General features: G+C 26.5%; 4 protein-coding genes across 8 annotated transcripts; 1 reads left to right on the top strand and 3 right to left on the bottom strand.

Moving 5' to 3' along the window:
* Positions 1 to 668: 668 nt before the first annotated feature.
* LOC112601853 (sialin-like) lies at positions 669 to 22836 on the bottom strand. The gene is made up of 9 exons (XM_025349677.1): positions 22246 to 22836; positions 10815 to 10999; positions 10497 to 10727; positions 9247 to 9331; positions 8178 to 8398; positions 3947 to 4093; positions 1806 to 2094; positions 1539 to 1624; positions 669 to 1444 (listed from the first exon to the last, which is right to left on the bottom strand). Exons 1-9 carry the CDS (start codon positions 22250 to 22252, stop codon positions 1271 to 1273), a joined length of 1425 nt encoding a protein of 474 aa, XP_025205462.1. The 5' UTR covers positions 22253 to 22836; the 3' UTR covers positions 669 to 1270.
* Positions 22837 to 41887: 19051 nt separating this feature from the next.
* LOC112601643 (lysocardiolipin acyltransferase 1-like) lies at positions 41888 to 50814 on the bottom strand. 3 transcript variants are annotated; one of them, XM_025349356.1, is made up of 8 exons: positions 50494 to 50794; positions 46632 to 46836; positions 46409 to 46567; positions 46191 to 46347; positions 46002 to 46116; positions 45729 to 45943; positions 45432 to 45665; positions 45246 to 45355 (listed from the first exon to the last, which is right to left on the bottom strand). In XM_025349356.1, the coding sequence occupies exons 2-8, from the start codon at positions 46820 to 46822 to the stop codon at positions 45290 to 45292; spliced, it is 1137 nt and encodes a 378-aa protein (XP_025205141.1). In that variant the 5' UTR covers positions 46823 to 46836; positions 50494 to 50794; the 3' UTR covers positions 45246 to 45289. The 3 variants fall into 3 exon arrangements, with proteins under 3 accessions (XP_025205143.1, XP_025205141.1, XP_025205142.1); XM_025349357.1 differs by lacking the exon at positions 50494 to 50794 and adding an exon at positions 50159 to 50467; XM_025349358.1 differs by lacking the exons at positions 45246 to 45355; positions 45432 to 45665; positions 45729 to 45943; ... (2 more) ...; positions 46409 to 46567; positions 46632 to 46836 and adding exons at positions 41888 to 42226; positions 42310 to 42508; positions 43090 to 43207; ... (1 more) ...; positions 43715 to 44032; positions 44089 to 44266 and having other exon boundaries at positions 50494 to 50814.
* Positions 48078 to 53517, top strand: LOC112601644 (programmed cell death protein 2-like). Of its 3 annotated transcripts, none has more exons than XM_025349361.1 (6): positions 48078 to 48587; positions 51504 to 51656; positions 51725 to 51882; positions 51944 to 52229; positions 52879 to 53111; positions 53210 to 53517. In XM_025349361.1, exons 2-6 carry the CDS (start codon positions 51549 to 51551, stop codon positions 53478 to 53480), a joined length of 1056 nt encoding a protein of 351 aa, XP_025205146.1. In that variant the 5' UTR covers positions 48078 to 48587; positions 51504 to 51548; the 3' UTR covers positions 53481 to 53517. The 3 variants fall into 3 exon arrangements, with proteins under 3 accessions (XP_025205146.1, XP_025205144.1, XP_025205145.1); XM_025349359.1 differs by lacking the exon at positions 48078 to 48587 and adding an exon at positions 50851 to 51134; XM_025349360.1 differs by lacking the exon at positions 48078 to 48587 and having other exon boundaries at positions 51141 to 51656.
* Positions 53518 to 59006: 5489 nt separating this feature from the next.
* LOC112601837 lies at positions 59007 to 70398 on the bottom strand. The gene is made up of 3 exons (XM_025349652.1): positions 70126 to 70398; positions 69884 to 70033; positions 59007 to 59385 (listed from the first exon to the last, which is right to left on the bottom strand). Exons 1-3 carry the CDS (start codon positions 70193 to 70195, stop codon positions 59171 to 59173), a joined length of 435 nt encoding a protein of 144 aa, XP_025205437.1. The 5' UTR covers positions 70196 to 70398; the 3' UTR covers positions 59007 to 59170.
* Between the last annotated feature and the right edge of the window lie 1691 nt (positions 70399 to 72089).

The following is a 72089-nucleotide window of genomic DNA, read 5'->3' as shown; positions in this document are numbered from 1 at the left end:
TTTTGTACTTGCCATTCCTGACTCCTGAGACCAAAATATTAATATACAAATATATTTACTTAGTAGGTACTTTTTTGGTAGCTGGCCGATGTTTGGCCTATATTTATTTTATTTAAATTTAATTTCTAGTCATATGATTAATGCAGTGGTTGAATATTTACTAAAAATTGATATTTCTAAATATCGAGTAATGACCATATTGTTTGAATAGATATTGTATAGTATGTAATTAATACTATAATAAATAATTGAAAAACTAGGGTTAACTGTTGTAAATTTCTTTTATTAAAATAGAATCAGACAATACAATTTGGGCATTAATGATTGGTCATACAATAGACGTGCGCAGAGAAGGGTACCGGTTTTCAAAAACGGAAAGAAAAAATTAAAAACAACTTAGAATTAAAAAAAATAGTTTTGAGTATTTTTTAAAAATGTATTCTACCCAAAAAAAAAAATCGTACGTATATAATAGTAATGGTAATGTTTAAATAAATAGTTGTATTGATACAATCAAATACTAAATGTAAAAAAAAATTAAAATATGTTTATTGTTATTTTTTTCTACCATTATAATATAATCTATATTATAGATTACTTATTATTATTAAATTTAAAAATGAGTTACCTAATCAATAAAAGATAAATTGTAAGTAATATTTATTTGTACATTAATCACGTGTACATGTCTTGTTAAAAAAAAGGTCCAAATTAATAAAAAAAGTGCCCAAAAATATTGTAAGTACCCCCGCCCCCTTCCGAAATTCATGTCAGCGCATGTCAATGGTAATACTTACTATAATAAAATCATGTATTAGTACTGAAGGTTCTAAATAATGTTCTTTGACGGATTAGTGGAAATATTGTACTTGCCTATAAGTTATTTTCTTCGGTTTATAATAATAATCAATATAAATGCGGTTGTAGATAATCGCATCTAATGGATTAGGTCGCGATCTAATAATATGCATAGATAATTTATCAAAATGTAGATATTTTTTAATATCTACAATCGTATTAAATACATGCACAAAAACCTGCAATATTGTTTTTATATTATACATCTATATTTATTTTGTATAACTATGTATATTCACCCCCCCCGGATTTCAAATCCATATAATATTCAGTATTCTATACGAATGTTGATTAGTTAGGTATCAGGTAAATATAAATAATAATATTGTAAAAAAAATACGAAATTGCAGGTCATTCGGTTGATTCGGTTAATCACATAGGTATCTACTCTACCTACGCGCTGTTAAAATAATCATTTTTTGACAGTAGCGTTGCCGTTGGTGAACGGTGATTCTGGATCGACGGCCGGAATGGGACTATTCCACGGTTGAAGTTCGCTAGAGCCGATGAAAATGTACAGGAGTCCCGGGATAGCTATTAGCACGCCGCTCAGGGCGAAAAAGTGTTGCCACGCTTCGAGCGTATTCTGAAACGACGACGATCGATCAGTGTAAGTGTATAATCAATATTTTTTAGTAGTGCGATAAGATTAAAATATAAGTAAATAGGCAGTTACTCACGTTGTCGTTCGTAAAATAAGAGAGCACAAACGGCGATATCATTCCCGGGATGACTCCGGTAATACCGCTGAATCCTTGGAGCACGCCTAAAAACAGGATTAGATATTTTTTTAGACAATTTTTGATTTTTACGAAAAATTTAAAAGTCGTTACACGATTTAATTACTTAGGTGCTATACTATTGTCTATTACGAACTGTATACGACCGAATAATATTATAATATAGTGTGTTGATCGGACTATGAACTATGATTAGCGATTACTTACTGGCGAAATTCGGTGACAAGTCGACCATTATGGACAGTGGTCCGGACGTAGAAGCACCGCTGACTGTCATGGCCAGCAGCAGGAATCCGTTGACCAAAATCGTGTCGCAACCCGAATACACTATGGCCACGATGAGGAGGGCTTGCACCACGGTACAAATGGTGGTCGATATCTTACGCACGCAAGTTCGGCTGTACTGGCCGGTGGCCATGAGCGAGTCGATGGCGAACGACAGGCACAGCGAGAACGCGAAACGGGTGAGATGCGGTAAGCCGGACCAAAGGCCGATCTAGGGAGGAAAAAAAGGATCGAAAATGTATACATTTATGCGTGACTCGCCGTGACTACATATTATAGTGTTTGACCTTTAAGAAATAAAAACGGTTTATTGTCGAATCGACTACAGAGGCTCATTTTGGTTGCACGAATAGGTTTATATAAGTTATAACTATGTGTACATAATAAAGTTCAGCGCGGTTTTCAAACGTTGTACCTGCTCATAATAATATATCAAATACCTAAAAAGTACTACTATGTGCAAGTTAACTGATTGAAACATCATGATACAACTACCTAGTATTTTCATATACGTACATTAAGTTTTGAAAATAATTGAATTTTCCGATAATTGTAGAGGTGGTGATGAATTATGATTAAATGCTAAAAGTGAATATTCACTGGTATACGATAAATACGTTCAATTACACGATTCGCTAAATCTTTGTGAAACTAGATTTTTTGCTAAATACAATGAAACCTCGGTATCTTGAAGTCGCAAGGGACCAAGAAAAAAAAAAATTCGAAAAATCAAAACCTCGAGTTACCGAAGGAATTTAAAACATAAATAAAATTTGAAACAAAAATATTTAATAATTGAGAAAAATGTGTATTTATATATCGTATACATGTTATTAGTATTCGTCATTTGGGTAAGTTTTAAGTTCTAAGTATACATTATTTTCTATGAAAGTAGAATTCTGTCATTTATCGCTTATGTTTCATAGTCAGGGCATTTTATTCTTTATCTTATCTGTCATACCTATATTAGAGTCATTGAATCATAATAAGCGGTGGGTACTAGATAATGATTTCGATTTATAAAAAAATTCGACATATGAAAATTTGATATACCGAAATAACTTAACACGTAAATCCAATACTAAGTGATCGGGATTAAAGAAAAAATTCGACGTACAGAAACTTCGAGATACCGAAGTTCGAAATAGCGAGGTTCCACTGTATATGGTGGTAGTAAATAAAAGCAATATTGACCCAATTTTATCCTTTTAAAACTAAAGTGCTACAAACAGCATCTTTCTCGTAAATATGATCACTCATGAAGAGTAATTTAACTAAATATAGGAAGCTATAAAAATACTATAATAATTAATACGTTAGATATCATTTCATAAATAAACATAGAAGTTCTTTCAAAAACATTTGTTATTACTTAACTATTATAATGTGAGATGTACATTTTACAAGTAACTGTTGTATTTTGTGTCTATTCTCATGCCTAAGATTAGGATTTATATGCAAATGCATATTCTATGATTAAATCTTTTGCATATTTGAATGTAAATGCATACTAATTACATATTTCTGAATAGTTTCATAAATGTTAAATATTCTACAATTATAATAATAATAAAAATCATAGTTTTATTATTATTCATTAAAATAGTCATTTCTACACCTGTAAAAATATCTATTGTTAATCATAAATAAGTAAGATAAGTCATCGATGAAGCGAAAAATATTGGATTTTTAAGTGGTAAATTTATAAATATCTACCTACATGCATTTTCTTTAGATTGTATAATACTTTTGAACGCTATGTCATAAAAAAAAAAATGTTATTTTGCATTTTTTTTTTTAATAAACTTATCTATACAAATATTTAAATTATGTAATATTTTTACTTATAATTATATAGTTTATTAATTTAAAAAAAAATTTTTTTTCATATAAATCTGGGTCGTATAAATGAAATTATTGGCATTTTTAATAATCTCGCACAGTATCTAGGTACGTGACTAACTTGTAATTCTGATTCCAGAAGCGTTTTGTGTGAAAAAAAGCCGATAAAGATTTTATTATGTGAATAATAACGTTGACAAATTAACTCTAATAATATTTACCTTTTCCGGATTCCACCCGAACATTAGTACCAGATAGGTAGGAGTCTGCGTCATGAGTGTGTGCAGAGCCCACCCGGTACTCCATTGGATAGACAGTGCGATCCAGAACGGTACGCACGTCAGCACAGCTTTCCACGGTATTGGTAACTGTAAAACGAAAAACGGAATGAAAATGTCGGACTAACCATCAAATTGCAGTTTGGAACTCATTATTTGAATCGGTAATTTTTGCGCTCGGCTACAATTACGTTCCACGTTTATTATATTCATTTTTCTAGAGGAATTTCTGATTTTGAAAACTAAACAAAAATCTTTTTTCATGTGTAATTTGAAGTCTTATATAAAGTTATTATTAAGATGATAATGATAAAGTGGTAAAAACGAAAATAAGTTATGGTCGATTTATAGGTACAAATGTACAATATGTTATTAGGAAATCGCCAATTTTTTAGTACTTGGGTAATAAAAATTAAATAATTAATTATTCGATATTTACCTTCCCATATAAGTAGGTTAATTATTTTAGAAAAGTATTCCTTTTTATTTCTCTCATTACGAAATTTAAAAATATATTATATTTATTGTGTATATATTACAGTTATATCGGTCGTAAGAAATTAACGTGTTTTTGTGTCATTTTTCATAAAAACTTATATTTCTCTTGAGATAATGAATGGTTTTTTCTGATTCTCATAAGTCATAATCTTATACCAATACAATAAAGTAAAAATACGTAAATAAACTAATTGTCGATTTCGAGTGGACCGTCTAAAATATCTACTCGTATGTTACTCGTATATTAATAATTTAACTTTTGCCTATCTGTCTTAATAAGAAGAATCAGGTAACTTGTCTATACGAACGCCTATCAGGTACGTAATTTTTTAATCAATAGCGCTCTATATCGGTGCGTATTATCTGTTAATTGTATTGTATTAGCAAGTTATTGCTTTATCGCCCGTTTATAATTAAATAAGCTGTGCATAATTGCTTAAGACCATTCTACCTATTTAGTAATATTTAATACCCACTTTTAACATTTATTACCTGTCATTTCCATTACTATTACGCTTATCATGAAAAGAAAAAAAAATATAGCAATTAAGAAAATTAATAATTAATACATAATCAATTTTCAAAAAGGAATTTACTAATTTTAATATGGCTAAGTCATTGAATACCTTGCAAATTTCAATCGACTATTTCCTCACATAATACCTACTTCACTAAACTTGAATCACTCTAAATGAATTTCTCACTAATAAAGCACAATTAAGCTAGAAAATACCCCCACATTAGCCCCTCAAATTAACAATCTCGATGTTTATTTTGAATTCAGAGACAGAATGTCCAGAGAAAAAAATTTTATTTTGTTGAATGTACCAGACTATCAATTTCAATATCTATTTGCAAAGATTTATTAACCGAATTATCTTTGGAAAATATCTAAATCAATAATTGAGCTAAATGCTTAGGTAAATTTGGTTTATAAAATAGGATTCCAATTTCAATGTGTAATTCAAGTTTAAAATTAATTTACGGTCAATTGACTGCTGGTACTTAATTAGTATCGATTACAGGCATTATTAAAGCAGCTACAGTCAGAATTGTTTGTGAAAGAGAATCTGATCAAAACAACTGGTAATAAAAAACATCTGTGGAACTTCACAACTCATTCAAAACAACCAAGTCTTTGCTAGAGGGGTAAAAATGTAAATATTTTCATAATTGTTATAAGATAATTAATAATTTCAGTGTTATTTTTTATCAAAATATACATGGTCTCCGGACAAAATAAAATGAACTTAGATGCAACGTCTCACTTTTTAACTAAAATTTTTTCACGATTACTAAGATATGGTTAAATGAATAAATTTCTTGCAATAACCTAGGTTTCACTGGGTTTGATATTTTTAGGACTGAAAGAAACTTAAATGATATCTTGTATTTGAAGAGAGGCGTTGTTACAAATTTTTATTAAGAATACTTTTTTACTGTTTTTAGCATCCAAAATAGCTGTTCCCTATGTATAAATGTTGAGTAGATTTTTTTGAAATTAAATTGAATTTTTATGAAAAAGTAGTCTTAGAAGCTTGTGACATTCCTCCAAATAGTTCTAGTTTTATGATATACTCTAACCATGTTCAATCAATTGACCTTATTTTATCTAAGTATAATGACAGCTACTATGGGTGACTAAAATCTACTCGAATTTCATATTTTTTCAAATATTGATGGCCTACAATTTGTTGGTAGATACTCTGAAAATTCCGTTATACTTTTTGTCCACCTTACCTTAGATAAATTTGGTCATTTATTAATATATCAAAATTCTAATTAGACCTAGTGCTTTCCAACATGCCAAACATCGACATTTCTCAAAATCATTAATGATCTCTTAATCCTTGTAGACAATTTTCATATTTTCATAAACAATCAATTTCAAGTTGATCAAAAATAATTACATTCATAAAAACTTTCTTATTGATTCATATAACTTCAAGAAATCAAAACATTCAAAAATAATTTAAAAGCTAAACTCCGGTAGATTGGAAATCTTTTTACAATTGCGTTGATATATTGTTTCCGCTTACAATAAATTTTATGAAATTGTTTTTGTAATTATCAATGAATTCATACCAAAAAAATCAATTCTCCATTCTAAATTTCTTAATTGATTCAGTTATAAATTAAAACTATTATTACGGACCAATCGGCTTTACATAAAGCTTATAAACAATTGAAAATTGCAAGTTATTATGAAATATTTGTCGAAATCAGATTACAATATAAAAAACAAAGTAAACATTGTATTCTATTCATATTTAATTAACGTTATACAAACAAATAATAGAGTAGATGCAACCTATATCGATATTAAAAAAGCATTCGGTATAGTTAGCCGCTGGACTTTGGTATTAGAACTTCAAAAACTCGGCATACGTTATATATTATTATCGTGATTTTCGTTCTACCTGTCTAATATATCATTCTGTATTAAAGCAGATAACTATTTATCAAATAACGCTGCTGCTCCACCTGATGTACCTCTGAGAGACTATTTGTCTCCTCCATTTTTGTTAATTCTATTCATGGACGATATTGGATTCAAATTTTATAAATACTTATTATTCACTAATGACTTGAAGATCTTTCTACCTATAAACTTAATCGAGAATTAAACTCTTCTTCAATGTAACCTAGATGGGTTTATCAAATGACATGATTGAAATAGTCTTTCAGTCAACCATTCAAAATATAAAGTTGTTTTTATTCAATTGCCAAAGTAGGTAATAAACCTACAATTATATATAAAATAAATGGTCTAAAATTAAAAATTTCTACCATAAAGGATCTAGGCGTTCGGTTGTCATTATAATTGACATTTAATACTCAAACTATTTTCAGGAAAGCCTTACGTGCTATTGTTTTTTAAAACGAAACTGCTCTGATTTAAAGACACTAAGTGTCTTAAAGTGTTTTATTGCTTTCTTGTGAAGCTAATATTAGAATTTTTTCAGTGATAGGGTTCCCTAATAAAAATAACTTAATTGATAAATTGGATAAAATCCCATGACACTTTTTAAGAGTAATGAGTAATGACACATAAGCTTGGCCGCCATAATGATGTCTCTTTGGAGGCTATTTCCTAGGTCTTGAACCATTAGCTTCCAGACAGTTGTTCAATGAAGTGGCTTTTATGCGTAAAATAATCAATAAAAAAATATCGTGTCCCCATTTCTTAAAAAGAATAAACTCTAAAGTAACTGCTTTTAACTCAATAAATCATTGTTCTTTTTTTAGTTCCAAACTGCTTCACTAATAATGTCAAGTTCAGTCTCGAGTTTAGTTTTTTAGATGAATATAAGTCTGTACCAAATTTTGATTTTGTTTCTTTGATTCGTTAATCAAATTTAAAAAGTGATATTGCTTAACCGAACTTAAATGACCTATTTAGTATGTTTAACGAACAATTATTATGTAAATATGTTGTAGAATAGTTTTGAAATAATTTTATAATATAAAACATTTATTTTTATTTCTACTACTATACTATTTATTTCTTCTCTAGAGTGTTAAAATAAAATTAAATAAAATTAAAAATTAAAATTAAATATATATTTTTTCGTCGAAGTTGTTTTTTAAAAAATCTAAGTAATCACCCTGATAATATTATGGTAAAAATTCTGGTCTAAACGTTTCGTACTTTATATTGTTAAAATAATAATACCTTTGTAGTGGACACTACGTTTGTAAGGCTACTAGTAATTTGCACAAGTTCGACTTCGGATATGTAAGGATGTTGCGCGGGCGTATCGTACACGAACAACCACCATGCCAAAAACCACAATATTCCGATCACACCTGTGGTATAGAAAACGTACGACCAGCCCAATCTCTCCAGTATGAATCCGCAGAACGGAAACGTAATAGCCACGCCGATCGAACTGCCTTTGAAATTAAAAAAAAAAAAAAAAAAAATATTATAAATTATTGTAGGATACAATATTTTAGAAAGAGTGATAGCAACATCATATTATTATTAAATAGGTTTATTATTGTTGTGGCACTAAGATCACAGAGTTACGAGGGCGCCCGCAGAATTATAAGCCGAGAGGGGGGGGAATTCAAAAGTATAAGACTATATTATAATAATATTTAAGCCATGCAAGTAGGTAATAAAACATTTACTACTTAATATTAACTAAAATAGCGGGGGTTGGGGCATGGCCTTTAATACGCAGGCACCCTCGCACACTTATAATAATTTTTTATTAGTTTTTAGTAAGTACTTAGTACATATTATATGGTCATAGGATATATTTTGAACTAAAATATTATAATTCACGTTCTTATAATATATGTAATTTAAAGGCAAATCGTATATAATATTAAAACATAATGTATTTAAAAAAATTATTAGATAACAATGTTTAGATGATTTATTTAAAATAAACTGTAATGTTTGTTAAGAAATACGCATTAATCTTTATAAACACACAACGAATCAGAATATTTTATTTTTAATATTTTGATTTTGTTTTAGTTAACAAATTTTAATTTGATGACTATGCATTTATAGGTTGTTACTAATACTTTTGAAAGAGTATAAAATATAAAATGTAAATAACAGTAAGAACATTATTGTAATGCAACAACTTCCTTGCCACAAATCACAACCATATTATAATAATGATGTATTAATATTGCAGTCACTTTAAGTTAAAATTTAAAAAATGTGAATAACAGGTTTAAAATATTAAATAATGATAAAATTAAATATTAATTTAAATAATGACCAAAATAGGCAGTAATGAATTTGCTCCTCTTGTTCGGCGGTACCCAATGCGCGGTTAGATGATGTACCGACGGCCATGCCATACCCTATAATTAATTGACATACAACTATTATTATTATTATTAATTATCAATAAACTATAATATAATAATATAAATAATAATTATTATTAAATGTATTTATCATGAATCATGATTTATAGTATCATTACAGAATATAATATTACTAATAAAATATTATGTTTAAATTGGTATGAACTCTATACGAGTAGGTAGTAGGTACAGTCGCGATCGGAAAAAGCACAATAATAACATGTAAATATCAATATTACATAAAATAGTTTATAAATAAATAAAATTTACTGTAAAAAAAAATATTATATCGCCATTAACTAAATGCTTATAAAATTTAATTTATTCGTACAAATACTTAATAGTTTATGAATATTGTTTTGCCAGATAGTACATAAAATATATCGTCATATAATACCAATACGCAAACGCCCCCGGACTTAATTATTTTCGTAACAATCATAATATTATACTTTATAAATTATTTTTTTACTCTCATACTGTAATATTATCAAATGGGTATAATTTAATTTGATTTAAATTTTACAAGTAGACAACAAATCTAAGTAATTTAAATTTTAAAACGATCAACCAAATATCCAATGCACAGTGTAACGAGTTATATAGGTATAAATTATACCAGATTTCATTATTACTGTAGTCAGATAGTATAAAATCAGGATCGAATACAAAAAATATTGGTATACGTTTTTCCATTTTTATATTATTTTCTATCTATACTCGTATATCTCAATATTATCATTTTCATTAGCATTTACGTCAGTAGAAGGCACAAAACATAGGACCCTTCAGAAAAAATTCTCCCATATCTAATATCGCTACATGCTTCGGTTCTGTAGTCGGTTATGCTACTGTCTAAATCAGTGATTCTTAACCTTTTTATGGTCACGGCGTATTTTTTATAACTATATAGTTTGACGGAACACTGTAATAATAAAATAATAAGAAGCCAACAAAAAAATATATTTTTATTTTAATTATTATTTTTATTATTAATTTATTATATAATTAAAAACTAATACCTAATAACACTAAATCTAAATGCATGAACCACGGTCGCGGTACGTCTATAACCAGTTCGCGGCATACAAGTGTGTCGCGGAACACCGGTTGAGAAACACTGATCTAAATCATAAAATCAAAAAAGTGTAGCACTTACCCCGATGAACCCTTGTAACACTCGGGCTATGATAAGTCCTTTTATGTCCCACCGGGCGAGGACCGGCATTAATAGTGACATGACGAACATGAACAAATTACTCAGACCAAAAATGCGTTTAGCGCCAAATTGTCGCGCGAGCAGCCCGCCTGGTAATTGTAATGCCCAATGCAACCAATAAAATGATCCGAGTACGCTGGCCCGTTCACTGTCGTTCCACTCGAAATCTGTCTGAAATAATAAAGAAATCAATGATTGATTTTGCACGCTTACAACTCGCCGCGCGTTTGATAAACTACAACGGCGTGATTAAATTACTTTTTTGACGACGAAATCTTTTCTAGCGGTTAAATTTGAACTGACTGTTGAATTGCCACACATCAGTATACTCTGACCTCGGCTCTTCGCCGTGGTCATGTCCACTATGGCGATGTTTAGATTGATACGTATCATGTAGTTGCACGCGAATCCGGCGAAAACCAGGAACCATAGTGAAACGGTAGCTGCAACGATATAAATACGACGTGATAAATAATAATCATAGAATATTATTTATATTTCAATCATAACTATTATGAGTATGTTCTTTAACGTGACTTAAATTGTTTACTATCAAATAATATAATCATTTAATTTAGTTCATTTGATTGATTTGGTCATTTGTATGGTGGTACCATATTAATTATTATACTATGTAGTGTAACTTGTACATATATAACTATCAAACATCATCGCGATTATTCTGTAATTTTTGTAGACATTTTTAAAAACATTAGTCAATTTACGTATACGGTATACAAAACGATATTTATGTTGTGTACCCAATAAATTTATACAATAATATCAATATACCTATGTACGTTACACACAAGTGGGTCTGGCGATACAATTAATCAACCAATTACAAACACAAACATGCTAAGGCCAGCGTAAAGAGTGTAGTGCACATTATCGTACTATTTCAATAAAATAATTTAACATAAACTATACGTCTAAGACGTAACGTCTCAACGGAGAAAAAAAGTTAAGGTCGATAATCACCGCAAAAGGTAACAGGTCGCTAACGCTAAGCATACCAAATTATATTGTTAAGCCTAAATCGCCATAATCAACTTTTCTCGATAGTATCATATGTAAGGGGTCCGTCAAAAGAGCTCGTTTAAAGGTTTGCAGTATGATGGGTAAGCAACCGTATAGACGATTAAGGATATTTAAAAGCACCGTGAGGCAGGCCGTAACACCGCTAATAATCTTAAATATTATAATCTGAATTGGGTGATAAACCGCTATCACAATTGCTTAAAATGTTGACTTACAATTTGTAACATGTAATTTTATTCAAAGTTATTAAGTTGAATTAATATAGTTTATCATCTATTATAATATACCTATTTAGCTATATTAATGGACAAACAAAAATTGTTCATATTCGCGGAGATACAATATAGATCTTTCAAGTGTTGGATCATTACTACATTATGGTTATTTGTCGTTATTATTATTTTACATTAAGCTTATTATAAACACCAAGTTTTCAAAAAAAAAAAATATTTAATACTGCAACTTTGTAACAATTTCGATAATAGATGCATTTCATAATTAGGGGCTAGAACTAAGGTCAAAATATACAATTACAAGAACTAATAAAAATGACCTTTAAAATGCATATTGACCTATTAATTACAGTCAGAAAAAATACCAAACCGGAAATTTATTGTTACAATTAACACGTTTTTCCAGATCAATACATATAGATATAATATTTGGTATTTTTTAAGTTTGAGTGAGTTAATAATAATAGTGTAATACGCTACTTGATTGAAGTCATAAATATTCATATCGTAAAAACAGTAACAATATTTTTTACTAAATTATTATTGGGTACAGTGTACCTACTCGAATTCGAAACCGAAATGAGTATTTAAATAAAATTATGCAAGACAAAGAACATTACTTTTAAGCACATCATTGGTATTATTCGTAATGATGTATCTATAATTACAATAGATATATAACTTCTATTTTTTAAATATTATTTAAATTGTTAGATTTTTTCCGATGCATTTTTATATAATTAAATTATTAAATATATTTTAATAAGTATAATTTTCAACAACTCCGTAATTCCTATCGCATCCGTTACTCGGATATGTTTTTAAAGAAACTACTTGGAGGAGCCACAACATAAAAGTAAAGCAATTTATTACTCAAAGATACAGTAACCTATATTTTCTATGAAATAAAAAAAAATCAAATATCAACCTTAATAAATTAATTATTTGTAAACCATTTGCTGATCAGGTCTTACGTCATTAAATTGTAAAAAGCAGCCAACTCATCAAATTTACAAAAAAATCCAGCTATTTCAATTAACTCCACCGAAAAACAGTACCCCTTTTTACATCTCTTATCATACTCTGCACATTTACCTACACACAGACACAATATTTGAAATTGCATTCACTTTCTATGAAAAATTTCGATCTCGCTAAATCAACTATTCAAGCTCCCACATTAGAAATATCAACTCAAATATTATCCCAGGAAACCCAGTTAGATGTTTAATTCGTCAATGGTGCAATAAAATCTCATAAATAAAAACTAATACTTAATTAATATCAGGTAAATCTAATCAAACTATTGAGTAATTTTTTTTATCATTCAATTATATGTAATCCGCACCACACATACCATTCATAAGCTTATTGTAAAAAAATAAATAAAATAATGATTTATAGATTGGGAATTTTTTATTAAAAATTAAAATTGTAAAAAAATATATCATATATACTATATACACATCAATAAATTAACTATCAAAATTTTATTGAGCAATCAGTGTAAAAAATATTTACTAATGATAATTTAAATTATACGTTAAAAAAATATGCCTATGTCGTTAATATACCTACATTGATAATGTGTATAATCATTATCTAATCGGTGTTTTATTATATAATCTTAAATATGATACCCGTAAGCAATGAAGAATGATGTAGGTTTTATTATTGATTTATCAACCAAATTAATACACGTATTAATGACGTGTATTTTTATTTTTTTATACTCAAATGCGGCTTTTTAATATTTTAAATATTTTTGTATTACTGAGTACCTACCGATATTATTACAATATTAAAGCGGGCATTTAAACAAGTTTTGTGATGGGCACGCCCATCTTATTAAAACAATATTAAATCAAATTATCGATATAAATTTAGTATTTAAATAAAAGTGATTTAACTATGAATCGCTAGTTAAAATTGAAATTATAATAAAAATATTTTAATTCGTATATTTTTTATTATTATCATTAAAAATGTAACTAACAATTTTTACATCCGGGAAAAATAAATACTCAACAAAGTCCCTGTTAAAAGTCAATTTTTTGCAAATCCAAATTAATTCTCAGTATATTGACTGCAATTAATTTTCAAAATTAATAATTAGCCATTTCCAAAATCATCATGAGGACCACTGCTATAAACTAATGAGAATGGCTAAAATATACGGATATACGACAAAAACTACGGCGTGTACACCAATTATAATCCACACTTACAAAGAAATAGAGATTTAAAGTGAAAATAATGAAGAAATAAAATAATATAAATGCACGTATTTTACAAGTAAAGCGACACTCTCAAATAATATTTTTGTTGAAATTTAAACAAAACAATTTCATGCATTATTGTTTTACAAAACTATTAACATTTTAGTAACTCCTGAAAATGTTATTACTCATTTGTATGGGTTACATTACTTGGTCTTTTCACCGTCAAATTATTGTCTTATCAACAAAGAGAATGAGAATTAATACTTATTTGGTGTCTATTTCATTATAAGCATAATTTCATTGATAATTAAATTATTGGAATTCAATTTGGGATTTTATTTTAGCTAATTGGAAAAATTTGAGAATTTGCTGTAATGATATTCTGGGATCTGAATTTATTATTCAGTTAATCAAAGAAAAACTATAAATTATAAATAAATGCACAGACATGCATGGTGTTTAAATTGTATTACACTTATTGAGAATTTATAAAAAATAATCAAATCAATATAAAAAATAAACTATACATAATAATAATATATTTAATAATTTTATCAAATATGTTAATGATGTTAACGTAACAGTTTAATTAAAAATAATAAGTTGGTTATTTTGGATCTTGTATAATTATTCAGAAATATTCTTCTAATACTAAATTTAATCAAGAATATAACCATTTTTAATAATATAAATTAAATGATTTTGAATATTCATATTTTAAAAGTAATTTATTTCAATTACTAAATACATCTTAATAATAAGTGAAATATTTTAAACTGTGTATTTTTATAATAATAATAATAATAATAATAATAATATAATTATGTATTTGAATTAAAGATATAAAGTTTGTTGCAATTTTAGAAATATTTTAAACAGTTTGTAAATCGTTTCATGTACATATAATTTCATACCAAATGTTATTAAACTTCTAAAAATTGCAGTACTAAGTAGGTACTGTAGCAATTATAAAACAATACATGTATAATATACATTTATACATGTAATTTGAAATTATTAAATTGATATAATGTATTAAAAAAAAAAATTTATTTTATTTTTAAAATATTATTTATTTATGCAGTAACGACATAAAAATATGATTTATGTACCTAACGCTATTTTACTATATTTAACTTTTATTAAAACGTATTAAAATTGTTAATATATTAACTGTATTAACTATATTCACTTAATTTTTTTTTTTATTAAATCAAAAACATTTAATGAATATGTAATGTATTTTATTCCATAACTTTTATGCTAATTTGTATATAGAAAATATATTAAACACAAAGAATATTGTATTTTGAGGAAAATACTTAGTAAAATATCAACTATAAAAAATATGTAACTGCATAAAAATATGATTATTGTAATACTGGTTTATTATGTTTTACTAATATTAAAATATATCGAAATTGTTAATATATTTACTTTGTTGTTTTTTTTTTTTTTTATTAAATCAAAAACATTTAATGAACATGTAATATATTTTATTTCATAACTTTTATGCTAATTTTTATTGAAAAAATATAGTTAACACAATTAATATTGTGTTTTGAGGAAAATACTTAGTAAAATATCAACTATAAAAAACATGTTTACAATAATTAACCAGTATAATATCTAAACAAAAAATTTAAATCCAAAATAATTTTTTTTTATTATTTATTGACAATTGACGTTTTTGTGGATATAGTGAAAAACAATTTTATCCTCACACGCTCAGTTTATAAATTAAAAATGTTTTATAATAATTTAAAAAAATTAATTAATTAGTTATTAAAAATTACTAATCAGTAATTACTAAATTAATTTCATAAACATTGTATAAAATAGTTTCTTCAGTTTTTAATGAAATAAAAATATTAAATTACAATCTATTTTTCAAGGAATTAAGTGTTTAGTATACTCAAGTATTAATACTAATACATAAGCTAAGGCTCATAAATCGTATTTTATTTTTCTTGCACCATATGTAGAAATAAAATGATTTTATAACGGTATCTTAATCTTACTAAACGTTAACCCAATAAAAATATAGATAGGTACCGATTTAGTGATTTCTCATGTCTTTGAAATGATTACATATTTTTTTAAAGATCAATAGACTTAATTATTTTATTTATTATAGTCATATAGGAATTATTAAAATAAATAAGATTAAATGAGTTTAAAAAAATGCATTATACCTATTTGTTTGCTTTACTATTCATATTATTGTATGAAGTACACAGTCTATATAGATGCCTATAATACACGCAATGCTATATAGTATATTTATATTCATATTTGTTAGTTTGATACTATTTCATTCTAAAATAGTTCAATATAACCAAATCTACGATATGTACTTTTATAATGAATTCAAAATTATTCAAAATTATTTATAATTTTTATGTCTATTGTTCTATCTTTTTATAATTCGATAGATTACCATTAACTCAAGGTTTTACGTATAGAATGATATTTTTATGTCATCAAAATTCGTTTTTCTTTAATGTGTTCAATAACTTTGAATATAAAAGACTATTTATAATACCTATAATTCACGTGTTTTAATATAGGTGTAATAAAATTTCTAATGGTGTATGTTTTTTCTATCAATCATCACATTTTGAGGCAGTTAAAATGCTTCCATTTTCCACTTGGTGGTGATTTTTGCCTTTTGGTATAAAATTTAATCTAATTGAAAAAACTTTGATAAGGTCAAAAAATTACAATTACTTTAAAAAAAAAAAAAAAAACCTGGTAAAACAATACAGAACAAAAAATTAAGGAAAACTAGTATATCATTTTTACATAAAGCAAGTGTTCAATAAAATCGATTTTGTTTTTTTTTGGCGAACTTAAAGATAAATAACTTTTAATACTTGATTTTTCACCAAAAATTTTTATTAGCTCTTTATAGGTATATCTAGATGATAAAATTTTTTCAAAATTTTTTCAAAATTTTATCTCTTTATTGAAACATTAGTAATATTTGATATTTTAAATAATTTAAGCAATTATTATTGTAGATAAAAATTTTACTTTCAATCAAATAACTTGATTATTTAATATAAGATTTCTCATAAGTAGGTAAATTGTAAATACATAACATCAATTATAATTACTGCATGTAGTCGTGTAATTTAGTAACTATGGTAGGATATGGACAGTGTAGTTCTAGTCAAAAATATCACTTCTGACAATTACTGTTAGTCTACGTGATTAATTTATCAAATGCAGAATAATAGATAAAAATTCTATTTGAGCTGTTGTTATTATTAAAGACTAAAAACAATTATTTTGTGACCAAAAAATGCGATACATATAAAATGTACATCATATTCATAAAATATCTTTACATCCTGTCATAGATAAGTTTCAGTTTCATTACTTTTATTAAAAAAATAATTTTTTTAATATTAGATAAAATAAAAAAAAATTATTAAATTGTGGAAATTCTATCAAAATTTGGAATACATAGTAATAATCAATTTTAATTAAAATGTAATTCGTGTAAAAGTTATCTAAGTAAACAGTTAACACGATTCATACGCCGAATAATCAACTATACAATTATGTGAATAATGTAAAAGCAAAAGTATGATTAAAATATTGCATGTGCATTTTGAATACAATCTTATTCTTACAATTTGTATTTAAATCAAGACCTGGTTTATGAAGAACTAGTGAATAAATTTAAAAATGTAAAAGTTTTCAAATAGGCTGTAGCCGTACTATAAATCATTTTATGTATTAACAAATATAAATATATAAGTACACACATGTTCAAATATCATCCCTAAATCTAATAGTCTATAATAAGTCGATAGTTTGTAAATTAATTTATATGTATTTTTTTATAGACTATACACAGCTACAGTGGCATAGTTCATATATAAGTTTTGAGGATGCAATAGGTGGTGCCGTGTAGGACCGATGTAGGTATATAAATACAGGTTATAACTATTTGGATGTAAGTATATTGAATTTGTCCTGTATTATAGTGTAATAAATGTTTTGTTTACTGGTACTTTTTATCATAGAATTTCATTTGTATGTAAACTGTCAAACTGACAAGAGTAAATATAACTGAAGTGTATCTATTATGCAAGAATAATTTTTTCTTATACAAAGAATATTTTCAATAAAAACTAACATATTTTCAAACCAATAGTCTTATCTAAAGCTTGTATATAATAGATACATAGTTACCTATTAAATAATCATAAATTTAGTAATATTTACTAAAAATATGAATCATCTAATTTATAGCTAATGAATAACGTTTGTATAATATAAATATGTCACGTGCTTGAGCCATGTCTTAACAGTGCGAATCATAATTTATTGATCCATTTTGAATTACTCAAAAAACTGTTGCATTACAAAATTTATTAACATTATTTAATTTAGTGGAAATCTTTTTCCTACCATAAGAGTATAAAACTTGTGTAGAAAGTAAAAATGTAAAATGTAAAATAATTTTGCAAAATTTACGTACATTTAAAAGAAGATTAAGAATTCAAATATATTAAATTATACTCTAAAGTACCTTTACTCAAAATATTTTCACCGATACACTATAGTGATTAGTGACAGCCATTCACAATAATTTCTATTGTAACTGGCAAATTTTATTTTATTACAATAAATCTGTGTAACTATTGTTTTAGATCAAATAAAAATTAATTAATTGTCGAAATTGACTAATGATATGCATCCTATTTTTTATATATATTTTTTAAATTAAAATTAAAAATGTTTAATTGCTATATAATATGAACAAGTTATGAGAAACCTTGTTTACACTTTTCACACTAATTATTTACTTTGTCGGTACCCCTGAATATTATGGTGCCACAATTGATAGAAATTATGTGTATAATGATTAAATAAACTTTTATGTTTGGTATGATAATTTAATCTTTCATTAAAAGCATATTGGTAATTTCAAAAAATTAAAATGGATAAACAATAAACATCATTATTTTCAAACATTAAAAGCCAAGCTTTTTTCTTTATCTCTAACGATACCTTTACCTATAGGCTAAATAGATCTTAGCACATTTTTTTGCAATATTTTATACCATGTAGTATAACATTAGCACTATAGCAGTATTATATGTACATTTATTTATTTAGTATTTCTATCAGCCCCCTCTACCCCATCATCTACATAATAAAGCTCTGGATACGAATCTGATATAAACATAAACATGCTGTTAAACTGAAAAGATTAGCACTTTAATTTTGATTAGATTATTTTTAATTATTATGTAATTTTTGAATCTAGTAATACTTATACGTCTTAATGATTGGTAATATATAATAGGTATTTATTATACAATAGATTTTACTATTAATTATAGTGTATAAACATATTTAAATGGAATAATGTTGAAAGAATTTAATTAAGAATATGATATACGTTATTTGAAAAACTGCTTAATTAATAAACAAGTTATAAAGTAAATTTTTTACTTTTACTTTAATTTGGGACAAATAATATTTAATTTATAATAATAAAAAATATTAAATATTAATACAATTTTAAAAACGTATAGTATATAATGATATCTACCTAAAAATAAAAATACAATTATATATAAATATATAATAAAGCTGATAACGATGTTGTCACTTTTATTGTTTTGAACTATTATGGTTATTAATTTTGTTATGGTTATTCATATACATAATCGAAAATTATCATGTAGAATCAATACATGCAGTCAATATAGTTATAATTATATGAATATAAAATACAATTTAGTGATGTATAATTAATATAACAATCATTTTTGTACAAAATACTAAAAATTTGTTTTAAATATAAAGATTTTAAGTTTATTCAAAATGTATATTTTATTTAGATTTTAGGAAACTAAAGTAATTATCATAGGTATACTATATTTTTTTAATATTATCATAATTTTTATTCCTTTAAAAAAAAAAATATTAATTTTTAATAGGTTTAAAATATCTTACAATTATAAAATTCATTATTAAGAAGCTAAAGGTACTTAGTCACGTATGTATAACTAATCGGTTATATTTGTTCAAATATTATAATTCAAATTAAAAGATCTATTAAACTTAATTTAAAATATTTTTTTCTTCCTATTTAGAGTAGCATTATATTTTAAAGATTATTCATTATTAATCATTTAAATAAAAAAAAAAAAAACAATAATTTGAGTAATATTTATATTAGCGGTAGATCGTAGGTATATATACATATTTATGCTATGTCAGGCTTTATGAGTATTGGCAGTATAACATTAACAAAATGATAGTAAAATACATTAAGGAAAAAAAAATTTTTTTTTAATTTTATTATAATAACAAATAAAACAACGCTGCATGAGTAATACAACAAAATAAAGAAAAAAAAAATCTAAAAAAAAACAACGAATAAAAAAGTGGAGTATATAACGTGACAATATGTTTATTTATTGATTTATTATCATTGTAAATTTTCAGTTTAAGTACGTTTTCGAGGCACATGCTTTTGGAGCGACAGATGTAATTTTATGGCAACTGGCCAAGTTTTAGTATTATATCTATGTGTTGTAAGATACGTACACTTATAGTCGTGTTAAGCTCATTGTTGCAACTCGGACATTCTTTGATATTTATTTCTTTATAATAATGTATTAATATATATTATTTTTAAAATTTTAACTTTTATTAAATATAAAACTTGATTAAAAGTTACAAGTAATAAAGCAAATCGAGGGAGAGAGAGGGGGGGAACCATGAGAGTTTATATTAGAGAATATGAAAACAATACGATATAAATTATTGAGAAAGCTATTTGCTACTTTAATTTGGATTATTCATATCCCCTAAAAATCTACTATTTTTAATAACTTTGCAGAGCGCTTGTGTCCTATACTAATATTATTTAATTTATATACGAGAATACAAAAATAAGACTGTAGTACAAACTCTACTCTAGGACCAGTGGCGCCGAAATACAAAATGAAATGTATAGCAAGGATTTCCAACTACCACCCCCTCTACCAATCTACCACCATCATCCAACCCGTTAATCAAATTTGAAACCTGACACAAACAATTTCCCACCCACTTTTATTTTAATGTCTTATTTTTGATTATCTTTCTTTCCTTTTTTCAGCCAATACGTACGTGTTATTTGTATTACTATGAACTATTTTGTGTCTACTGCTCAACGAAAACATAGATCTTTAACACCAAATATGGGCAATATCACTTAATAGTTTGTGATATTTCTATTCATTTTTATAATTCTTCTATGGATCTTTTCCTACCGCCAAATTTTTATATGTATGGCAGCTGCCTTACATAAGTATAAACTTTGGCGCCATTGACTAGCACGGTTACTAATTTTATAATTTATGGAAAAATGAACATAAAATCGCTCCAGTGTCAAGCTCGTGAAGATGAGGTAGGAAAGTAGTGAAGTGGCGGCGTGGCGCCAAATTTTTATTTTTAAAATGGGCTTACAGATATTATATTAAATCAGAGACACGGTTACTCAAATATATACTATTTAATAATCATTTAATGTCTCTAAAAATGTACCTCCTACTCTCTTCATTATTAATATTTTAAACGTCAAATTATGTGGGCTATTGTGAATAATATATAACAAGTGATTATACCAATGGTTCCCAAAATGTGAGACGCGGTTCCCTTGGGAAGTACAAGCACTTAACAGGGGAGCCTCAATAAAAATACTGATATTTCACATATACACTATAAGACTACTATATAATATAGTACTATACACTAGTAAAATTTTTGTTTCATTTTCGAGGGAGGCACAATTGAATTTTTTATTTTTAAAGATGTATAAATCAAAAAAGTTTGGGAACCGCTGTACAGTATTAGGAATAAACACTATAAACCCCGTTTAGAAAATATTAAAAACTATTTGGACTGATTTTTATTTCTCAATTTTATGTTCATTACGTTCAACGCTTAACTAGATATTCTAACCACCGTAGGGGACATAAAAATAATAATAGATAATATCTTAGACTTGGAATCGAAGTCTCATTTAGCAATAGGTTCTCAGGTCGCGTGGCACGCTCGCAAAACACATCACCCGTAAAACCGTCAGTTTACGTCGGATCGTACGTCGTGATAATATACTGTACGCGTGCAACATATTAAACTGCAGTATATAACAATATTATACACCGTACGTACCTCTCATCGTGACGACGACGGTTGTCCGTTATAACGTGCGTATAATATTGTAAACTATTATTATTGCAATAATGCAATAATAATATTGTACGGAGACGACGGATGACAAGCGATGAACAGCAGCACTGTTCGGCGTTTCCGAGCTGGACCTGAACGAGACCTGCAGAAGATCACGTGCGCGCCACAGGTGGTCGACGGCGGTGGTGGCGGCGGCGTGGTTGTCGATCAGCGGATCGGCAGGTCGTCCATGCGGCACACTAGAATACTAACAACGTATAATATTATCAATAAGATGCGATGATGATATTGTTTTGAATGAATATTCGGTGGTCGAATTCGAAACGAATCGTCTTATAATAATTATAACGTTTGACGGGCACGGTGTGAACACTAATTGCAACGGTATACCAATAGTGTAAGACGTGTGATAATGTTTTTACGTCACGATCGAGCACAAACACCGATCGCGTTCAGTTCCGAGACCGAAGAGACCGGACGACAAGCATCGCATTTGGACGTGCTGGACGAGCGTACGACGAAGAGAAATAAAAAAACGCGCGCGCACACGCCACACGGCGGCGTACTGGCGGTTATGCACCACCACTGCAACGCGTACGAACGACGGCGGCGGCAGCGGCTGCAGCGGCGGCGATGGTGGTGGCAACAATATTAGTAATAATAATAAAATTATTTTTGTTTGAAATTTGCAGTGCTGTTGATCGTTACGCACGTCGACGACGATGAACGCGCGCGACTTGTAAAAAGTTATAAAACCATTACAGTTTAAAAAAAAAAATTTTAATTTCTACCGCGCGGCGAGTGTATTCGTATATACGTTTGCAGTAAAAATTAGTATAATATTTTGACATTATTAATGTGTTTGCATTAAACGTCATCGATTACAGTGCCCATAGTGACGACGAGCTGCTTTCAGCCGCGGTACGATGAACAAAGAGTGACCGTCGCATTGCGTATGTCCTCTTGACGTATATCATACACCGAAGTTTAAAATATGTATTTGTCAAGACCTAAATCAGGTCTGCTTACTATTAAAGTTGTCGAGAAACCCGAAAACAAACTTTTTAATTATTTTTTGTTTTAAGTAAGCGAATAAAAAAATTAAGAATCGTTAATAATCGCATATCTTATGAACAAGCATATTATATCTCTTCAGTAATAAGTCCTATTTTTTTTCCAAAATCATAAGTGAACAATCAATATTATTAACGTGTGCTCGGGGATGAACACGCTGTTAAACAAAATCATTCACGACTAGGTATTTAACCACGTATTTGTCTTCGTAAATATAAGCCCACTAGCTATAGTATTATACGAGTATATATATATATTATACACAGTCAACGGTATCTCTAGGCATAATTTGTCAAATCTTTAAAATTTAAATTAAATTGTTTGAATACATTCTTTAGATATACTGGTAATTAGTAAATCTACTCGTACTTTTGCAATAATTGCATAAATTAGACATATATCTAACGTTGCAGCAGGCTATAAAAATCCATACACTTAATTAATTTAAATAAAAAAATTATCGACTTAGTCAATTTATTGCGGTGCTATAAATATGACTATAAAAGGTCATAATAAAGTGTATTACACCAATACGACTAATATGAACTTTTATAATATATTTAAATTATATGATTTTTATTTTGTATACTGGGTACTCAGGTACTTAATATATATTATACTGTATAGTGTATATAATAATATAATATATAACTATTAGATATAATATATGCATATATAGTAGCTAGGTACATTAAACAAGCAGACGTGTGTGGTGTCAATAATTATTATGTATATCAGCAGATGGTGTGCAACTGGCGTTTTTCTGATTAAAAAAATAAATCAGATAACGTGCATAAAATATAAAATAATATGATAGAATGTGAACTACTCGAAGGAGAACGATTTACTAGCTAATGAACCATTATGTTTAATAATTTTAATAGCACTATATTGATATTATCATTATTATTATTAATAATGAAATCAACATCATAACATAATTCATTATTGTTATTGTTACTTTGTTTAAATAATATATAGTCTTCGGTTGCGGTGGAAACTGAAATTAAAAAAAATTATAGATTTTAATTAAAATAGTATGCCAAATGATATGTAATTCGGTTCATTGAGCTTTATTAACGATAGTTATAATATTTTAATAATTTATTTATAAACATACAAATGTGTGCGCGCGGCAACAGTCAAACGTCACAGCACGTGCGTTTTGTTATTATTATACTTATTATAGTAATACTAAATTATACATGTGACAAACTTTGATCTCTCTGATTATCTACGTAAGTCCCCCTCTCTATCTACCATACAACAAATTACACTCTTGAGCAACATATGAACCAATATATTCAATAGTTATTGAAGTATGCTATTAAGCTAGGGTGACTATACGTCACTAAATCCCGTCTAAACGGGATTGTCCCTTTTTTGATTATCATTTCCCGTTGTCCCGACAAACTCCGAACGGGACGTTTTTTATCCCGTTTTTAAAAGATAGTTCGTTTTAATCCCGTTATTTCCATAGTACTAAATAATGTCTGTAAAAAAAAATATCAATGTATTAAGAAAATATAAAACAATTTTAAAAAGAGCAATTTATTACAGTTATTATTTTGTTATTTTAATTAATTGTAACTTAAATGTAATTGGAAAAAATAAAAAATTACCATATTAATAAAAAATTGTTTGTCCCGTTTTTTATTTTTATAAAAATGGTCACCCAATATTAAACTATAGTTAAAGAAAGAACTGAACTAATACTTTGTATACATGTATGATTTATTTAAATTTAAATACAAAGAAGTTTCTCTTTAAATAATTTTTATTGGATTCATTTTGCAAATACCAGTCAAAAATGATAAACATGTGTACATTATACCTACTTATATATAAAAGTACTTGATAAGGATTAGAGAGGAGAGGAAAATTGTATGTCTTGGATTACGAGCGGATACATATTGACAAAATTATCTAAGAGGTTTACATAATATCAACAAAATATAAAATGAAAAAAAAATATTGAGTTAAATAGACACTTATTATAATATATTATATACCTAAAGATATTTGAAGGCATGATATTATTATGATAGCTCGTTATAAATTATATGTATTCAAGATGTATTCTCTTAACAGGTGAAACACTGTATGTATAGTAATAATAATATCGTGGTGCTCACTGCTCAGGACCCTGACACTATGATACATTGATATTTCATGTATTTCTGATCTTTAGAAATATAATTTTTAAATGAACAGTTTATCAAGCGCCCAAAATTTTAATGTGTATACAACTACTGTTGCAGCTCGCAATATACACATACTCGAGAATCATCTACAATAGTTCAAGGGACCAATCACCAATTGTCTAAATACCAAACCCATTATTACATTTCCTGTGAACAAATTGTACAGTATAATACGTCAATACTCCTCCAAATCACATGATTACTGTCTCTTTACAGTCGTGTAAGCACAAAGCAGAGCTGGGTTTATTATAATTTATAATACGTATAGCACAATTACTTATCAAAAACAATAAACTGCAGCAGTCTTGTGATGTACCATGATTATCATTGTAATGGACCATTCGATGATAATTAAACGGATTTCCGACGTAAATGATAACATTCTTGTGAACTGCGACGTTACAAGGAAAACACTTTCTGCGTGCCTGCTATTATAATATCATTGATATAAATGAAGTATCGGCAGTAGTGCGTGTTTGAATGTTTCGCAATGTTACACTTACACAATACAACCTGTCTAGGATTTTCGCCATGGACCATGGTGTACAAATTAATTATAGTGATGTACTCGTATTATAAACACTATAGGCTACTATAATAGTAGGTACTATGAAATTTGATACAATACTGAAATTAATTACGATTGTAGTTCTTAATTCTTTATGTACCTTTAAAATTAAAATATTGTTGTTTTTTTACTCGATTTTTTTACCGAAACTCAACTCATCCCCATCAAAAATTAAAAATTAAACAAGAAAATAAAAATATCTGTGGCATAATCTATCCGGGTGAATTTTTACGAAAAATTTTACAGAACCACTTGTTTGATTGTATTTTAAACAATATTATTTACATTTTTGTATACTTATACTGACTAAACCAATTTCCTCATAATGTATTAATGTTAACGTTTTATAGGTAAAGACGTTAAGTATACCTTTTATATTTCATATATTCTGTAGTCGAATGTTACTGCTGGGTAGCTACTCCCCCTGGCCTTCACGCATTCACAGCCAAATTTTTATAATTCTGCACATATGTTCATTGTAACTATCATTATAGATTGTATATATTCAAATAAATGTTGAAAAAAAAAAAATAACTATATTTAGTTAAAGAAAATTACCAATATCGCATAAAAAAACGGTATTACTTTTACACAATTATAATGCATTAACTTACAAAAGATAAACGAAATTTATGGGATCGTTCTTCATACGTAAACACCATGTTAAATTGTATTCGATAACTATAGCTGATTCGTGAAAAGTGAGTTCTATTCAATAACCGCTTTACGTGAAAATAACTTTACATCTTTAAACGTAAAATATTAAATATTATCCTGTATATATTATTTATTCTGTGTTAATTAGTGTATGAGTGATGAAGATTATAATAAAAATAACTATATAGATATAATAATAACCAACAACTATTGATTGTTGCAGTGTACCTATAAACTCAATAGAAGTTATTCAAGAATTAATTACTCCAGATTTTTTTTGAGTTAAAATGTTATAAGTGCTGAAAAATTATATTAAAATCATTAAGTATATATTATATCAAATAAAACTAACAAAAGTAATTTTAAAAATATTTCTTTACTTATAAGTTTATTGTAATGTATACATTGTCAGTCATGAGTCATGACTCATGAAGTCATGATTGATGGATTTTGATATTATTATATATTATCGTTTTTACAAAATGACAAAACTCAGTAAAAGACCTCATCAATTTCAAAGAATTATTTTTTAATAAATAGAATCGTATAATGTATATACATTAGAAACACAAAAACAAATAATTTATTTTTAACTATGACAACTGCGTTTGTTCGTCAATATTTAAATTTCTCGTACTCATGTAATATACATAAAACGATTATTTACATATTATATATACCTATAGAGTGAGTGTGTAACCGGAAACTGAAATTTCATTTACTATCATTAAATATATTTTTATAATAATTAATAAATTAATAACTATCGGAAAAAACCAGCGTTAAAATAAAATTGTTATTTAGGACCATTTGGCCAAAGTCCAAAAATGCGACTCCTTTAGCGTATATATTTATATATTTAAATCATATATACGATTTGTATAAAATATTATAACTTATACTGTACGACACTGAAAAATAAATATAATAGTTATCTGCTTCCGGTTTTTTATTCTAAATAATTATAACACATAATAAATACATAAAATACAAATAGATATAAACTTGCCTAAATATGTAATGTATACTAAAGAGTAACTCTTTTAACAAAACATGCATTTATTTACAAAATATATTTATTGTTTCACCATTTTTAATTTTTAATAATTTTAGGTATAGATACATTTAACATAAGACTTTTATACACTATAAATTAAGTTCTTATTTAAAAAATCGATTTTATATAATACATAATATAATATGTATGACGGATAAAAAAAATGTTTTGTTTTAAAATATAATAAGTCAGAAACATATATAACTTAATTATATTATAACTTAACATATTTAGCTTATTTTATTATTATTAATTTTTTTTTTTTTCATAAGAAAATTACATAATTAAGTAGGTGCCTTTTTTCATCTTACTATTTTTTGTTAAATCTTATATTTCCTATTTAGGCTATAGTAGCTAAATATACAACTATAAAAGTATTATATATTATACTATAATAGGTACTATTATTATTAGAATTCAGATATTAATGACTTTTGCATTTTTTTTCCTTTGATTCTAGATAAATAAATATACTAGTTTCTAGCTGAAGCTTGTGAGGAGAGGGATATTTTAGATTATTACAATTATCCTTGCATGGATTTATGCGCATAAAAGCAAATTTTGACAAAGTAGAAAATTTGTTTCAGATAATTTCATAAAATTTTAAAGTGATATTATTTGGGTATTTTAAACACTGGGTAATTTGAGAGTATAATTAAATTGAATAATTAGTTTTAATAATTTTAAATTTCAATATATAGTAAGTATCTACCAGTTTTTTTTTTATAAATTAATTAATTTAAATATTAATACTATAAACATTTAAAATCGTATTGTTTCTAAAAAATATACTCCTTAGTCTTTACAATACCCCAAAGTAACTTTTATGTTATTATTACGAATTTTACTTTCTTTAAATTCAATTTTAGACTACATTTGTAAAAGTTTTTTGAGAAGACATAAATTTAAATTTATTTTTATAGTATCTAGGTATCATATATCTTATTGATGTACCTATACTTACTTCCTTCTAGTCATAGTTTAGATATCGATTGCAAACCGTGGTATTCTGAAAAACTTTTATAATCACTTAAAATTATATTATAATATAATATTAATATCAAATTAATACAATTATGTAATGTCAATAAACAAAATTACAATAAGTATTGTTTAAAATTATACATGCATAGTTACTATATTTTTTTTTTACTTTTAGATTTTTAGAAGAACAATGAATGTATTTATTTTATAATATGTATGTTTTCTATTTCTATTTTTACTTTTTTTATGTCTGATCTTAGTATAGAAAAAAATGCTTTAGTTTTTTACTTAAATAAAACTTAAATAAAAGTGGTTTCTAGTAACGAATTGGTTAGTACTTTGATATTAGATTAGACTAATAATTCCCGGTAGGTATTTATTAAAATAACCGAGTGAAAAAATTGAATATATTGAGTTAAATTATTGATTAAATATTAAATATATAATATATATGTATTGTATATTTAACCAATTATTAAATTAATGACAAAATTTGAATAGTTTGCACAATAGTTAAGTGGCATGTTTTCTTGAACTTAATTTATTATACGAAATCTGATTTGAAAGCGTAAGATTAAATTGATTTCACTATTCACCCTTTGACAGTGTATTATCGTGGTTATTGGTTGAAATTAACTTTGTAGTCTAAAAACATTTTTTATTTTTTTACCATTAGAGGCAACTGCGACAAAATTAATGGTCATGCATACAATTTACAGTTTTTTTTTAAATACAGTAGTACCTCTCTAATCCGTCACCTTCGGGACTGGGGGTGTGGTCAGAACGCAAAAAAAGTCGGATTATCAGAATATACAGAACATTTTTTTATTTACATATTAAATACAAAATTATATCAGAAATTTATTATATTTTACATTACTTAGAAAAAAAGTCAGTTATAGATTTTTGTTTAGCAAATGATGTTCTAGACTTAACTGCAATATTCCAAAATACGCACACCAATAGAAACAATTCGAGAGAGGTTGGAGTAGGTACTAAAGCGGACAAGCGATAAGGGAAATATTAAACGAGCAATTAATTTTATATATCTTCTATAAAGTAGAAAATCCAAATTGTATTTTTAAATTACATAATATTCATATCGATTATACTATGGTCGGATCAACCGGAGCGGCGGATCAGCCGAGGGTGGATGAGAGGGGTTCTACATCAGAATCCATTAAATCATTAATTTACTTTAAACCGTCATATTTTTGTTCAAATCGCTTAAAATAAAATTGATTCAGATGTTTATACTTACCATTTTGCCATTTTAAAATTTCATTTACTAGGTAATATTACCATACTTTAAATACAAAATAACTAAACAATAATATAGGATACAAGTAATAATTATATTTTATGATTTATTTCCTTTTAAAGATTGAACATACATTTTAAATAAGTTTCGAGGTAAAAAAAAAAATATTTTGTTACACATATAGTCAAAGGGGTGGAGTAACTCAACACTTCTTACCGGGCCAAACAGGTATTTTCAGGTCATTTTTTTCAAATTTAATTTCTTACCTTTTCTTGTCTTGTTGATAGACATGTATAACCATTTTTTGATTGGGAGAAGTATAAAACAATTTATTTGGCCTATATATTAGAAAAAGCTTTTACCAATTTATTATCATACACATTTTACGTTTTTCCTGGCTTCTATTATAAAATATTATCAACCATAAAAATGTTTGACCATTAATATCAAATTAAAGTTGGTATATGCACCAAAAAACTCCTAAGTAATCTCATTAATTGTACACGGGTACTATTTTATATTTACATAAATATATTACTATAACCATTTATATATGTATATATGTTGTAAAACACTTAAGCTTTTTGTTGAAGAAAATTCAATAAATAATATTTTAGAATAACCTTTTTTTTTTTTTTTTGAATTTATTCCGTATTATCACAGACTATATAAACATAATCTATGGTATTTAGTAGGAATCATTAAATAAAAATTTAATGTATTCATAATTATAATCGTATATTTTGTTAATCACAATATAATATTATAACCTGTCTAAATAGCTAGGTATTTATAAATTGTGTGGTTTACTAGATTATCGTTATAATATTATAATAAGCTGACGTAATTAAGTAAAAATGTTGTTGTTCAGACCACGAACTAAAATATTTTAATTCGTGGTTCACACCAAAAATTTGTTTTCCTTATTACAATAGTCAACGAAAAAAAAACAAAATATTAATTATTTTCATCATACCAGGGCCAGGCCATTTCTTATATAAGCAAGCCCGCCAGGTCACGGGGCATTGTCCCAGTTGCCCGTTAAGCCACTCCATCCCTACAGTGATATAGATCAGACAAGCGTTAAAGTGACAAGAATAATTAAAGAATTTTGTGTAAATTAGTTGGTAAAAAAAATAATATGCTTAACAAAATAACAATATTATATTATTCTCTATTGAGTTTGATAATTGATTCATTCAAAACACGCAGTGTTGTAGACCGTAGTAGTTAACAAGACACGATATAATAATCAAGAGAACTTTAATAAGTTATTTTAATAATCAAAAAAACTTGAGAACCGAGAGGTAAGTACGATAATTATACATAGATACTCCGAATAAATTTTATCTACCAAAATCTTATTTACCTACATTTTATATTTATTAATTATTGTAATTATTTCCTTATTAGCTAATAATCAATGTTAATAATGCATTCATGTAATTTTGGATATTCTAGCATTAGGTAATAGATATTAATTCGTATTAATTAATAGATGCGTGTCGGTAACTACTACATTTTATATTTTTAAGGCATTTTATTCTATGTATAATATTATCAATAAATTTAAGTACCTATTTTATTTATTTTTATTATTAAAATTATTATTATCATTAATGTTTTATTACGTTATAATATGTATACTGTTTATCTAAGCACTTAAAATATCTTTATAAAATATAATATTATAACATAGGAGGTAGTATGACTGTGTATACCTATTTCTGGACTTTAGTTATTTACCATTTTTTTTATAAATTAATGGTTAAAAAAGTGTATACTACATGTTCAGTGTTCAATTTTTTTTTTTTTTTTTTGAATATGGTAACAAAGAAATTAAATCCAGCGTTGTTAATGAAACGTTCTATACTAAGTATACGCACTGATGTCAATATCATTCTTTAGATATTATATTTTTATAATTTATTTATTTTAGTATTCATCTTTTTCTAAAAGCTCAAGGTTTATACAATTAACTGGTGGATAATTCATTGTCACAATAGCTATACCTGTAAAAAAATAATTTAAATGATTTAAAACGTGCAGATATCCATAGGCGATGATTGGGGGTGCTTAACCCCCCAAAATGATTGAAAAATTTTCAAAGTATTAAATAGAGGTACCCTTTCTTTGCAACAATGCAAAGAAAAACTTAAGTCCCCCTCCCTAAAATTCAATCAAATATCCGCGTTTATAGATATTTGGTTTGACAAGCAATAATAAAACAAAATGTAAATAGATTGATGCGATATAACACAAGAATTTAATTAAAATGTATTGGTAAATACTTGTTTTTTCATCAATCGTTGATTGTAGCATTGATTGAAAAACATACCGAATTGAATTCACGAGTTTATTAATGCTGTACAAAATAATACACCTTTTCAACATGTTAAATTATCTGCAAAAAAAACTTTAAACTTAAATTGTATTATTAAATTTAGGTCAGTTAAAAGTAAAAATTAATGTAATGAATTTAAATATTGATCTAAGTCTTGTGATTCGCAACCCTAAATTGATTAGTAGTAGATAGTAGATAGCTCACTGCTCACTAAGTGAGACAAGAATACGAGATGCGTATTACGTATTAGTTTATTTTACTAATAAGTAAATCTACAATCTACAATTCTATAATCTACACTAGGAGTCTCCAAACTACGGCCCGCGGGCCGAATATGGCCCCCGAATAAGTTTTTACTGGCCTGCCAAATAACGCAAATATTCTAAAAATATGTATAGTTTCCATAGTCGTTATCGCGCGCACGAGTAATTATCAGATGTATTGGCTGTAATTTATAAATTATATATGAAAATTAAATGTGTTCATACATTTTAGCCCTCTAAGAGCTTTTTTTATTTTATGTAGCTCTCGGATAAAAAAATTTTGGAGATTCTTGATCTACACTGTAGTTAAAATGGATTTACAAAAGATTAATAATAAAAGGAAAAGTGGTACAGCTAGGATGAAAGATATAAATAAAAAAAATTATTTAAAATCTCAAGTTCCCGTAAAAAATTAACGATTTTTTCCAAAAACGAAATTAAAGTGAATGAATCTACTTATCTATGAATTATAATCTATAAACCTATTATTATATTTCAATATTTTTCAATTATTAGAACCAGTCAAACCGAATGCACGTGTCTTTACACTGTACCCTCTATGTTAAAATTTAAAATTAATCATGCAATTCTATCGGAATTTATTCACGTTGTTTTATATTCAACTCAGTTATTTTAACACTGTAATTGGTTCTTGAGCCGATCAGCGACCTTCTAAACCCTTTACGCGGTAAAAAGAAACAACTAATATTAATTAATTACGCGAAGCGTATGGTAAGCAATATTTTATCTCTTTTCCGAGGCATCGCCGTGCACGGTGACCTTTGGACTTGCAATAATCTAATAATCTTACTCCCGGGTAATTAAAAATATTTAACTATATAATTAAATTAATAGAATAAAAATGAAAAAACATACTATAATATCAATACAAGTTATAACAAAAACACGCTCAACAATCAAGGACACAAACAAAACTCGCCTCGTTCTGATTCTATTTCTAATAATAAACAAATAGTTAACTGCACGATAACCGTATGCAGAGCAAGTCAAGTGACGTCTTCAAATCTTCCGATATGGAATTAAAAGAAACCAAGAATGATAACTTCGAATTACCTAAGTCAAAAAATACGTTTAAACGTAATTGGTCGTCGATAGATACACACAAATCAAAAAAGCCTAAACCACTATTTATAACAATTAACAGATTTTCTCCATTCTCAAAGGACGACTCCGAAATAGAACATTCCCAAAATGCTCTATCCACCAAAGACAATTCGCCCTCAATCGATGCCCAAAAAAAAAAAAGAAACTTCCACCCCCAATCATCGTCCATGGTATACTGGATTTTGTTGGTAAACGAAACGAAATAAACTGATCGGTACAGATAAATTCATTTTTAAATTCATCTTCATAAACGATTTCAAAATCCAAACTTCGAACTCTAACTCTAATCGTAGGATAATCCATTTTCTAAGCGATAGAAATGCTCAATATCACACTTACCAATCACAGGAGGATAAAGTCTTTCGAATAGCAATCCGTAACTTTCGCCCCTCTACACGAACTGTCGAGGTTGAAGTAGCAATTATTTAAGAAATCGGCTTCACAGTCCGGCAAGTTTCCAACGTTCTTCATAAAACTACAAAACACAAACTACCATTATTCTTCGTCGACCTCGAGCCATCCGAAATCAATAAAGATATCTTTGGTTTAACATCACTTCTTCATACTAAAATCAAAAATCAAAGAGCCGCATAAACGTAAAGAAGTGATCGAGTGTCTTAATTGCCAGGACTACGGCCACTCCAGGAAATACTGTTCTTAGTGTTCTTACTCTCGAAGATGCGTCCGCTGTGGAAGTAACCATTTTTCCTCTGATAGCGGTAAATCGAGAGAGTTACCGGCCAAATGTGCCCTTTGCAAAGGAGACCATTCGGCTAACTACAAGGGATATCAAATATACAAGGATCTCAAGCGGTTCCGCAAATTAACAACCTCAAACAACCACGCCGCACAGAACACTAAAGGTCGTACTAATAATGTAAATACTAATAACTGTACAGTAAACTAGCAGCAACCTCTCGAATCACACTCACCCCCTCAAACCCGTACCCATGCAGCATCAAATCAAAATCAATTGTGCAAATTTTAATAATATTATAATAAATTAATATAATAAATAATAATATTCGCATTAGTTTTCCACTTGTATGTTAATTTTATACCAATGATATAAACTTCAATATATACACTCCTTTATTCGAAGGTGATTTACAGTTTATTTATTGATACAAAATATCAAAAGGTCTTAACGAGCTAACAATGTAGAGGTAAACACATATAGTTGTATGGAAATATAAAAATATTAAAATACATTTATGGTGCCTGGTTTTACATAAAATAATTATTACAATATACTGAAACGTGTATACGTAAATTATATATTGTATTTTTTTTCCGTTTTTGGAAGTTGAAAATAATAGTCAAAGTGATATATTTATAATATTATAATATTTTATTAAATATTTTTTAGCAACGTTAGTAATTATAGGCTATAATTTTCAATATTATGTTAAATCATATACGTTGATTATTAAAGTATTTAGAAAATTTCGTTAACTTATTGAGGGTATATAACTATATTAAAAAATCAAACTTAAATAATCGAATAACGTAATTCTCGTTCATTTGTTATTTTTGATTGTATAAACATTCAAAAATATGTTAACACTTATAAAACTTCAATAATTTAAAAATGTTAATGACATTTACTCATTTGTATGATAAGATAAAGTACAAAATAAATATGTTTTCGTTTTTTACACTTCAATAAATTTTTAATTTTTACTATATTTGTTAATATGAACGTTCAGCAAATTCCTTTAGTACCAACAACATGATATTGTATTGAGCTACGTTGGTTTTCCGTCTCAATGTCTACATAATTTTCGACGTCGTTCCTTGTTATTTCTAGAGGTGATGACCAACGACGACATTGAACCACGTTAAAAACGAACGTGTGCTAAATGACGAGCGTTTAAAATAAATACATAAGTACATATTGCATGTGGAAATCGAAATAATGGATAGATAACTACTGGAGACCCTTTAAAACATACAAATTCCACAAATTATATTCCAGTACCACTAGCAAGTGAGTATGGGGGTAATTATCTAATATACTACATGTTCCTATATTCTTTTAAATGTCACATAAAATGTGTTTTTTTTTTTTTTTAATGCAATTTTTCAGGGCCTTTTGTTGTAAATTATTCGAAAATCAAATTTATAGTAACATAAAAGGTAGAGTGACATTTCATTAAACATTCTGGCCTATTTATAGAGGCATTACAAACATCTTGCATCGAAAAAAGACGTAAAATTGGAATTTTTTACAAAACGATATCAACAGGTGACTGGGCCGTATAAAAAAATTGCCTTTTTAAACTTATTTTGAGCTTATAGTTTTCTGGTGCATCATATCTCATAATGAAAATTAAGTTTTGAAATTTAAAACTTATTCTTTTATCCAGATAATGCGTGAAATACAGTTTAAAAAAATGGTTTTTAGAGGTCTTTTGATGTAAAATTTTCGAAAATAAAATTTAAATTACATTAAAAGATAGAGTGACGTTCCGTTAAACATTCTAACTTATTTCTAGAAATCACAATACCTTCTTATATTCCAAAAAAAGACATAAACTTGGGTTTTTTTTATAAAACAATATATCAACAAGTGACTGTGGGTCGTGACGGGTGTGCCTAGCCATCTTCTGACATATATAATGAGACCTTAAACTTTAAGTTCTATTGATCATATATGGGCTCGTATTTTAACTCAAGTTACTAGTATAAAATTATAATTTTTTCTGTAATATGTGATAAAAAAAAACAAATTATGTTTCATAATAAAAAGATAAAATGTAAAATATTTTAAATTTACGTGGAAAAAACTTATTATGATTAAAACAGCTAGATGTTATTGATTACAAAAGTACAAACAATAAATAAAAATTGTAATTTTCTTGGAAATAGATATGCACTAAACTGGGGGCTAGTAATTACTAATTACATACCAATGATTAATATGTAATATATTTCCGTGATATGATTAAAGACCATCATTACACAGGCTATAGATTTATTTTTAAATTGTGTTAAATTGAAAATAAGTACAATTAACCGATATCTGTTATTTGTTTTAAATTATAGTTATAAAGAATAAAGATTGTACTATCTAAGTTGACTGTTTACTATTTTACTAAATATTAATCACGAGTAATTTTATAACGACTACTGTCCACTGAGACAACGTTGTTATTTTTTTTTTTTTTATTGACCAATAACTCAAGGTCTTTGTTTGTATGTTTTTCAACAGTAACTCGAGTACAGCTCATCTGCTCACGCGGCACTATATATAATAATCACTTAAGATGTATTAATATTTATTTTCACATCAATGCGACTCTATAATCTAGTACAATCGAACAATTTAGAAATTATTACATTTTTACTCGTATCACGATTCACGATAAGTCACCAGTGAGGAATTCAGCGAGGGTGGCGAAGAGCCCCTCCCCTGTAAGCTGTGTTTTATTTAGGAAAAAATAAAGATATTAGTTGATAACATTTTTTTTTTTTTTGCTATTTTGATTTTATAGTAAAACTTACACGTGCGTAGGGAGGTTAGGTTATCTGATGACTTTTTTTTTTCATTTTATAGTAAAAGTAAAATTTACACGTACCTATGTAAGTTAAGTTATTGTTTAATATTCACCCCCTCCTCTGTTATCACGGGCTGGATCCACTTAGGCCGGAAACCGAAGCCAGACGGCCTTTTTGTCCGCCGTCGGAGTTTCAGCCAACATGAGATAAATACTAATAAAAAAATATTCACAACAAATGTGAGTGATTGGTGAACAAATTTTATTGCCTTATTTAAACTATTTAAACCAAAGATATATTTAATGAAAAATGACTATAAAAATAACTGTATACAAAACATTTTTTTAATCATTTATAACATTATGGAGCGAAATCTTTTGGATAGGTGCATATCCCTCATAACTAATTTCCTCAAATTTTTAAAACTAAGGGCCTGTTGGATTATTTTGCCACAGGCATTTAAGTTCTAATATATCACTGTATATATTGATCATAATGTAGTCAGTACTCGAATCGGTAAATTAAAAGAATGGGAACTCAAACAGAAATTAAAAAATAGTGCTCTGATAGAACATTTATTTAACACTAATTCGTAGGAGGCTTTGTGCCCCACACCCCCTTAATTACTACCATCATATTTTAAATTAAATAAATCCCAATATATATTATTTTTAACTTAGTGTTAATATATTTACACTTTTAATCACTTCAAACTTTTAATTTTTTCCTTAATTGTATTAAATAGAAAGAACCTATTATAGGTAGAAAATTCAATTAAAAAACGTATAGGTATAATGAACAAAAAAAAATATTTCGTTGTAATTTATATTGCAGAGGTGGCCACTAACCTTAACTTTGGGAGCCGAAAATTTATAAAGCTAATTCGAGGCGAGCCGCATTGTAAAGCGATGTTTATGAAATGAAGACACATTTTTGGCTACACATACTAAAAGCACCGCCGCCGTGCCAATCTATACCTAATAACGACTGTAATGATAACGAAATCGATGGCAATAAAAATGCTATCTAACGTTTTAACAATTCCAACAAATTTTAAATTTATTAATTTTAGTCTAAATTTAGTTCAAGAGCCGCACGAAACTAATTTAAGAGCCGCATGCGGCTCGCGAGCCTCGTTGTGGCCACCCCTGTTATATTGCCTCATCGTGTACCCGTGCGTTCTTTTAGGAAATTGTAGTACGGGAACGCTAATTAATATCAAAAGTTAGTTTAGGAGCTGAATTCCCGTGCGTTTCCTCCCAATTCGAGCACTGAGTGTAGTATAATATAGCAAATTAGAAGGGCGCCATAATTATTTATTAGACCAATTGAGTAGGTACACGATTGTTAATAAATATTTTTCTCACTTGAATTTTGGTTGAAATTAATGTCAAAATAATTATTTTCATTTTCAATTCATTTGTTAACAACCATCAACTTTGGTTCCCAAAAATTGGTCGCAGCCAAAAAATTACACTGCCATAGTGCCGTGTCAATCGTAATAAAATGCTAACTATTTTTTTTTATATGTATATATATATAGCCAGGCTGACGCAATGTATGCATTTTTTTTAAATAAAAATTAATTGATTATTATATAATCAAGTTACACTTCATAGACCCCACCAATCGGTCACATCTAAATAAAACTCGAAGTTATTTGTACTTGAAACATAGTTTCAGTTTAGTAGTAAGTACCTTCATCATACAAGTACCACATTCTAAATCTTTCATCCTGTCAACATTAAATTTTTGTCACAATGACATATTTCCTATATTATTAAAAAAAATACATACCTTACTCCGTCGTCGTTGTGATGCTATTTTAACTCAGACCTGTTGCTTTGTAACTTAGATAGTTCAGACTACCTCCACAACCCGCGTGGTATTCAAATATCAAATTTCAAATGGCAGTAACGTTAGATTAGGATCATTAACGCTAATAATAGAAAAAAAATTAACAGTTTACAGCGTATACACATGCTCGCATAAGTTAAAAATTAATCACACTGGAATGGTATTACAATTTTAAAATAAAAACACTTTTTAATAAAAATAAAAAGAGTATTTTCGTTGTTCCACGATGTTTTTTTTCTTTGATCCAAGTACAAATTTTAATAATTATTGTATAGAAGTAACGTTTCTGTAGACATATTCAAATTATTATGTATAACTTTTCATATAAAATTAAAATTTTCTTGAAAAAAGGCTACGACGAGTTCTTAAGACATTGTGTTCTTTTTTTTATTTTTAGATGATAGAAGTTTTGTCCTAAAAGTCTTCAAAACCAACTGTTAGGAATTTACAGCATACGTCTGGTACTTCGTATATCTTATTATTAAACAATAAAAACGTTTTGAAATTACATTCGATATTTCGAGCGTGATTATTTTAACCGTGTTAAATTTATGTAATACCTATAGCATATTTTTCCCCACAGTGAATTATTTATGTTTGAAAACTAAATATGACCACTTATCGTCAATCTAGAAAAATTATAAATCATAAAAATCATATTATAGGTACCTTTAAGTACCTAACATATGAATTATTCTTTAACTTCTAAATGTTGGTAAAATGCTGAATGTAAATCAGGCATGTCATTACGTCAAACTCAAAGTATCAAGTGGGCCAAATATATTGAATAGTTTACTATGCGGGCCTCATATAAAAATTTAACAAAAATAAATAAATATTTTATACATATTTTTCCATTTTATTTTTTACGTTTACGAACACAGCAAATACAACTAAATAAAAAAAAATTAGTTTATCAGAAGATAAGATAGTTAAATAATGTACTTATACCAAATTAACAATTCTCTAAGAATCCAAGATAGTTATGACATATTGACATGGCATTAATATTTTATTATTTTTTTTATTTTTTGTGCGGTCCGCGTGTTTGACATGCCTAAATTGTAAATGATAAAAATTGTATGAAAAATACCGTTTAAGCTATAATCATTATGATATTAATTATTAAGCTAAAACATCATTATGCTGATGTATGTTATTTTACTATCACTAAGTTTTTATATTAAAACTATTATTGCGATGTTGATAAAAGATAAAAGCTATTTGTAGTCTAGCCGCAATCCGGTCACGAAATGGTGGGTATCCAGATATTTCACCGCAATTAATTCACCGCATTTATAACTCACCGCGTTCACAATTCAACGCGCATATAATTCATCGCAGTTGTTTCATACGAGTAGTGAACGTAAAATGTCTAAACACAGTATCTTTAAACCAATTTTTTCATTCAATATCTATATATTAAATTACGACATGGCATTTTTGATATGATGGGTCATTAATTTTATCTTACTGATACAAATTGGTTTCCTTATCCTACATTCTAAATTTAGAAATCAGCAGATTGGCATACATGATACATGTTATACGATTACTTACTGTTAGGTACTGATTGTTGAATTATTGTGTCGGTATTACCCAGTAAGTGTACCGACGTGAACAAGAGTGTTTTGGTTGGCATAATAGTTTTTCATTTACATTAAATGTAATTCATTCTAGTATTTGGAAGTGTATCTATTGAGGCGTTTAAAAAAGAAGAATCATTAAATAAAATCCATGTTGAACAGTTTATTTCAGGGCATTCTATGGGCTTTAAAAAAAAAATATAAAGACTTTGCTGAAAGGTTAAAAAATGCGTGTGATGACTATCATAATAGAATAACAGAAGATTACTTAAGAGGCATAGCCCATAATTTTCAGTTAAATGTTTGAATAGTTATGTAGGTATAGTAATTTATTGTAATATTATTTTTCTTGGACAGTATGTAAATGTATTTGCATAAACTAATTTATAGTTTTTAATTAAATGAAAAATTATACTATTATGTTATTTACTTATTAATACATTTTACTATGGCTACGATGAATTGTATATCGGTGAATTGTAAATACGGTGAAATGTTGGCGGTGAATAGTCGCGTGGTGAATTGTCCACGATCCGAAATGGTGGTAGGTAGGTATGTAGGTATAAGAATCAATATTTAATTATGTATGAAACACAAAAAAAAGAAAACTTATATAGTCTATTTCGGTGATAATACTCTAAAATAATTATCGGCGGTGTATCGTGGTTTTTGATTAAGCGTTAGGCCGCTAGACGAGATGGTGTCTGATCGACATGCTGTGGCGCAAAACCGAAAGAGTCAAACCTTTGCCGTCAATAACAGTATGCCACGTCGTACCCAACACGGCTCCCAGTCTCTTCTTGTTCCATAGTCGTACATGGTAGGAAATAGAAATTCAGCCGGTCGCGTCATTATGTCTTATAGTAGTATTTGAAATGTTGAAAAAGTGATTGACGAGTCGTTAATCGCTATAATACTCGTACATTTTACTTGCTAGTTGCTAGTTTACTATTAAGGACAGCGTCAATTATAAGCTACCTAGGTATCTAATCTTTTATTTTAAACACCTAGATAAATAGTTGAATAAAATAAATTTTTTACTTCAAACTACAACATTCAAAACTCAATTTAACATTATAAATATTATATATTACAATATATTTAAGATTTTCAAACTAAGTCATGTTTGTTGCACAACAAAATAAACCTTCAAATAATAAATTTACAAGTTTTATAATTATTGTATACAAAATGTAAATAGTAAAATAGACTTAACTATAACAGATGTCTAAATTATAGGTAACTATGAAATAATACGTAATTCATAATTAAAAGTAGGTATGCCTACAGTATATCTATGTAATAAAATAATGAACACATGTTATTTATGTTTTTTTCTCAACTTCTTATAAAATTAAATAATTTGACTTCAAACATTTGGAAACCATCTTCAGTGTATGAGAACCCTAAAAATACAATACAGCACAACAAACACCAATATTGGAAGAGTGATGATGTTATTATACCATAAATAACAATACTCTAAGTAAAACAAAAAAAAAAAAATTGCCATTATCAATTAACTAAATTGCAATCTTTAATAATGATTAATGATAACTATTTACCTGAACTAGTGTCCAAAATATTAGAGCTAAATAGAGAGCATTATCAATGGGTTGATTATTATTGAGTGTAGCTTGAGGATTAGATGAAAACGATGAAGTAGCAGTAAAATCAGCTAATCTTTTTTCTTTCAACCTCCAAATATCATTTAACCATGTTTTTAAGCCGTCTGAGGTGTATGGTAAATCTGCCTCATCATATCTATGTAAATTAAAAATAATAAAATACATTAAACTTGAGACATTAAAAATTGATAATAATCAGAGTAATGTCTCGTTACTCACGTGCAAATTTAATATTTTAATTCCCATTATATTATACTAGAATATAATACATTATAGTATTGTCATACATAAGTAATTCAAATATAGAAAGTTCAGGCTTTTAAAAAAAAAAAATTGAATTGAATTATAGGTTTATTACTGATTATTAGAACTTAGATCTTTATGCATTTATCCCAATATAGCTTATAAGTCATAATTAATTAGTTACTTAACCAAAATACAATTTTTATGGTACATATAATTGAAATACTCTGTATTGAGATTCTGAATAAGAAATTAAAAATAAACATTGATTCAAAGAAATAAAAATATGTTAATAGTTTTAGAAATGATAATCGTTTTGTGTTAAATCAATCACCTGATATTAAACAAATGAAAAATTATTTTTTATTAGTTAATAGCTATACCATTATACAATTTAGAGGTAAAAATTCAATAAATAAAAAAAAGCAATGCCTAATAATTATAGTAATATCATTACAATAAGTTATAACTTGCCGTTTTATATGAAAATGCACACTTTTTGGAAATACTCCTCGTAAAGCATCCATTTCACTTTGTGGTATTAAATCTGGATAACCAATTGTCAAATCATACACTGCTTTAATTTGATTATCTGCAAATAAAATTATCAATATCAATCTGTTTTAAAAATTATAGATGTAATGAATTTTACTTTTTCGCATTGTGTTAGCAAGGAAGACAAATCCTGTAGTTTTTGGATGAAGTACATATTTATAACTAGGAAGATTGTTTTTTGCAGCATATTTATTGCTACGTATAATATTGCTTGGTGATAGATCTGTTCCTTCGGGGAACAATAGAATCTATAATTAATGATTGATTAATTACTAAATTATTTCAAATTTCTTATCAAAAATAAATTTTTCTTTGTTTTGTAGTGTAACTTGTAGGCTATAATCAATAATTAAGTATTTTTTTTAATATTATAAATTTTAGGCAATTAATTAAGCTATAAGTTGACATGTCATAAAAGTGTATTACAATAAAATATTGAATAAGTAGACTTATACTTAAATTTAACAAAATAGTATTAACATTTTTGACTTTTTCTTACACATTAGTATACAAAATTTCAAATTATTATTTTAATACCATTTACCTGATGAATATCATTTACATCACTGAAGTATTTTAACTGTTTTTCCATTGAAGACTGGTCATGATCCCAACGACGCTGTATGTACAAAAATCCCGATAACTGCATCACCCAACCAGCAAAAGGTACATGTCGGATAGCCGACTTGAGTACCATTTTTAGCTTATGTGCGGGTGGCTTGGAACTGTAATACATACCACCCCACAAAAAATTCCAATCCAACCGATTACGGTGATTCATAATTAACAATGCACCATCAAATGGATTAATGTGATCTCCAGTTATTATAAAACGAGTGTTGAACAATAGACGCATCAATATCTAAAAATTAATTACTATAGTTCAATGAATAAAAATGTATATTGTAAATTACTAACGGTGGGATACATCTCCCACACAGAGAATATGATGCCTATAATATAACGGAAAGTATGTGGACAAACAAACATCAAGGGTACTAATGGACAACATAGAGCCAGAAATCCACTTGTAATGCTCAGGTACCACAATGTAATGTATGCAATTCCTCGCCATTCCATTTTAAATTGTTTTTAACTGTAACAAATTTTCAAATTAAGATAAAATCACAAAAGTTACTTAATTAAATACGTGTATAAAAGCATGCACTGAGAAATACCAAGCCAAGTACAACCAGCAGTTATAAATTAATAAAGGTTACGACGGACAAACTAAATTGAAACATAAATACTTAATACAGATATTTGGTTAAATTTAACTATATTTTTAGATATCATTAATTATGTGTCACATCTTCACATCTTTATCAAGTTACATTTTTTTCAACACAATTTAAATTGTATCATTTATTATCATTGAGTAATTATATTATTTAAGCTATAATTAATGGTTAAATAATAAAAGTACAACAAAAGTAATGCATTTGAACAAAAATCAATTTTTCACAACTTCTATGTTTAACTTATTACAATATTAATATATTATAATTACTATTTAATTTAATTATAATTATATTTTCTCGCTAATGAGTAATTAATTACACTATTTAATAATTAAACCAAAATAAATAGGCCAATTCATTTGTAAAAAAATTTTTACTCATAAAATTAAATTGTAAAAGTGGTGTATAAAAGGTTACAATAAAAAAAAAAAAATATATAATTAATAAATATTATGAGAGGTAACATGGCAGTTCCTTACAGTAAAATTCTTTAAAAAAAAAATAGACTTGTATGTATTAAATCAAAACAATTAATTTGATCAAACATTGTTTGATTCATGTTAACTATCTGTAAAATAAGAATTATGAACATAAAGATCTAAGTAAATACAATTTTAAGTCTCAAAAAATATAATAATACTTTGTAATAAACTGCGAACTAATATTTTTTAAATATGATTGGAATTTTATAATTTCAGAGAAATGCAACATTTTTTTGTTTATAACATAGTATAGAAATAAATTAAAATTAAATTAGAATATACCACTGTTACATTACACCAAAAAATAGATAAAATAAACATACATAGAGTTAAAAATTTAAAAATCACATAATTTGGCCATAAAATAAGAAAATTCTTATATAATAAAAATGGAACCTAAACTTTTTTATATTTTATATATTTCTTGAGAAGTTGATTAGTTTCAATATCCGTTTCTTTGTCCTAAAATAATTATAATTATTATTTTAAAACTATTGCAATTATAATAAGATTAATGTAAGACTATTATTTTATTGACCTCAGAATCCTTGACAGGAAGCTGCAATGCTTGTTCCAACCAATTAACTGCAGTTTCATAATCGTTTTTTGCTAGATAACACTTGGCAAGATGTAGGTGACAGTCTTTTAGCTGAATTGGAGATTCGCGTTGAAATTTTAAAAATAATTCAATAGCCTCTGATATTGTACCTTTAGGTACTTCTCCATATAACCAACTAGCTATACGTCGCTCAAAAGATGACAAAACAGCAACCTAAAGAAATATTATAATTTTTTGTTAAATTGTAAACTAATTAATTAATTCAATAAATTATACTTCATATTCAAGTTTTCCTTTTAAATAATATAAAGTTGGATCACGAGAATTAATTTTTATAGCTTCATTTATGTGATTTTGAAATATGTAACCTCCTTCAATTTTTTCTTTAGTTGTACCTAACTGACCACGAGCACCACTACATATAGCAAACCATTTATGTGCATTGCAATTCCCTGGATACATTTCCAAGGCATGCTTTGCCCATTTTACACCTGAAAAATATTAATTTTTTTTAGAATTTACATTTAAATTATTTTGGAAATATCTAACCTTCATCAATTACTGATTTACTCTTTTCTGGATTTTTTTTTGCTGCTGTATAATATTTTGATACAAATTGACACGATTTTGCTAACCTCCAAAGTACCTCAATATCGTCTGTTCGCTACATAAATAAATTAAAACATTAATGAGTATTTGTAAATGTATACTAAGTAGAATGAAAATAAATAAATTTACTTCTTCATTAAGTTTTACTAATATTTCATAAGCTTTAAGTTTATCTTCATCAGAACCTTCAAATAATTCATCTACTTGATCAAAAATATCATCACTAAGTAAAGAAGGTCCAGTATAATGGTCACTAAAATGTTCTGAAGACAAGCTACCATCTGGACTACAGAAACAAAGTATAATTATGATTTTTAACTAGTAACAAAATAGAAAAAATTGCTTACTTTTCATTCAGAATGTTTGAATTTTGGGATTCTTCATTTTCTGATGACATGTCGTGAAATTCGTCGTTACTTCCTAGTGCTGTATACAAACTAGCTTCACTTGTTACACTGGTGCTACTAGATAAAGTTAATCTTTTTCCAGGTTTTATAATTTTTTTCCTAAAATTAAAATAAACATGGAAAATTTATAAGCATTTAACATAAAATATTAAAAACATTTTACTTTAATGCTTTAAATTCTGCTTGAAGATCAAGTATTGCAATATTTAAATCATCAACTTCCTGTTTTAATAAATTTTTTTCTTTTTTTTCAAGTAGTCGAGTTATAAAAACCACCCCAACTGAACCAACCGTTATTCCAATGCCAACTGCAACAGCTATTACTCCCTTTAACCAATGCGGATCTGTTGACATTACATTTGGTGCTCCTACACAATACAACAATCAGACACAAGACACAAAAACACCAAATGTTTCTATCACCTTATTATACAATTGTTTAAGATTGAACTGCAAATTTACATAGATATATTTATCTTTTAATAAATACTATGAATTATTGATTTATGAATATATAAATAATTTAAGTTCAATTATTTTTTAGTAATTCTGTTTTATTTTTCAACTTCTAGGATTATCAATTTTGATTTGATTTCTGAATATAAAAGCAAAATCTTTTTTCTTTAAAAGATTTGTAAGGTAGATAGTTACAAATATTATTTAACAAATTGATAATTCTTTTTTATAATTTTTAAGGTAGGTAAAATAGAACAAATTTAAATGTTTGAATAGTTAATTTTAACAAAATCTATAGATACTTTGCAAACAGTAAAATTATGTAAATATCATAAGTAATAAATATTATAATTAGGGTTGTGAATTTAATGCACTAAAAAACTTTAAAAAATGCCAAAAAAATGCAATAAAATATGCACTTAAAACGCAAAAAAAGGAATATAAAATGCCAAAAATTATAGTATAAAATTCATTTAAAATGGTTTTTAATTTAATTTTTATATTTTTATTAATATTAAGTACAGGATACTAAACGTTAGTACAAAAAAGTGTTTATTTAATAAAAAAGTTGATTGAATCTGAATTAAATTAATGCTATTCACCAGAAATATTTAAAAAAAAATTTTTTTTGTATTTATTTTGTTAAAATAATAAAACAAATTTAAAGATATAAATACTAGAAAATTAACCAAAAAAAGCAAAATATGACCTAAAAATGCGAAAAAATGACCTAAAAAATTAAAAACGTCAAAAAATGCAAAAATATGCAAAATAAGTTTTATAGATGGATTCATAATTACATAATTCAAATTATGTACTTACAAAGCTATGTTTTACAATCACCAAAAAAAAAAAAATGCACTTTCCTATAAATTCACAGCCTTGGTTATAATTTAAAACAGTTATTAATATAATTTATTCTTGGTCTAAGCATAGGTAAAATAAAAATTAATAGAAAATTAGTTATGATTTCCCTACTTGATAATTATTTTATAGTTTTATTGATACAATATTTGTTTAAATATTTGAAGTACATACAAGTAAATGTTATTAACTTTAATTATCTTTATTTTAGTATATTCTTTTGTATCATATTACATTCATATATTACTATGTTTATGTATATAATTTTCAACTAACTTTAAGGCACAAAATATTTATTATATTGAATATTAGAAATATCTTACATATTTATGGATTTACAATATATGTAAGTACTCGTCTAATATACTACCTATCATAAAATGGTATCTACCAAAAACTGTATGCCTGTAATATGCTACATACCATAGTTATTTTTGTTTTATTTCATTTTATTGCAGAAAGTACATTTGAGTCATTACGATAAATAACATATAACAGTTGTACAAATTTATAGCTTAATAGTCATTATATCTAATCCACCAAGACCCATGATAACTTAATTTTAGATATATTATTTTAGTCTATGTTGTGTCTGTTGTGTTTGCGTATGTGTCCTAATCGTTGCAAGTTTTACTTTTTATTTCTTTATTTTAAAATAAATAAAAATGAATAAATCAATGCGCTATATTTATAAGGACATATAATATGTAATGAGAAAACATGTATTATCATCAAGAAAGAAACTTGTTTCCAGAACTTGGTAGTTGTTCCAAATTAAAAGATGGTGTTATTTGTGAAGGTACGTTGAAAGAATATCAAAAAAATAATCGTTGAAGGGACTCAAATGGTAATTTATTAAAAATTACTTACAAATTTACAATGTCAAAAAAAAAGTTGTCAAACTTATTACTCTTCAAAAAAAAAAAATATCCTTTTTTTACATATTGATAAATTATTAAGTAATAAATTGTTATTAATCAGTAAATGTTTTTTGGTAGGTATAATTTTACAACAGGTAACATACTACACCAATGAAGTGTAGGTAGCATATTAAACGAGTACCCAAATGTATTAAAATAAATTGTAACTACCTGTCGATGTAATTTATTTTAATGTCATTCTACTAATTATAAGTCTGTATTTGTTAAATAGTTATACTTATTAGTTATTATAATTTAAATAAAAGTATTGTTGTTATCATTAAGATATTAACCTATTACATTTAATATAACCAAATGTAGTTACATATTAGCTATTAATTAATTACACAATAAAATGTTTTAAGATAATGCATTAACAACGTATTATTTTATACAGTTGTAATTAATATATTATAATACATTTATCCATATAGATTATTAATGCAAACATAATATACTTTTGACTCAAATAAATAATATATTAAAAAAAAGTTTAAGATATATTTACAAATAATAAAATTATAATTATTATTACTACATCATAGAAAAGTATTTAGTATAATTTTTTAATGAACAGTAACACTCAGAATAATTGGTGGTACAATCACAATAAAAATGGTATACATTTTATAGTTTTTCTTATTATAATAATGTACTTGATAGACAGTACCAGTATTTAGCAATTAGATACCTACTAATTTACAACATAAGACATAACTAACATCAAACGTTAAAGATAAACATGTACTGTATAGACAAACTGTCATAGCGATAATAACACACATTTTGTATAACTAATTTATCACAAGCAATTTCAATTATTTCACTTTTATTTATCAAAATATCTAATCTATTAAAATTAAAATTAAACAAGCCAAATAATCATTTTTAAAGAATAAATGATTATATCAAAACCAATTTTAACTGAAATTATACATGTTATAATAACAATTAAAAATATTGTTATACTTATTTTATTTTATAAAAACTAGAAACAAAAAAAAAATATTTGATCTTAATTTATGAATACAGAATGTACTGAACACTTGAATATATCAATTTAAGCACAAAGATTTGATTAAATGTAATTTTTCCATACAACTCAAATAATTGACAATTTTCAAATGAAGTTATATATTTTACATTTATTAATTTAATATCATAAATTAACTAATGACTAATTCATAAACCATATTCACACGTAGTGATTTTTATAACAGAAAATATTCATTATTTCAAATAATATTAACTTTGATCATGTATAATGCATAATATGTTTATATAAACATGTGTTGAGCACAAGTTATACTATGATTTTTAGTTTAAATATATTTTAACAATTAGCTTTAATCTCAGCATTACATTAAAATTGTTAAAGTATAATATAGTTTGTTATAAATTAATAATTATAATATAAAGTCAAGTGCTAATTGTCAACAACTATAAGTACCTGTTTAAAACATGTCCGCCGTAACACTAACACAAAAAATCTGTTGATGTTATTCTACCAAAATGTCACAATATATAATAAGAAGCAAGGAGATACCTACAGGGTATGCAGTAGAATTAATGGTTAATAATAATCTCAATATTTTTGGAAATCAGACCAAAACCATTAAAAATTATCTAAACAATCTAGTATAGGATAAGTGGAATCGGGTTTGGAAAAATAAAAGAGTATCAAGAAGACAAGAAAACAAGAACGTTTTAACAGGTGTACTAATTCGTGCTGTTAATAAATTATAAAGATAGGTATATTGTTAATATTCAACTGAACTCACTTACCCTTACGTCCGTTTATTAATGTGTACAAAGGTCATATGTTGTGTCCTGAACTGTCGTACTGGGAAAATATTATCTAAGCTCTAGAGATATTTTAAAAGTTATTCAATAGGTGCAATTTATGAAAATAATTAGTCAGATATTGAGAGGAATACAAAAAAAAAACCTAAAGAAAAAAAAAAAATACAGAGCTGTGTATCCGAAGTTCGCGACGGTCAAATACGATAAGCTACAAACGAAGTTGGTAACTCAGGTTGATAAGAGGACCCTAATCTGGTTTAAATATTTTTACTTATTATGTAATATCTGTATAGTGTATTATAATATTATATTAATTATGACATGTATAATATTATTAATATTATATTTGTATTACAGACTATAGTATTAAAATATATACATTTTAAAAGATTTTATAGTGGTCACGATTTTATGTATGATTTAAACCATTATTAAAAAAAATAATAACTGCAGAGTGCAGACTGTGGCCGAATAATCGAAACACCAGACACAACACGCAACACGTTGTTGCTCGGTTCGATTAATGATAATTTGTACATAGTCATAGATAATATTATAATTTACAATTCATGTTATCAAACATCAGTAGTGTGATTTAAACGTGAATACTTTTTACCTTACCTGTAAGTTATTCTTATTTTTTATTAACTACGTGACTACGTGATGATTAATCTTAAAATTCAAGCGATTCTTATTTCTTAGATATTTATTGAGTAAATTATACTACTTAACGACGGTCTACGATTAAAGATGACCGTTTTGAGTTGACTGTTATCTGTATTTGTTTTACTACAAAAATCTTCATAAAAACAATCATATTTTACTTTTCAAGAAAAATTCTGTGTGTCAATATTTCCATTTTCCTAGGCATTTCGAATACGACACAGATTTGTTATTTAATACACCATCAATAACTGTTTTTTGTTTTATATGATATACATATTGATACACTTGTAGACTCACTAAATATTTTAAATATTTATACTACTTAGACTTTGGTGTAAACTTAAAATTGATAACTGACAAAAGGAAAGAAAATGTCCAAGGTATCACGAAAAGTTTTGCTAGGTTTTGTAGATGAACATATTGTAAATGAAAGCTGTTCTGATGATGCATATACAATAAATAAAATAGGAGGGTTATCAGTAAGTAGTTTGTTAAGCTAATTAATTAAGAGTCTTTTTTTTAAATTAACTTTTAATTATTTTACTAGGATACACAAAATCAAAATTTTTCTCCAAAGTGTCCACTATGTAATCACCAGTTACCATTACTTATTCAAATATATGCCCCTGTTACAAATTCTATTTATCATAGAACATTATATATACATGCATGTGTAAGTCCAGGATGTTGGAACAAATCTCAGAGGTAAAGTATTGAGTAGGTACCTGTTATTATATTATTGTTAAATAAAACAATTCTTATTCAGTTGGATATGTTTGAGACGGCAGTGGATCGCAGTAGATCATTATGAAGATAAGCAGCAGTCTACGACAGTTATAGAATGGTGTGATGATGCTGACGACTGGGGTGAAGAACCAATGACTGAAGAAAATGATAACAATACTGTTAAAAGCCAAGCAATTGAAATTTATGCTTCTGCGAGTGCTGAGTTAGAAAATTCTGATGTTGATAATAATGTAGTTGCTGAACCAATTGAAATCCCTAATATAAATTGTCTTCAATTGTTAGATAATAGAAAAGAAATACCTTTAGTAAGTTATTTAATCAATTCAGACATCATATCTATATGTATAAAAGTTTAAAAATTAAATTAAATTAAATAAAAATAATGTAAACCATTTAACATTTTCATATAACCAGGTATAAAAAGTGTTAAAAAAGTCTAGATTTTATTTTTAGAAGTATTAAAGTTTTAGTATAGAACAAATTTCTTACAGAAAAATAAATGAAACTAGACTGGTTCTTTCTTATTTTAACTATAGCCTATCAGTTACTTAAAAAAAAATAACTAGTCAAGTTAAGAATTTATTTTGATATTGATCTAAATTAACATTTTTATTAAAAAAACTAATTGATAAATAAGTTGCTTTAACTTAAGATAAACTATAAATTGAATGCTTTATATTTCTGGTATCATAACAATTTATGTTAAGAGTGTTAAAATTCAGTATAATAATTTAACTAAAGTACTTAGCAAATAACAACTAATAAATTATGTAAATGTTTTAATAAAATATTAAAATGTTATGCTTTACAAATCATGCTTTTACCTAATAATTTGTATAAGATTAAACTAAATAGTATGTACATTATAATTAAGATAATTATAATTTTTTGAAGAATGATAGTCAATATATAAAAATTTGTTAATTAATAACTTTATACTGATATTTAAAACAGGATCACTATGATATGAATATATATTTTGAGCCGTATTTTATATCAGTAGCTTATGAAGAATCATCAGATATAGTAAAAGAACATGCTAATAATTTATTACACAACTATCAAAGTAACCAAACAATTCTTGAAGAAAAGAATGAAGGCTATGAAAAAAGTTTACCAGCTCATGGCGATAAATATTTTGAAACATTTGCATCAACAATAAGAAAAAATCCTGGTCAAATCTTAAGGTTTGTACAATAATATCAATTTAATGTTTTATGCTTTCCTATCCACAGATATTTCTAAATTGTTTGAAATAAAAACTTGCTTAACATTTTTTTTTTAGGTATTGTCGTAATGAAGGCAAACCATTATTTTTATATGAAGTTAGTGAACCAAATGAATGTACTAACTGCAAAGGCAAATTACTATTTGAGTTACAAATTCTTCCATCATTAATTTCATATTTGAAACTAATATGTGGAGAGGAACATCTTGGTACCGGACACTTAGAATTTGGAACAGCTCTAATATACACCTGTGAAAATAATTGCTGGAATGAAGGAGATACTTTTAAGTATGAATGTGTTATAGTGCAAGAAGAAAAACTATTTTAAATTTTTATATTTATCTATTAAAAGACTTAAACAACAAATAAAATATAGTTGTTTTATTTAAATATAATATCAAAAATAGTAAAATATAATGATTGTATAATTTTCTCATTTACAAATGATTGAAACAACAATTAAAAAAAAAAAAAAAAATTAAAGATTAAAGATAACCAATCAAATTATTATTTGCAATATTTTTTATGATGAAATCTAAAATTGATCATAAATTAATGTTTCACTTATAAAACAGGGTCTGGGTCAAAATTCTGATCATTTATAATTCTGATATTAGTAGTCCCAACAAATATTATTGTTATCAAACACTAAAATATGTAATATACAAATTAAAATAAATTCATTACATCATTGATAATGATTGCATATTTTTAAAACTCAAAAAAGAAGGATAAACTATACTTCTAATGTAGTTGTGTAGACTGTAAAATACTTCTATAGGGTTTATACGAAAATAAATATAAACTAATTGGTTAATCATTATTTTAGCTTTATATACCTACCTCCTCATTGGATTCTAATAAATAAGAAAAGTGTAACTTAAAACTTTTAGTTGAATTGATATATATATAATATTATACTTATGCTTGATGAAAAAAATATTTATTGTTGGACTTGAATAATTTTGCCATTATGTATATTTTTATTTAGAAAACGTTTAAGACTAACTTTAAACTATTATTTTTTTCAATACAATAAATTTCATGTTTTTATTAAAAAATTAGTTCAACCTAGTGCATTACCAAGTTTTATTTTATATTTTAATTTTGATTTTAATAGATTTTTATCATATTCAATTGATACCATAAAATAATCAAAATTAAGTTAAATTTGTTTTTAACTTTTTTTAAAATATAAATTTTACTGAAAAATCTACGTAGTACTAAATAATGTTCCTTAATTTCCTGTACAATTCAGCATATTAATTAATAAAATTTGAATTTTAAGTATATATAAACGAAGTAATTCTCAATTGATTATGAATTGGTGACACTAAACTCACATACAGACACCTTATGACAGACAGATTCACCTCTATGCCAAACATGCAATATAAACTACTCTATCAAACATTATTATCATCCACTGCCCAAACTTTAAAGAAGTAAGGAAAGCCTTTAACATTCCTAACAACCTGTATAAAGCAATTGATCTATTTTCTAATTATCAGAATATAATTTTATATCTAAAAAAAATTGAATTGTAAAAACCTTTGTAGTTGGTGCTTAATCAATAAAAATAAAAATGGCAACTAACTATAAAGATTGTATATTAGATTTATTAAAAGATTTTTAGCCTTGTTGCTATTGAATTGTTTGTGTTTAAATAAAAAAATTATTATGATCAAAAGTACATTTACGTATAATTAGTGTACAATACTTAATATTATACACAAACCTTCATTTTTTTTTTTTTATTACTTTTAACAAATTGTGGTCTGATATAAAAACTATGTCACGGTGTACAATTATCTAAGTCAAGTGTACTTAATTCAAAAAAAAAAAAATCATCAGCATAACAGTGACCACACATTATCCTTGGAAAATGCATATTACATTTTTAAATGATAAGTTTTCACTTCAAATTATGGAGACTGTAATTGAAAAAAAAATTGTAGTTATACTGAAAAGCCAAAATATATAACTGTAGGCTGTAGCCTATAGGGCAATAGCCAATTTGATAGATTTTGATTGATTAACAATTATATCAAGTTTACTAGGTTTAAGCTGAAAACATTTTTAATATTCCAAAAATTATTAGTGGCATGTATATCAATAAAAATATTTTATTAATAAAATAAACTATATTTATGTTTATTGATATCAAAGCTGTAAATAGATGTACCTACCTTATAATATGTGTGTTTGTTTAATAAGTAATAAGATTCAATATTGTATAATATTTTATCTAACATAAATGCTACGAGTACCTAATTGATTAATTTATACTTCGTAGTTGCCGGGTTATGGTGGTTGATGCGCAAACATTAGTTAGGTATCTACTATTCACCTACATACACTTACATTTGAATACAATTGTTAGTTTTGAAGTCTTATCCCTTACATATATTTATATACATGTTTTCGCTTATTATTACTCATTAGTTAAACGACCTAACAAAAAAAATAATAAATATACTAGTATATTTCATAAGAATTAACAACACGTGCATTATTCATTAATGAATGAAACAAGTAATGAACTTTACAGTTTATTGATGCTGCGCTGTCCGTCTTTAATTATAAATTATGGATTCGAAACAAATATAACTGTTAAGACGTAATAATGTAATATAATAGGTATAAATTATAGTAATATAGGTATGCCACCACGTCATAAAACAAAATTATAAAATTTAAAATGGTAAGACTACATTATTACATGAGTACATATAATTGATATGACCTACCCTCATAATTTGTATTTTATTGTTTACGGTGTTTGATGTCGACGACACGAACGGTTTTTACTGACTACTTGTATTGTGAATACTGAGCAATAATTACATTAACAGATTAGGTCCAGCCGGTCCAGGGGTATATTGAAGTGTCTACGGCATGACCACAGAGGCAGCATGAACTTTTTTTTTCAGTGAAATTACTTTTTTAAAGCAAATTTGATGAAGGTACACATCCACAAATTATTTCCACGTTAAGAGGGCTAAATCTATAATTAGTATAATCTCGATTAAAAAAAAAAAAAATAGTAAAAATTATTGGAAAAACATAAATATGTCTTGAATCATTATAAGATACCTATTCCCGTTTTCACGTGAAATGGTTGCTTCATAAAAATGACGTAAGTATATCTTACTCTAATAACAAAATGTATTAAGAAATGCGTATATTATGTAAAAATAGTTTTAATTTTATAAGGTGGTATACGGTGAATAGTGAAAAATTATTTGATATTATTTGTTTTTATCCTGTTTTAAATTGTATTTTTTCTTTTTAAATTCTACGGTGACGTAGATAATAATATAATAGCTGATGTACAAATGGATTGTTCGCTGAAAATAATAAAATTACGGTGGTTAAAAGTTTATATTATCCAAAAATTTAATTTTTTTTTTTATTTATTTATTGGTTGCGAACTAAGGAAAAATCAACAAAAATGTGATTGTTGACTAGGTAATTTTCTAACACAGCGAGAAAAACGGTTTTGAGGTACATTAAAAGTTATGGCATGTACCTACTTGATAGGTACTTTTATAAGTTATAACTTATAATAATACATGTACAATATCGTACATCACTGTTGAGATACATACTGACAAGTCAACATGTCATGTTAAATTTTATAACTATACTACATACAAATATACATCATAGTTCCAGAGATATTAGGTTGACCATTAAAATCGACTATAACAATTTTATTAACATACAAGGTTTGTGTTAAACTGTGTAGGTATGCATTGTATGGCATTTTTGAAGACCAAAAAACCGTTATAACAACAATATAGGTAATTATCAGGCCTGTCGTTTGGGTGGGGGGAGGAAAGATAGGATTCCTCCCGGGCCCGAAAAAAGATAACTAATAATATGTAATGTATAAATACATATAAAAGATGTAAAATTATTTAAAAAGCAATTTAATTAAAAAACTAATATTGTTTACAAATTTGTGCTTTTACTTTGCTACTTGAAATAGAAAAAGTATAAATATTTGAAATTTATTTGGTCTTGTGAGAAGTTACGGGAAAGAGGGTGATCGTGGCTCCTGAAACCACCACTAATAGGGGCCCTTAAGCATTTTCCTCCCGGACCTGAACTTTTCTCTCTACGGCCCTAGTAATTATTATACGCATGAAATGTATAATAAACTACACGGTAAACTTGAGTATTTTAATTAGAAAGTTGTTTTGAGAACAGTAGAAATTTATCACTACCAATAACATTTTTATATTGGATTTATAAAATCAAAACTATTTATTTTTGGTGAACTGGTGAAGACGTGAAGTGCTGCTAATAATAAATTAAATCACGTTTTAAAATTGTGAACAATGCTATATTATACATACACTATCTTGTTGGCTGCTGCAAAAGTCTATATATACATACCTAAATATAGTACATAAATATTAATAATTGTATTATAGCAGCCTGCAAGTACCTATTATAGTATGGTATAGTTTTATATATATATAATATATATATATATATAATATATATATATATATAATATATATATATATATATAAAATATCAAACATATCAACACCAATTTATGAAATATGTAGGTTATTTTATTTATAAATCAATATTATAAATCAAGTAAAAAATATGAATAAATAAAAAATATCAATACATATATAGATATACCTACGTTAAATTGATGTCACTAATTTTAATATAATAATGGTTATAGGTAACGATTACTCGCCGATAAAATATAAATCTCATGCAACATTTATTTAATCTCAAATAATGATAAATGATAATATGTTAAAAATATAAAATTTCTATTTTGTACACTATATTTTATACACAATTTAATGACGTCGATCTAATGCTTTGAAATAGCAATAAAAGATCCACGCATTTATTTTTTGGACGGATAACTGATAAAAATTTGTGCTACGAATTGACCCGAACTGGGAAGACGTGAACAAAATAATATAAATAATACCAGTATATTATATACTTATATTTATATAATATATAAAAAAGAAACCAAAAGCAAGTTTAAATAGCAATAATTTTAGCGTAGCCAAAATATGATGGTCTCTTATTATTACAAAACGTTTAAAGTCGGTTACACTTTCCCACTCATACGTAACAAAATAAAAAAAAAAACAAGCAGTTTAACCTATAATGATACAAATTAAAAATAATAACCAATACCTATTTGGAAGAAAATGGTCCATTCGTACAAAATATTAAATCAAATTAAAAAAATAAAAGGTAAGTAAAACCTGCATATTATTTTATTATTTATCACTATACTATAAGTACCTATAAATATTAAAGTACTTTATACTTAATCTATGTTTTTAAATAAAGTATAACATTGTATAGATAGTTTAATTTTTTTTAAAAATGCAATACACCTACTTTAAAGTACTTTTTTAAAGTATGAAAATAGCACAGTTATCCTATAACTACTAAATAATCATATAAAATATTTAAGAAATCTTATAACGCGTCAAAAAAATAGGCGGTACTTAGATTATTAATTAATATTAACAAATCACATTAAATAACAAAACAAACATTTAAACAATAGGTAGTTATAAATGTATAACAGAGGGAGAGAAAGTATCCTATATAAAAGGTAATGAAAGGTGAAAGAAAAGAAAATAGGTGTATAATAATAAATTATAAAAATGTAATTCTTAATAACCATTTAAAATTTTTTGTCGAAAGAACTGTAGTTAAGATAAATATAAATCATAATATTACTTATAATTAAAATTATGTTACCTAATATTTAAATTAAATATAGTCATACTTTTCTTAAAATTTATGTCTAGTTATAAAAATTATAAAAAAAAAAAAAAAAAAATAGATGTTAAATATCGAAAAAATCATAATAATATAATTTACATAAACATACAGTATATATATTATATAGGTATCTAAAAAATGTGTGCCATATACCTACGTGAGTATCGTATGACTGTTCTGTTGAGGCGGAAAGAGCGCGTTTTGGAGTAATAATGAAAAAAGCTGGTGTTAATAGGTAACGAGATGGGTCGCGATCGCCAAAATAATGGTCAGGAACACGGTGTAGCTTCCGATGACCATCGCGCCGTTGCAAAGGTCTTGATCACACGTGCTGCAGTGTTCGATGCGTATGTTCGCGGGCGTGTTTATGGCGCATGGGCCATCATCGCTCCGGCTGTCCGATGCCCAAGCACACGACCGGATTATTAGCAGCTCGCCGTTCACTGTAATTTACATTACATTACAATAAGTAATATTATTACATAAAATTAATAATTAATTATATTATTGTAATAGAGCATTGTATATTACGCGATGGCCAAATTTATGGAAATGGTAGTTATATCGTATAATATTGAATAATGAGCGATTTTTAAAAATAAATAATTTTCCGTTTAAATTATAATTTTATGTTTATTGATAACAAGTGGAATTAAAGGTATTTGTAAATCCGGATAATAATTTATTTTATGTAGCTATTTGCACCCGAGCAAAAATGTGTTTATGACTAAATTCTATTTTTAAGTATTAAGATTGTATCGTACATTTACACTGTATAAATTAATATTTTTGTACTTATATGATTATAACTTATATTATTTGTACTGTTGCAGGGTCAATACGCAAAATAATCAGAAAAGACACTGTATGAATGAGAATTGAGATAACAAAACTCGAAAAAATTTGTTGAATTTTCCGGCTAATCGTCGTGTTTAAAAGTTTATTGAAGTGTTAATCTGTATTTTTGGCGGTTAACAGCAATAATTACTGCGTTCTATCGTCCTGATACAAAAATACAATTTTCATTCTATTGTGTTCATTAAAAATATAATATTTCATTAAATCACGAAACCACGATACATATTATATATAGGTACTTATAAAATATATAGGTCGTAAAAACAATAGTATAACCTATGTATACTAATGTTATTGATTTATACAAAATTAAATAGTAAAGTAATAAAAAAAATAACAATAAAAGTTTTTGCATTCGAAGAGTATCCCTACCTACATAGTTTTGTAATAATCACGATGTAGTATCAATGATAGTGAGTGATTTTTATTATTATTATTGTTTTTGTATAACTAGCTTTTTTTTTTAGTGAAAATGTATATGTAATATAAAACATGTATAGGTTAGGTATACGCTGTGAATAATAGCAGCCATTAAAAAATATATTATTGTCACATTGTCTACAATTTAAGATTAAATATTTTCACAAACGTAAAAATTGGTGACAATTCTGAAAACCAAAGCATCCAAAGCGATTGTTTATTTTAATGTAAGTGTGTAGTTAAATCAAAAAAGAATAATGAAGAAGTAATTATATAAAAAATTCAATAGAAACTTTTAAAATGTATAATATATATTATGTACTAGGTAGGTATATCATGAACTCGTAAATGTATACATAATACAATACGCCATTACTAATAGTAATGGCTCATTTTTTTAGAATAGTAGAGTTTACCTTAAAAAAACGTACGTTTATCTATTGAAGTAATAATGATTAGTACCTAATTTATAACAGTACTCTTATTATTATTCCCATTTAACATGATATATAATATATAAGTAACTAGTAACTAGGTATTTACAACTAACATGATTCATGAGCCATCAACTAAGCTCTGTTCGCAACTATATTTAAAATGTGTAATAATACGTATTTTACAATACTAGTTTAGAGGTTGATGCTGAAATGAGCCATGCGAGACAAATACTCAAATTGAGCTGTGTATACTATTTATTTTCATAATTCTTGGTTTTATTTTTAATTGCGAAATAAGTACCTAAATATTAATATAATATATGATATAAAAGAAACCGTATAGACATAAGTATCTATCCATTCAACAATATTACTAGTATTCGTGTCACTTTAACGCTAGGTATCGAGTTTCTCATAAAACATTTAATATTAAATATTACAAGCATATTAGTATATCAAAATATTTTACGAAAAAAATATTATTATTGTTTTAAAGCAAAACGTGTAGGTATCTAATCATAACAAGTTCATATAATGACTAAACTAAATAATAATGCAAATTTATTATATTTTCAAGTTGCCTTGTTATATAAATCAAAGTATGTACCTGTCTATATTATATAAATAGTGGCGCAATAGGAATATTAGGTTTACCATGTAAATTTTAATTTTAGCTTTGCGAGACCTCAAAATCTTATAATCTATAGCCGAGATTCCTACAGGCTGTAACAAAAGTGCCGTGAAACTATTTTAAACATAAAATAATTAATAATAATTTATAATACATATTTTTATAATTAAAAAAAATTATTTTATGAAAGATATAACAAGATTCTTTAATTAGCGTGTTTTTTAAATATAATAATATGTGTATATAATATATTTGGTTATACTAAGTTAAAGAAAACCGAAGTTATAAAATAAATATATATAAATACATGCGATATACTATTATAGGGTGCCTGCCCTCCGGATATTTAGGAAATATCTGAGGGTGTCGTTAGTTAAAAAAGGTTAGGAACTCCGGTCAATAGCATACACTGCAGTCACACAGATATACATACAATATTTTAACTTAAATAAAAACTAAACTAAAGGCACTAAAAAAAATTTGTTCTACCTGTTTTGAATCACGGAATGAGTATATGTATGATATACTTTGAAAAGATAATTTCATAATATTTTAAAATTATTAATAAACGTGTCAAAAATGAAAGCAACAGCTGACAAGATGTCTTTGAAAAATAATAAGATGTAGTCAATAAAGTAACAAAATAGCAAACCCATTATTTAACTTTAACAGAATAAATAAGATTTTCCATAAAACATTGATGAAAATTACTTAGTTACTGATTAGGTTATAACTTATTTATATATATATATATTTGTATATATAAAATACTTTTACAAAATGTTGTCTAATTTATAAAGGAAGACATTTTAAACAAAATTTGTAAATATTTCATACAGATTTTATAATACAATTAGATAAATTATGATTTCACTAAAATAATTTAATACTTACACAAAAAAATCTATTTTTTTAATAATTATATCGTACGAAGTTATAAAAAACAAAACAATTGTCTTACTTAACGAAGCCTTTACGTTTTTTTTGTTATTCATTGTATTTTTTTTAAATCCCCCGTATAGTTAATGAAAAAATATATTCGTGATATTATAATATATACCTAATTGATAATGGGTCTAAATATATTCGGTAATTTTATAAATTTGTAACAGATATCAATCTGCATTTTAAACTATCAAACTAATATTACGGAGAAAGCCGAGTAACATAATAATTTACCATGAAGAAAATAGAAAACCTTCTTTTTATATATAAACTTCTTAAAAACCCCGTTTTACAATTATTTATAATAATAGCCAGACGAATCAGAATTTCAATGATATTATGATCAACAATATTACAATATTAATAAAGAAAAAATATAAGATTGGATAATTTTGTAAATTCTTTTATTTCAGATATCGTTTAATTTGTTTAATAAAAATCATATAAATGATTTGTTTACTTATAAATCATAACTCATAAGTTATGAATCATAGCATTCATAACATTGTGGTAAATTTAGGTGATAAATATATCAACTTTAATAGATTCTTATTAGCTGTTTACTATCTTGGACTTCATTGTATGTATATTTTATAGATAATTAAATTAAAAACATTAGTGTTGTTAGGTACTTGTTTCATATTTTGTTATTATTAAATATAATTAGATCTAATATCTATCATATTTTTAAATGATGTGTACTCGAAACATTTAAACGTATAGTAATGTATTAATATCTGTATATGTTTATCATCTATGCTTCCATATCTTTGAATGTTAGAATGTAAAAAATGTTATATTTAATATAAGTACAACGAGGTTGATAACTTAATAAAATATTGCGATCATAATGATGATATACATAGACGGATATCTTATTTCTCAGTGATAGGTTGCGTATATTTTATAGTTCAAGGACGAACACAAGATACTCGTGTGTCCGTAGTCCGTTAAAGTCTTCTTCGACGATCTAGAAATGTATAATATACGTATTGAGATTTATCGAATGAGCAATAATTTCAATACTGTTTATTGGTTTTTTTTTATTTATATCCCATCGCAGACTCACAGTGTACTTAAAACTTAGAAGTGCGCGTGTTACCAATACATGTCTAATAATAGTACTGACCGAGATCTTAAGTGTTTTATACATGATTTATTGTTGTGATTTCGACTTAATGTACATTATAAATTATGACAATTAGATACCAACCATTAACCAGTTATAGATAAATAAATAAATTGAACATCGCTATAATATTTCATATTTATATGAGTAGGTCCACCGTACCAGTCCCTATAGGACATAGGTATTTATATTATATTATTGTTTAACAATTCGTGTCGTTTACCAATTAATATCGGTATGAACACGATTTCGACGATAATTTCGTTTAGTTGTGGAAAAAAAATCGACCGTCACATAAATTATACTTTATGTCAAACCCTTTACCCTCAAATTATATCACGTCGCGTTTTCGGAATCCATTTATAATAGAATAAACAATTTTAATATACAATACATTAATACAGTAATATCGATAAAAATATAAAATATTAATTACGTATGTGCGATAATGTAATATACTGTTGTGACACGATTTAACACACGTCCGATGCGAACTGTTTCATGGTGTCAATTATGTAATGTATATATGTTACAGTATTGGCAGGTATGCCCAACCTGCAGCCCGCGAAGGTGTCCAACCGGCCCGTGTAAAAAAAAAATTATTATTTACAAAAAATGTATTTTATTAAGTTTTTAAGAATATACAATATTTTACAATTTCGAATTTTTATATAAAAAAAATGCATTGGATTTTAGAATATTAATAAAAAAAAATTAGTGAGAAATTTGGGCTTGTTTTTCTTTAACCAATCTTTCCATGTTCGGAGTGAAATGTGTAACGCCAATTCTTAATAAGAAGTGTAAGTACAATAGATATACCTATGATTAGTCTATATTTTATCGAAATGAACAAAAAAAAAAAACCCATGAAGCATATATGGCCCGCAGTACAAATATACATTTTGAATGTGGCCCGTCAGTTGAAAAAGGTATGCAGTATGATCTTGATGATATCCTATTCGGTGTTCAGGAATCATGTGAATCGAAACCTCGTGTACTCACACATATATACACTATAGACGTAAATAGATACGGTTAAGTTCACGTTGATGGTAACTGGTAAGGTAGACGTAAGTCGTGGTGGTAAGGTATAATGTATATAGACGTGCAGATGGTTAGGTAAACCAGAGGTAGGTGTATACGGTCGTAAGCGCGAAATCGCTTCGGTTTGAAGTAGCGGCGGCGGGAGCAACTCATCACCGTGAAATCGTGACGACTCGATGCCCCCGTAAATCCCGAGACGAATCGATTTGCGCCCGTCGATGAAAACGCCGCGTTCGCAATAACGAATAATAATAATAACAAATAGTAATAATAATATTACACGGATGGAATAACGATACAAATCGAAAATAATGGAGAAAAAAACGACCGGTGAATTGCGAAATGGAGTAAAAAAAAAAAAACAAATACATTTGAATATAATATATGCCTATACATTATGTACATTATATACACGGCGTAAATACCCTCTTGGGAAAAATCGTACGGATAACGGTGATGCAGTTTGAACGTTGACAGCCGAAAAAATAATCGGTCGCGGCGAAAGCATCAAGTATATGGTATATACAACAATTATATATATATACGCCTATTACCTGTAATAACAATAGTGTGCCTAGTCCCGAAAACGGATACTGTTGCGGACGCCGCGCCAGGAAATGGCGAAATGGACCGAAATAATAACCGCCAACTGCAGTTACACGGTATGTGCCTAATATTACCAATGTTTTGGACGACGCACTTTTACAATGTATAGGTATACGCGTATAATTCATGTTATTACATTATGCACAATAATGCAGCTAGATGTCATACTTGTATAATACTGCTATAAATATATACAATTTTATTTACCTACGCGTTAATAGGCATCGGCTTTAATTATTTCACTCGTCCGAATATTATCTAAGCCATAAAATCATGACCTAATTATACGACTACCAATACAATATTGAACCCCAAAAAACTGTTTATAAATTAACAAATATAGATAAAGGTTTATCAGTGTAAATATTTTTTAAAAAGAACTATTTTAAATTTGAAATGTAATATTATAAAAACAATTTATATTACACAACTCAAGTCTCGTAGAGTTACGCATAAGACATTTAATTACTTTATTATAATGTAATGAATAATAACAATAATAATTACAATACTTTTAAAAATAATTAATCTAACATCGTCATATAATTAAAGAACATTTCTTATCTGCATAGTGCTTTTTTTCTGTAAAATAGTATTATTAACGACTTCTGTTACTTTAAATGGATTGAAGAAGTTATGATAAAAAAAAAATTAAAGGGATTTGGCGTCCAAAACAATTAAAGAACATAAAACTAAATTTCGTTTTTCTTCTCACAGGTAAAATTCAAAAAAATTACCATATTGAACTTATCACAAGACCCATAAATAGAAAACCGTGCGCGATGTATACAATTTGTAATCATATATTGTACATTGCCATATATAAAATTTATGTAGACAGAATACATCGTCGACCATCCGTTTTAATGTCTAGTGGACGGGAACGACGGATTTCACGCACCGAGAACCAACTAAGGTTGGTGTGCTAAATCGAAATAAATTTTATCGAGATCAAACGGATGCCCAGATATAGTACCTATACCTATATATAGAGTAAAGACACATGTTGCTTAAAATCGGACGCAGATGACGAAAAACCGTCACAATACGAATATATATATATATATATTGTTTTTTATGTAGATATTAATGTAGCTGTCCCCTGTTATGATAATAATAATATAGTCGTTCCATATTATTATTATCCATTATTCTATAAAATAGGAAAATTCAAAATAGGTTTTTATTATTATTTGTTAAATAATTATCAACACTTATTTTTTTGTCATTACATGGTATAAACAATAATACTATGTAATTATTATAATATTTTCATTATATATAAATATATTTTTTTAATATTGAAAAACTACTTGTATAACTATTGTCAAATTATCATATTAGTGTATATTATGTTAATAGGAGTTCTAACTTTGTGAGTAATTTTAATATTTATTAATTATTAGCATTGCCGTCAACTTATTATTGTCAAAAAAATCGCTACACGTGCCATGATAAAAAGTGAAAAATATTTTTATAACATATAGGTATTATTTATGATTACTACTTTCCAATTTAAATATCAAAACTTATCAGTTATCATAAACATACCTACATAATAGGTATATATAGCTCTAATACTCTATGAACTACAACTACATAGTACTACCTACATCGTTCGTCTATCTTGCGTATTAACTATAAGTGTGGTGATGATTTGTATTTAACTATGAAATAAAATATATTTTTATGACTTAATAACATTGTAAATCGTAATTTACACCTACGTACTGGTAGATGCAGATATTATTGTGATTTTTGAATAATATTATTAAATTATTAATTGTAATGAATTGAGTCTGATATTATTTGTATAAGTACATTATCAATAGTTTTAATTGAAAATACACGACAATATTGATAGAAAAATATTACGAATATCATTCAAAATATAAAAATCTAACTCAAAATAGTTAATAGTTTACGTCAATTAATAATTCTAAAACTATACCTAACTTGAAAAATAAATTATTATTATTTTATATTAATGTTTTAATAATGTTAGTTACCTACAGTAAACTGCAATATTTAGTATAATATTATATACTTATAAAATATGTAGTGTATGCAATAATTTTATTATACTTTTATTTACTTATTTTCAAAAAAAAAAAAAAAAAAAATACTTGTCATTGATGCATTTTAAAAATAAATAAAATTTTACGCATTATTCTTTATTTGTCATAACTTTTATTATCAATATCAATTTTTCTAACTTTTCAAAAAAATAATAATATAATATGTTTCTTCATGATTGGTTTAAGCCGTTTAAGGTTTATAGTGCTTATTGAGGTTATTATTTAAAATAAAGATGTCTCGTTTTGTCGATAATAGGTTAGGTTATTATAAGGCTTACTTTAACTATATATTTATTTGGAAAAAATAATTTTTTTAATTTCCTATAGGTAATAAATAATTATTATATACTTGCAAAATACTTAGAGTATTTACTTTAAATTTAATTTGTATAATTTACTTTATTATTGTTTTTATAAAACATAAATAATTTATGAACCAATACGTTGTCTATGCAAAAACTACATTTTTTTTTATGACAAAATATCCAACAATACATAAGTTTGCTTGATTACGATTACACTTATTTGTAAAGTAAATGTATGTAAATCAAATATCAAATATAATGTTTAATTTATGGTAATTATAAAACACTTAATAATATAACCTATAAAGTTATATATTTTTTGTCAAAATAATATTTTAATAATTAATATAATACAATTGCTAACGACATTAAACTATCAAATTACGATAAAATACGGGTTGTTTTTTGAAACACGAGAGTGAAACCTCTAAGAACCAGACTGTTCATTCTATTCAGATTGCGATCTATGTGTTTTATTCAAATAGAAAATATTATCATTGTATATGCGTAAATACTATACACACCTGTTGATTATTTTTTTCGTCTCACGAATTGCATCGTTAACGAAAATAAAGTAGTATACATAATAATATAACATATTCGTAAAAACAATTTCCGGTAAACAAACCCAGAAATTATATTTATGATTCCTAAAAATAGTAAAAACTGTTATTTTAGTTAAACAAAAGAACTTATCTTAAAATTTCTATTGAAAATGTAAATATCAATTAAAACATTGCGGGCGGGCTGACAAATACAAATTTCCGGTGAATCATCGTTCCTTACAAGAATGGCCAAAAGGTTAATAAAAATTAAGCAGGCAATTAAATTCAGTCCATTGTGTCTTAATTCAATCATCGAAAAACACGAAATACTATAATGAAGATTAAAAAACACCCCAATACGCATAGGCCATCTCATATATCCATTAATTTAAAAGAATTTAATCATCAATGTCACAATTTGGTTAATGTACTAATATGTAGATTAAAAAAGCAATAGTTAATTATTAAGATGTACCTATTGTCATATAATTATTAATTAGTAATTAGGCTTAAAAGATGAAATCATAATAGTTATCATGTATGATATGATAACAGGAGAATAGTTTATACGTATGACTCTTACGAGTATATACATATATATATTATACATTCAAATAAATCAAAGAAGATACAATAAAAATTGGTTATTCAAACGAATGACACATAATATGAATTATGATCATTTTAACTGATAATTACGTCATTATCAAATAATCAATGATATGTAATGGAATACCCGTTGGGATCGACTAAATTTGATATGTTATTGAAAACAACTATTTGATTTCTATTACAATTATTTTTTACTTTAATTATTAATAATATATATCGTACTTGTTTAAAAATAATTAATGTTATTCTTTGTTTTGTATACATATAAAACACTTGTCTTAAAAATTGTTTTAACATTCAAATTGGATATTGAATTATTTTAAATTTAATAAAATGTATAGCTATAAGTATTTTGGAAATATGTGTTTGTTTTAAAATACAAATATATTTAGATTTTATTATATATTAAGCCATGAGCTGCTGCACAACATATGATTATAGTGCAAGTACTTTTTAATATTACGTCATTTTCTTTTTCAAAAAATAAATTTTTATGTATTTAAACTAAATTCATGTTAGGTAAATATAGTATTAAAATATCTTATAACATTTATACACTGTCCAATGTCCATTATATTTTATTTTATTTTATTTTATTCTATAGATACCTATTTTATATATTATAAAGATACGAGGTTACAGGAAGGACGGTAAATAATACATAGGTATTTAATTGAATAAACTACATATTATATACTAATGTTTAAAATAGATATCTAAACAATATAACATTATACAAATAAAAAATAAGAACACTGATAATTTATTTTCTAACTCAAGCTTTATCTTTTTCCATTGAGAACAAAATTTTTTTTTAATAATTTACAGTAAGTTTGAGTTTTATGTGTACATATAATATAAAAATCATAAAATTTGTTTTTTTATCTATTAAATTATTAAAAAAGTTTGTACTATAAAAAAAATTAAATTAAATCATGAAGCATAAAATGGATTATTCACTACAAAGTGCAAACTATTTAGAATATTGTGTTATTTATGTTGTAAAAAGTATAATATAAAGAATATATAGGACCTATATAGGTGTCTACCATATATATACCATTTACAACCAGTTATTTCAATTATTATTTCAAACATTATGTGGAACGTCTGCTTTGGATAAAACAATAGTGCCGTGCAGCAAGTATGTGGATTGAATTACGTCTGAGTGTGAGACCTTTACTTATTATTGCCGGTGTGACCTGATTTTATAGTCTAATTATATTATTGTCCAATGCTTTATAAAAACGCGAATATGCGATATCTAACGTTTTTACGTCTATAAAAACCCCCAAATATACCTATATTATCTTATACGTATGGACTCGTACCTCTTTGTTTTTGTTTCTTGCACACAGGCTGCAAGAAAGCCGAATGCGGTGCTCTGCTACAGTCCTCGATCGCACCTTTGGTCATGTTCATCGGGTCGTTGCACCGTTGATCCGTATCCGTGGAGCACACCCAACAATTGATAGCTTTGCCTGTGTATATGGTCAAAACGATAATTAAATATAATATAGCCAACTATAGCGCTGAAAAATAGGTAATTAATCGTAATCAATTAACAACTTACTGTAGTCCGGTAATAAGACGAGACATCCGAATACAAAGACGATCATCGTGTACATCTGACGACGGATCATTATTAAATAGTCGTAGATTTATGAAATTATAAATTATACAACTAAACGGTTTATTAAATTCCCGGTAAACGTGAAAAACTTTATGCTTTAATTTGAAATGTTTGTTATTCTCATACAAAATACTATGTCAAAAAAGATCTGCAACACTTCTGAACACTTTTCAAGACTGTTCGTCGGTCGGGATCGCAAACGACTATACAGACCATCAGGAGCGTACGGTGGAAAGCTCTCTCGCTCCCCTACCCCACCACTTTTTAGTACTACATTATTGCTCGAAGCCCCCTTCCCTTTGTCATCGTTTATATATAATAATAACATTGTGCGTATACCGTATTATGCTTTATACTTATGTATATATGTATACGATATACTATAATATTATGGCTCAGTTGCATTTTTTTGCTACACTATGTGTTCCAGTGAAACCCGTTGTTTAACACGTGCGCATCTTACATACAATTATTGTTTATTGTATTTAACGATACCGAAGTCCTTTGATCACATCTTATACTTAAGCGCCAGTGCCGCAGTATACGCTACACAATCTTAACTATTGAACGATATCACCAAACTATATAATAGATTCACTATTCAGCAAATATACTCATATAATTATTATCTAATGCGTTTAAGGGCTTATAGGTTTACTTACATCTATGCTATGTGTACCTGTAAAATTTCGAGTTGCAGACAGATGGTGACTATTGCGATGGTAACTTAAACCACGTAAAGTGACATATCAAATCCCAATGAATGATGAAAATATATTTTTTAATATACGCATATATATGTACATAAAACGATAAGAAAATAAAACTATAAAGAAGATTGAATTTAAAAAATAATATATCAACAATGCGGTTAATACAACTACTAGTGTAAGTATACCACCCGGACAGATAGAAAATGAAAACGATTCGTTCTTCAAAAATATTGTAATCGGATTACTGGTTCACTGGACATGCAATAAACATATTATGTGTTTTTCTAAACAAGAGAAAACTTTTCAAATATGTATTTTTACACAAAACACAGACCATTTGTAATACTTAAACTAATTATTAGAAATATGTAAAACAATCCGAACACGATAAAAAAGTAGACATTTCATGTAGTCTGCGAAATTAACGAGTTCGATTTTTAACTTCTTAAACAACTATAAAACAGACTGTGCTTAATCCATATAATACTATGTAGAAAGGAAAAAACTATGCCATATTGCGTGTTTTCTCGTCATCCGTGATATCAATAAATAGCGTTCGAAATTAAATATTTACGACTGGATAGAGCCGATAGATATACACATTGCTTACATCGTAATTGGCAATCTCACGCAGACATGTACGATATAAGCTGACTACCCTTATGCATGGATAATGAGATATGCGCAGGAGAGGTTAATAGAAAGCTCCATCAATTTCACATTTACCATGATTATCTTTGATCCGCGATAGTTTAAATTTACACCGTAATAATTGTTATTGTAAGTATCATACAATTCGTCTGAGCAACACTTGTCCACGTGCAGAATAGTTACGAGTATATAAGGGGAATACGGGCTATTATAGGTGTGTGTGTATATATATATATATATATGGATAGATATTATATATACATAACCTTAATAACTATTGACCCTGCCCAATTGAACCCAATCGAGAATAAGCTACCGGATCCTAGAGGTGCGTCTTTCGAATGATAAAACCCATTTAATTTCTATTAGCATGCTTTTAATTATGTCGAGAGAGCGTATATATTTATTATTTAGTATTTATCTACGAGTGAATAAGACATGTAAATTAATTGGCGTTTACATCATCGAAGGAAACAAATGTTTACACCGCAGTTTACGGTTACTATACCAGGTCAGTGTACCAGAATATAGCCAGAATTT

The sequence above is a fragment of the Melanaphis sacchari genome, unplaced genomic scaffold, assembly GCF_002803265.2.
Source record: "Melanaphis sacchari strain LSU unplaced genomic scaffold, SCAv2.0 Contig7_pilon_pilon, whole genome shotgun sequence".
Taxonomy (NCBI): Eukaryota; Metazoa; Arthropoda; class Insecta; order Hemiptera; family Aphididae; genus Melanaphis; species Melanaphis sacchari.
This window is presented reverse-complemented; position numbering and strand designations above follow the sequence as displayed.

Bases quoted from the DNA above. Each gene is read 5' to 3' on its own strand.
- LOC112601853 (XM_025349677.1), bottom strand. The intron at 2,095-3,946 runs GTAAATATTATT...TTTCCTCCCTAG, and splicing joins TCGGGTGGAATCCGGAAAAG to ATCGGCCTTTGGTCCGGCTT. The intron at 1,445-1,538 runs GTGAGTAACTGC...TCGTCGTTTCAG, and splicing joins CTTATTTTACGAACGACAAC to AATACGCTCGAAGCGTGGCA.
- LOC112601643 (XM_025349356.1), bottom strand. From the start codon at position 46,822: ATGTCAACAGATCCGCATTGGTTAAAGGGAGTAATAGCTGTTGCAGTT. The intron at 46,568-46,631 runs GTAAAATGTTTT...TTTTAATTTTAG, and splicing joins GCAGAATTTAAAGCATTAAA to GAAAAAAATTATAAAACCTG. The intron at 46,348-46,408 runs GTAAGCAATTTT...TTGTTTCTGTAG, and splicing joins TCAAACATTCTGAATGAAAA to TCCAGATGGTAGCTTGTCTT.
- LOC112601644 (XM_025349361.1), top strand. From the start codon at position 51,549: ATGTCCAAGGTATCACGAAAAGTTTTGCTAGGTTTTGTAGATGAACAT. The intron at 51,657-51,724 runs GTAAGTAGTTTG...TTATTTTACTAG, and splicing joins ATAAAATAGGAGGGTTATCA to GATACACAAAATCAAAATTT. The intron at 52,230-52,878 runs GTAAGTTATTTA...TATTTAAAACAG, and splicing joins ATAGAAAAGAAATACCTTTA to GATCACTATGATATGAATAT.
- LOC112601837 (XM_025349652.1), bottom strand. From the start codon at position 70,195: ATGATCCGTCGTCAGATGTACACGATGATCGTCTTTGTATTCGGATGT. The intron at 70,034-70,125 runs GTAAGTTGTTAA...CCATATACACAG, and splicing joins CGTCTTATTACCGGACTACA to GCAAAGCTATCAATTGTTGG. The intron at 59,386-69,883 runs GTACGAGTCCAT...TGTAAATTACAG, and splicing joins CAAGAAACAAAAACAAAGAG to TGAACGGCGAGCTGCTAATA.